At 44.4% G+C, this 72089-nt stretch overlaps 1 protein-coding gene and 1 pseudogene across 1 annotated transcript; both read left to right on the forward strand.

The window, feature by feature from the left end:
* Positions 1 to 1073: 1073 nt before the first annotated feature.
* Positions 1074 to 39846, forward strand: LOC100715076 (receptor-type tyrosine-protein phosphatase eta-like). Its single transcript, XM_063255636.1, is given in 29 exon segments — positions 1074 to 1218; positions 4290 to 4412; positions 4455 to 4505; positions 6275 to 6428; positions 7660 to 7712; positions 7715 to 7795; positions 12336 to 12599; positions 14673 to 14930; positions 16771 to 17028; positions 18105 to 18380; positions 20277 to 20570; positions 21975 to 22106; positions 23572 to 23782; positions 23890 to 24014; positions 24842 to 24929; positions 26337 to 26378; positions 26931 to 26939; positions 27044 to 27131; positions 29247 to 29337; positions 30557 to 30630; positions 30718 to 30803; positions 30805 to 30847; positions 31481 to 31491; positions 31493 to 31530; positions 31533 to 31594; positions 35854 to 36014; positions 36847 to 36887; positions 36890 to 36972; positions 39488 to 39846. Coding segments are annotated over 29 exon segments (3501 nt in total). The 3' UTR covers positions 39647 to 39846.
* A 16446-nt stretch (positions 39847 to 56292) lies between these two features.
* LOC100714797 (olfactory receptor 4B1-like) lies at positions 56293 to 61355 on the forward strand (annotated as a pseudogene).
* The last annotated feature ends 10734 nt before the right edge of the window (positions 61356 to 72089 follow it).

The following is a 72089-nucleotide window of genomic DNA, read 5'->3' on the forward strand; positions in this document are numbered from 1 at the left end:
GGAAGACCCGGATGGGCTGTTGTACAGCCTTGAACGCCCCGCCGCGTAGGCGACCCTGCCTCCTCCGGTCCCTGAAGCCGAGCTATTGAAACCCACAGGCTTCACGCTGTGGAGCAGAGCTCACTGTAGCAAGGAACAGAAGGAAGGCGACATACTGTGCGTCTTCTCCGCACTCAGGATGCAGGGTGACGGCAGGTGTGGCCTCTCCCCTGGGCCTCTTCCTCTACGCCTGCAGGTGGCGCTCTGCCCTGCAGGGTCTGACCTCTTAGATGGCACAACCTGGCACACACAGTCACTGCCGAGTAGGACCTCAGCGCATGCACACCGCGGGGCACAGTTTAGCTCACACATCGGTGAACAGGATTTCATTCAGCCTCCAGAACTGACTCCCATGCTGAGGTTGTGAAGCTGACCCACCTGGCTTGTCACCCTGTTTGTTCCCAGCGGCAGAATGAAGAATTGGGAAGCCTCAGTCTCTGCTGTTGAATCCAAGAGGCAGTGTTCTGGGCTGTCATCCTAGAATCCAGAAGCCGTCAACACAACCACCAATACCACCACTACGATGTTGGGCCTGAAGCACAGCTAGAGCTCCAGCCATCACATCCATATTCCAGTTACAAGGAAGGATGGCAGGATTCCAGGCAGAGCTCTGCCCTTCATGCTCAACTTCCTGGAAGCACTGCAGGGTTTCAGCTCACATTCCTCACATTCTATTGGCTGCATCTTAATCACGCGGCTCCCTGTAGCTGCAAGGGAGGCAGGGAAGTGGAGTCTTTGTTTTCTAGTGGAAAGACTGGAAATATGTGTAAAGGGAAAGAGAAGGGGATGGCAGGCCACTATTATAGCTCAGTGGCACAGCGCTTGGATCGCAGGCGTGAGGTAGTGAATTCGATTCCCCAGTACCAAAAAAAAAAAAAAAAAAGATGTATTTTGGGGGCCACCAGCAGTCTCTGCAAACAGATGATCAGAAGGGCTTAGAACTGTATCAGGAGACAGCAGCAGGCAGGGGCTTGGGTCTCCTCCAGAGCTGGTGGGGGTCTGTTTTGTCCTACAGTTTCTCAGGTGCATAGGAGATGCAGATGGGAAGGGGAGCAAGAAGCTGTCACCGCGTCCTGGTCACAGGTCTGTGCCTCACCCTCGCCTCTCTCCGCAGCCCTCCATCCCTCTCAGAGCTCCCCAGCAACCACGACAGAGACGACTTCCTTGTGGGGCAGCCCGGTGACCTTTGACAACATCACAAGCCCGGGGGCACCTGGTGACCTCGGGCCCACTTGGCCCACCCCCAGCGGCCCCAGGTCCTGAACCAGTTGTCCTGCCACGCCCACAGCGAAGACACAGGGCTTCGGGGAGACCTAGCCCGAGGCAGGAGGTCCAGGTATGCAGTGAAACTTCCCATAGCCCACTGCGATGCTCCTTAAGGGAAAGTTGCTCAATTTATAGCTGTCATGACTTCCAAATATTGTTTTAATTTCCTGAAAACAAACCTGAAACATTTTTCATAACGATAATTCGTATTCATAATATAAAGTGCATGCCATTAAAGAGAAGCCACATGTAAGCTGTCAGTCAGGGATAGTCTCTGGTACCTTTTAGCTGGACCTAATGGTGCATGCTTGTAATCCCTGCGCTGTGGGAGGCTGAGGCAGGAGGAGGTTAAATTGGAGTCCAGCCAGGCAACTTTACAGCTTAGTGAGATCCTGTCTCAAATAAACAAACAAAAAAATCATTGATAATTTTTAATGCATGCTATTTTATTATTTGAAGGTATATGTCTATGTTTTTTTCTTGTACAAACATTGAGGTCATTCGTGCATGTGTTTTTGCAATCTATTTTCTTCTCATTGCCTCATTTAACCTATTTTTCTTTGCCAATGTGAATATTTTTACAGCAGAACTTTAACCCCTGTCTGAATCATGATAGACAGATAATAAGGGTCCTGATGCTAAAGTAGGCTGCTGTGTAGATAAAGTTTTGTAGATAAAGTTTTGTTGGAGCACGGCCATGCTTGTCTACTGTCTGTGGCTTGTTCACAATAGAATTGAGTAAGAACACTCAAGAATTTATGGCTTGTAAAGCCAGAAATATTTGTCCAAAAAAAAGCTTTCAGACCCTGGGCTAGACCATGGTTCTCAAAGCATGGTCCAGGGATCTCTGGATGTCCCTTACTTTCTTTTGAGGATTCTGAGAGATATTATTATCTCAGTAGCCTTGAAACATTCCTTATTTCCTCCTGATTGACACTCTGGTGACTAATAAATGCATATTTGGATGTTTTTAGTGTTTAAAATTTTTTCCTTGTTTATTTGTAATGCAGTGAATATCAACAAACGTAACTTATACAAGCAAAACTTCTCTGAGATCCTTCATGATTTTTTTTTTTTTTTTTTTGGTACCGGGGGTCAAACTCAGGACCTTGTGTTTTCCAGGCAGGTGGGTTTGCTGCTGAGCTATATTCCTGGTCCCTTCATGATTTTATAAGAGGAAAAAGGTGTCCCAAGACACAAAAATTTAAAACTCTTGTCTGGATGTCTTGTTGAATCATTTAACCTCTCAAATGAGGGGGCAGGTAGATTACTTTTATAATTTTTCACAAACAACTTTGCGATGCAGTTGTTTTGTTAGTTCTGCGACAGTAATATCAGAGTAATCACTGAAACATTGCTAGGGTATTATAAGAAAATGGTAGGAGTTCCCAGTGCAATAATATTCATTGTTGGTTTTTAAACGCGTGGTCCCGAGCTTAGGGCGCCTCCTAGTGGCAGAGGGTCCACACCGGGGCTGAGTTGGCTGCCGCCACCTTCAGTTCTTGGTGAAGGCTGTAGGAAAATAAAACCAGTGCACAGAGATTGTGGGAGCGTTCCTTGCTCCTCCACCTGGGCAGACCTCAGTGTGTTCGCCATTGTCAGGGAAAGAGACAAAAGAAAGTGCTGGTGACTGACTCCCAAGAGCTGGGGACCCTGAGCTCTCTGACCAAGAATCCAAAATGCTCCCTTTAGAGAAATAAGCTGGTGAGCTTCAGGACAGCAGCCAGGGGCACCCTCGAGGTTGGGCAGGAAGTGACCTGAATGAGGACTTTTTTTTTCTCTTTTGAGACAGAGTCTTCCAATACAGTTCAGGCTGGCCTTGAGTTCACTTTATGACCCAGGCTGGTCTTGAACTTGCAATGATCCTCCTGCCTCAGCCTCCTGAGTGCTGGCATTACAGGCATGTGCCACCATACCTGGCTCTGGAAGTGAAAACCTTAACAGAGACATTGAAATAGGAAAAGCAAAAACCATACAGAAACCCTGGGGCTGGGAAATGAGGGTTCCAGGGCTCTTGCATCTCCTGTGATCTGTGTTCATGCCAAGATGATGTTCCTGTGCAGACTATTCTCCTGGATTCAGTTCCAGGCTGCTTGGGAATAAGGACCATATCACCTGTGTTTTATTCTCTTTCTGGTTGCTGCTCCTCAATCTTGAATTTAATTAAGAGGTGTCCATTTGGTAGATTTAGTGCCAGCAACCACAATGCCTTCCATTGGTTTAACATTCTTTCTTGTTATTATTGTTTTTTTTGGTTGGTTTTTGAGACAGGATCTCACTATGTATTCCAGGCTAACCTTGAACTTGAAGCGTCCTGCCTCAGCCTCCTCCGTGCTGAGGTTATAGGTGTATCCCATCATGCCTGGCTGGTTTAAGATCTTACCCATCTGCAGTTTTACAGGTGATAAAACTGTAGTTCTCAAAGATGAGAGACTTTGAGTACTGTTACAAGACCAGTGATTACCAGGTTTGGAGTCTGAACCTAGATATAAAAATATCCAAGCTGGGCCTGGTGGTGCATATCTCAAGGAGGCTGAGGCAGGAGGATTGCAAGTTTGAGCCCATCCTGGGCAACTTAGAAAAGGTGTGGGATGTAATTTCAGTGCAAAGGCCCTGAGTTTAATCCCTACCACTGCCAAAACCAAACCAAACCTAGTGACCTTGCTTATCACACCACAGAGACTTGATAACATTCCTTTATGTGTGTGGTGGTGTGTTAGGGGAACTTGGGATGCAGTGGAGAGCTGGACTCTGAGAGGTTATAAGGGTCAAGTCCAGATCACCTGCTCATGAGTGGAACAGGCTTTTGGGGCACACTTGTGTTCCTGGAACATCTTTGTCTTCCTGTGGTTATAAAGTTATTTCTGGAAAGCAGACATACAGAGCAGATTTTCTGATTCCATTTAGGTTTTTTCAATGTAATTTTTCATTTTTTCTTAAAAAAACATTTGAATAACACCTGCAGCTGTGAAAAAATGTTGAAGTGCCAACCAGTGTGGTCCTAAGTTGGAAAAATGAAGACCAAGCCGCTTTTGCGTTCTGGTATAGTATAAAGAATGAGACAAGTGGCAAATGGGTCACTCAGCAAACACAGTACAGCATCACAGGCTTGAGCCCAGCGATGCCATAGAGGTTCTCTGTATCTCTAGGAAGAGACAAGGAGAACTTGGCAGAGCCCGCTTTCATCAATGTCACAACGGGTGAGATGATCAGCTCACAGCCATGGTCACAGACCATTTCTTATTATCCTGTACCGTAGAGCCTTGTCCATCCTGTTCCCTGTTGGATCAGGGCATCCGATCCTTTAGTGTTGTTGTTTTTGAAACAAGGTCTCACATGTAGCCCAGTCTGGCCTTGAACTCCCCGTGATGCTTGGCCTCAGCCTCCCAGGTGCTGAGATGAAGGGTGTGTGCTACCAATCCCAACTAGAAGTTTCCCCTTGCTTTATTTTTAAAATCTTTTGGTTTGTTACCAGTGGCTCACACCTGATCTTCTGCAGGGCCCTGGTGTGAGGCTTCCTTAGAAGGGTGATGACGTCTGCAATTCCTAGTCTTCTCAGCTCCTTGGGAAACTGAGGCTGTGTCTGTTTGCCCTGAAGCTCTTTTTGGACATGGGAGCTTGGTGTGCTTTACAGGAAAGTGTGTGTTTCAAGTGGGGTGTGGCCCCGTGATGTTTGGACTTTTAATGGAGACCAGACAACTTAGGTCGTGGTGTAGATATCAGTTCCCTCAGTCTCCTCTGAGACTGCCAATGTAGCTTTTTAAATTTTATAGATTGAAAGGAACTAAAAATTAAAAACTAGTGCCCAACAGATGAGCTGTTCTTTTTAAAGCAAGAGGAAAATAGAGGCCCTCTGTTGGCTTCCTGGGTGGTGGTGTGGATGTGTGAGTGTGTATGCCTGTGTGTGATGTGAATGCACGTGGCCTTCCTGGCTGGCGAAGGCCACAGAAGCCCAGCCCTGGATCCTATGGTTTGAAGTGAGGTAAGTCCCACAGACATCCCTTTGAGACCACTGAGTTTTGACATTCGTTTTTCTATAGCTTGGAAATTATTTTGTTAGAATATTACTCTGAAGCCAACAAGTAGAACAGCAACAACACAGTATGAGACCTGGTGATGCAGCTGTAGTGGTAGAGCGTTTGCTTGGCATGTGAGAGTCCTCAGCACTGCCAAACCAAACCACCCCATGTAAGACAAGACTTGATGCAGAAGTCTCGCATCAGAGATATGTGACCTGGGAAATCAAGCAAATGCCTTTGTTTCTGGGTTGGGTGGTGCTGGAGTTTTCCTGTTCAGTCCCCCATACCTCAGACAGGGCTCTGTCCATCTGTCATCTTTTTGTCTCTCTGTCTCTGTCACTGAGGTCCCCTGTGCTTCCCATTTAGCGGCCAGGAGCTGGGGCTGTGGTCTCTGCTGCCAGCAGTGCTGTGTTTTCCTGAGCATACTGCTGCCTCTCTGATCCTCTCTCCTGAGTGTAATTTTAGCTGAAGTGCTTTAATTTATGTCACAACAGCCAGAGGAGATGACAGCCAGGGCACAGCATGGTGGGGAATTTTGCCTTGGGCTGGATCAGGGGGACAGACACCTCGGTGGCTGGGTCTGGGTCCTGTAAAACGCTCCTGTGACCTGGTCTTGAAGGGAGACCTGGGGACCTGGCAGAGAGGGATTCCTTGCACTGCTCCACTGTCCGTGTCTGATGTAGATGTGATTAAAGGCCGCTGCCTAAGGGGACATTTTAAAGCAGAGTTGAAGTCATAGTCAGGGCTCATCTTAAAGGACAGTACAGACCTTGACTGATTTTGGTCTTAGGGTTTATTCCTTCTGCTTTATTCTGTGTTCCTCAAGCTGCGAATGGTGGCGACACAGTGACTTAGATAAAAGGACTGTTTCCAGTGGGACACACAGAATTGGACTGATTTAAGGGGAAGAGCTACTGAGCTTGAGAGTGTCCCCCTGTGTTTATCCACAGAGCCTCTTCCGGTGTCTGGTCTGAGCGTGGCCTTCGTGGGGGAAACACAGGTTGTCCTTACCTGGGGCAGTGACAATGGCACCGCGTCCTGCAGGCTGTTTCTTGAAAGTCAGGAGATGCTAATCAACATTTCAGATCCGAGGCCTGGGTTTCGGCAAGTCCTTCTCCATCGTCCACAACCCAGCAAGACACAGAGTGAAAGGGGCCCAGGTGAGCTATGAAATTTGATTTCCTCTCATTTAATAGTTGTAAAAGATACCGTTTCTGTGTTGCGCAGGGTTTAAGAATTGGTGGAAGGCTTCCCCTCCATGATAGTTCAGTCCCGCACTCCTTTCCAGAAGGAGAGGAGCGTCTTATTTTACTGGTGAAGGTGTTGGGGCTCAGGAGGGTGCTGGGTCTTGAAACCTGAACACCTGGGCACCCTGGGAAGCAGATGGGCCCTGGAGCTTTTGATTTTCCAGCTGGGCGCATAACTGGGAGCCCAGGGAGGAACTCATCTCATCCCTGAAGACCAGGGATGCCCAACAGCACCCACAGTGGGCGCTGTGCAGCTTTTGTCGAGGATGAGGACTATTTGTGCCCTATTTCATGCCTGAGGAAACAGAGGCACTGAGCAGGGTTGAGGTTTTTGACTGTAAGTGTCAGATGGGAGCTGGACTTCAGAGGACTTAGACTAAAAGAGCAGTGCATGGCACATGCATACTTCTCTGCTGCAGGTGCTGTGGTCTTAGAGACAGAGATGGGGCGATTCTCAGCCCTCTTCCTGCTTCTTTCTGTGTATCAGCTTCTTCCATGCAGTTCAGGGACAAGTGGCCTCTGGTCCCTCATATATCATACCCATTACTTCCCTGCTGTCTGCTGCATGATGCAAGGGATGCTGAGTCTGAGTCAGGGAGCTGTCCCTGGGAGACCTTGTTGGGATGCAAGAAGATCATCTCCCAAGGAAGGGAAAATGGTCCAGCCTGGGTGGAGTGATACACATCTGTCAGCCCTGCCCTCGGGAGGCAGAAGCAGGAGGATCACTGTGAGTTTCAGGCCACCTAGTGAGATCCTCTAAAAAAAAAAAAAAAAAAAAGGTCCAAACTGCAGAACCAGAGAGGCACAGGATGCCTGCAGTGTTCCTGGAATTGCAGCACAAAGTGAAATACTGGGACCATTTCAAGGGACCAGATTGCTGTCTAGGGGCAGCAGGAAATAGGCATTTACAGAGTGCTGACCGTGGGATGTGTCACCATATGGGATGCGGGTGCTGAAAGGAGAATGTGTTTTGTGGGTGCAGCTAATGTCTTTGCCTCCTGGCCTGGACACAGATGCTGGTGGTACAGTGAGCAGCACTTCGGAGAGCCCGGGCTTGAATCGAATCAGATACCGCCTTGAATACACAGGCCCAGCCCCTGGGAGGAGAACCAAGACACAGAAGTTCTGATCAGGGGATTAAAGATGCATGGTACAATGTCACTGTTTACCCTCGGGCGGCAGACAGCACGGAGGGATGGCCCAGCAGCTTGGAGTTCAGAACAAGTATGTGAATGGCCCTGCTGCAATGGCCTCAGTCAGCCATGGGCACAGGTTGTGTCTCTTGTGATTCTGTATCTGAGTTATCACTGGCTTATCAGCCAGCTCTGTTGTGGGGAGAGATTTTGGATGGCACTGACCTGGGGAGCTTCTCCTTGCTTCAAGGCTGTGGCTCAGAGACACATTGGGCTATTACCTCCTGCCTGTCACCCCTGTCTCTGCAAGGAGCCAGAGAGACAGACAGCTGGTGCAGCATCTAATCACTGGCTAATGTTTCTCTGCTTGAGATAAGAAAATGAGCCTTCCTTTTCGGCCTATGCTGGAAACGCATGCTCCTTTTCCTGTTGAAATCTTTGCTGTCGCACTCGCTATGACTCAGTCTCCCACTCTCGGAACTCACAAGTATTTGGAGGTGTCTCAGTCACTGTCCTGTTGCTGGGATCCACAACTTAGGCGCCCACAACTTAGACAAGGAGAGGTTGATTTTGGCTCACAGTTTTGGTCCATGGCTGGCTGACTCCAAAGCAGTTAGGGTTGGCAGGCAGTGCCCAGCCCATGGCAGCCAGAAGCAGAGAGGTGGAAGGACTGGGACAAGAATGCACACCCAGGGTCACATCCAGGGTACACCTCCAGCCAGGGCCCCTTCTGTTGGTGCATCCAGCTGTGAACTCACTGATGAGTATAAGCACCCCAGGATCCCATTGCACTCCACACACAGGAGACTTCTGGGGGAACACTACAGGTCCAAACCATAACCAGAAGCTAACAATGAGAGGTTAAAGAAACTCATGTTTCCTCCTCCAAGAGGCCTGCCACATGGGCAGGAGGTGGGATGCAGCATGCAGTCAGGCTCTGTGAGCTCAGGGACACATATCTCAGTGTCACCACCCTGGGGGATTGGTGACAGGCAATGTGAACAGACCGGGGTCATTTTACTCAGCCAACTGCAGGACTGAGACTTGAGGCTGGTAGAGCTAAGCCCTCAGGAGATGCCAGAGGGCTGGGCCACACTCATCTGGTGACAGTCTTGGGTTCAGAGTCCCTAGAGGGATGGTGCTTCACATTCCTGCTCACCTGGTGGCTGTGCTGGGAGAGGGAGGTGCTGTCCTCTTAGCAGCTGTGGGTGACAGCAGTGCCTCCCACCCTGGCGTTTATAAGTATTGTAGCAGGCTGAGGCAGGAGGATCACACGTTTGCCCCCAGCTTAAGCAACTTAGTGATTTAGTGAGGCTCTGTCTCAAAATAGATAAAAGGGGGCTGGAGATGTAGCTCAGTGCAAAAGGCCTGGCTTCAATCCCCAGGACCACAAAACCTATCCCAACTCAACCCAATCCAAACAAAAATCCCCAGGCAGGCTCAAGCCAGGAGGGCAGCCTAGGGTTCCAGGCCCTGGATGCTAAAGCCTGGAACTAGGAAGAGGGAATGTAGGACACGGAGGGCAGAGATTTGGTGATGCCTTGAGGACCCTGGTTGTTAAATCCAGAGGGCTAGATTGATTGATTGATTGATTGATTTTTGACTGAAGGAATTTCTTCATTTATTTTTTGGTTTTCTTGTTTTATTTATTGTCATCCCCTGATCATTCACCTAGAGCACAACTTCTGCATTCAATTGTTTGAACAATACCTGAATACATTTTTCTCTTCAATGAACTCAGAGAAATCAATATTTTTATATGCCTATATACATATACATATGGTGTTTCAGCTTCTTACACTAGTGAGACAATATGATGTGTGCATATATGTGTCTGATTTATTTCACTTATGAATATGGTTTCAAGTTGCATCCATTTACCTATAAAAGCCTACACATCTTTTTATCTGTTCCTCAGCCAATGGACATTTAGGTAGTTAACAAGATCTGGCTATTACAAATTGTGCAGCTATAAACAGGTGTGCACACATGTCGCTGTGGTATGATGTGTTTTATTCTTTTGGGAAAATACTCAGAGCGGGATCGAATGGGACCAGAGAGCTCGGTTTAATTTCTGGAGTGATGTTGTGTGTGTGCTTTGAGAATTAGTTCTCCCTCACCGTTAAGAGAAATGAGAGGAACGGAGCTTAGCATACCTGCAGATGGTTCCAAGCCAGGCTGGAGAACCTAGGCAGGAAGTGGTTGATGGTCATGTCTTCTGGAGGGAACAACAGCTTTCCTAGTGGCCAAATTGCAAGAAAGTCTGCTTGTGTCTCTTTCCTTCTTTCCTCTCCTCCTAGTTATACTCATGCTGTAGCAGAGACTGCTCAGTGGCCTCACCAACTGCAGGGTGGCAGGTGGCATTGGATTCAGAGGGCTTGGTATCCAGAGAGGAGGTATGAGGAGGAGGAGGAAGGGCTGCTCCATGGGGCTGTGGGCTCTGGCAGGTCACCACTGGCTGACAGGGTGATTGGGGCTGACATCCAACCTGGGTCCTCTTCATCTGTCAGGCCCTGGGCTGGATCCCTCCAGAGGAAGGTTCTGGAATGTTCCTCACAGGCTCATGTGTGAGCACTTGTTCCCCACTGCAGCCTTGTTCAGAGGTGGGGAAGTGATTGGGTCATGAAGGCTCTGATCTCATCAATGACTAAATCATTGATGAGTCAATATATGAATTAATAATGGATTCATTCATTGATGGGTTCATACTTTGTTAGCCCATGTTGGGAAGCAGTGAGAACTTAGGAGGTGGACCTAGCTGAAGGGAGTGAGGCCTTCAGGCAGTGGCCCTAGGGTGTTTTTTTTTTGGCGGGGGGTTATGGGAATTGAACCCAGGGCCTTGTGCACTGAGCCACATCCCCAGCCCTTAGGGGCTATATTTTGTTCCTGGCCCTCCTTTCCTCCTTCTGCTCCTTGACCTCCAGGAGGTGAGCAGTTTTCCTCTGTTACTTCCTTCCATTTTTACACAGACCCAAGGATGATGGAGCCAACCATGAACTGAAACCTCTGAAACTGTGAGCGAGTGTTGATTTTCTCAGGCATTTTGTCACAGTACTGACATACTGATTGACACAGGCTCACAGGCTCTCTCCTTGATTTGCCAAAGAGGGTCCTGTAAGTTAGTGTGGGCCTGGGGTTCTTGCTTTTTAAAGCAATTTAAATAAAAGTGAAGAAGTAATGACTGTCTCTCAGGCTCTTTGTGCTCTAAATACTTATATATCCTGGTTTGTGCTTAAGTAGTTTAGCATTTCTTAAATAACTTATGAAGGATAATTTCTGTGTGTGTGTGTGTGTGTGTGTGTGTGTGTGTATGTGTGTGTGTGTGTGTGTGTGAGACAGAGAGAGAGAGGGAGAGAGAGAGAAAGAGAGAGAGAAAAAGAGAGAGAGAGAGAGAGAGAGAGAGAGAGAGAGAGAGAGAGAGAGAAAGAGAAGGAGAGAGAGAGAGAGAGAGGGAGAGAGAGAGGAGCATGGCTTAGTTTAATTTTGACTGCTGTAACAAGTTACCACACCCAGGGGCAGCTTACACAATAAGCACTTCTCACAGTTCTGGAGTCTGGAAGGGTGAGATTGAGGCGCTGGTAAGGTTGGGTTCTGACTGTGGGGCCTGGGCCCTCTTCTGGGCTCTGAGCTCTGTGTCCTCATGTGATGAGAGGGATGAGAATGGGGTTTCTTGGACCTCGGGTCATTGCTGTCATCTCATCCATGGGGCTCTGCCCTCATGACTACTAAGGGTTGTAATTACTTTCTCTTGCTGCTGAGATGAAATACCGGACACCCAAGATGAAGGAGGAAAGGTTGATTTGGCTCAGTCTGTAGAGGTTTCAGTTCATAGCAGGCTGGCTCCAAGCCAGGTAGGTGCGGCAGAGGGGCATTGCAGAGGCGAAACAGTTCATGGGAGACAGAAGGCAGGAAAAGCCGGCAAGCAAGGACTCTTTCTGTCCCTTACATCTTACCCAGGCTACTCTCACACCCTTAGTCCCAGCGCCCTGGATCCTAGCACTGCAGCATGAATCAAACAGCATCACATACCTTAGATCCAGCCACCTCTGAAAAGCCCCACCTAGGGCCAATGAAGCTTTGGGGGGCCTTAGACACAGCCACAATGCCCAACGAGGGTGGAGCCTGTGGAGGACACCTGACCTGGAGCAGAGGTGATGGATTGGAGACAGAGAGCGCTCTTGACTCCCGGACCTCAGTGCTGCTAGTGTCACGCAGTGGCACCTGCTCCTAGACCACGTGGCCACGTGGTGCTAGTGATATCACATTAGGGGCTCAGAGCAGGGGGCAGGCAGGTGGTGAGTTGTATCCTTGCATGACCCTGGCTTCAGGATGGGACTGTCATCCCATTTGTGAAAACACAGTCGGCCTGGGAACCCAGGTGCACCCTGTCCAGTCTGTGCCCTTTGATTCATCATGGAAGAGCAGTGCTCACTCTCAGGCACACGTGCTGGGACTTTTCTGAGTCACCACTCCCAAGGCAGGGTAAACAACAAGGCCTGGTTTAATGGTTAAGGGGAAGAGCAGTTGCTGAGGTTGCTTTTTAAGCTCACTGGCATGTGCTGGTGGCTACTCCCTGCCCCTTCTGCCAGGCTGTATTGGGACCCTTCACCCAATGTTGTGTGTCTTCACAGATTCTGAGCAGGTGATTGACATCAAACCTGTGAACATCAGTGCCACGAGCCTCAGCCTGACCTGGACAGTGAGCCACAATGGGTCATCCTCTGCCTATACCTATGAGATCCACGTGGCCGGGCACAATGAGTCCCTCACCCTCAGTGTCAATGAGACTTACACCTACATCCATGGCCTCCACTCGAGCACCCTTTACAACAACACAGTGTGTCCTTTCCTGCGAAAAGTGGAGGGCACACCAGCTTTCCTTCAGGTGTACACCTGTGAGTTTGCCCCCTGGGACATTCCTCCCCACCCTGTGTGACAGGCCCATGGATCCCCAGGGACTCTCACCCCGAAGCTCAGAAGGCAGAGTAACAGCTGTCACTGCTCCGGCCTGGCTAATAGCTGCTTTCTCTGCACTGTACTATTGGATGCTCCCAGCATCCTTGTGACATGGGTGGCATTGCCCTCAACTTTGGGTATAGAACCAAGGCCAAGGCAGGGGATGTAGGCAGGTGTCACACCTGGTGGGCAGCAGAGGTGAGGTGAGTAGAGACCTGGGATGAATTGAGACAGGGAGAAAAGGAGAACTCAGATGCTTTGGTCCTGGTGTCCCTGGCATGCTGACACTGTAAGGAAGTGTGTATCTCATCTTTTGATTGCTTAAATGTCCTCTAAAGGTGAGATGATAGATTAGGCAACAGGTAATGCACTTCCTGCTGTGAAATAAAGCAGTAACAGTACATGGGCACATGGCAGCATAGCAGTGTGGACTCTAGCAGTGCCCTGTGCTTTATGTGTATTGCAGTGGTCTTTGTAGTGGGTGTTGAACTCTTGTTGCAGATGAGAAAACTTCACCCCAGCACAGCTGAACAGCTGACCCAAGTCCATTGAGCTAGCAGGTGCTACAGCAAGGGCTTGAACCTAGGAGAGCTTGAAGCAGGGCCCAGGGTTCATCCTGCAAAAACGTGTCACGCAGGAGCCTGGGGCATCCCAGTCAACACATACCTCATGCCTTCTTACAAGTGCCCTTTGTGCTGGCTGTTTGGAGAAGATGAAATCTATTTTCATTTCTTCATCTTTTGCTTTTGTACACCACGAATTACAGTTAGGTTCAGCTGTGAGTTTCAGCTCCCACAGACAGTCACTTAAGTAAGACAGGAGTTTGTCTCTGTCTCAGGTAAAAGCAGCCCAATGCTAGGCAGGATGGAGATGCAAGAGTGTTAACCAGGTCTCGGCTGCAGGAAACAGAAAACTGTGGGCTGTTTTGAGCCCAAAGAGATTTATCCTGGAAACTACAGGTTTACAGACTCAACAGAAAGGCACATGGATTACTTTGCTAGGGCTGCTGTAATGCATAGCACAGAAACTTGTTTCTTTTATACTTCCTGAGGCTATGTGTTATCAGGGTGAGCATGGGTATGGCTTGTCCCGGAGCCTCTCCTCTTGGCCCGGAGGTGGCGCTCTGCCTGTGTCTGGCCTCTTCTTAGAGACCCTTGCACACCGTCACTGCTGAGTGCAGGATTATGACTTCAGTGCATGCGTGCTGGGAGGCACAGTTCAGCCCATTAATTAGTGAACGGGATTTCACTCAGCCCCCAGAACTGACTGCCACACTGAGGCCATGGAACTGACTCAGCTGGCTCGTCATCCTGTTTGTCCCTATGGGCAGAGTGAGGAATCAGGAAACCTCAGCTTCTGTTGCTGGATCCAGGAGGCAGTGTTCTGGTTTGTCATCCTAGGATCCAGAAGCTGTCACCAACCACTATCACCACCAGTACTGTGTTGATTCTGGAGGCAGGCAGCCAGAGCTCCAGCCATCATTTCTCTGTTGCAGTTAGAGGAAAGATACAGGATCCCAGACAGAACTTCGCCCTTCAGGCTCAGCTTCCTGGAAGCACTATAAGGCTTCTGCTCACATTCCTCATTTTCTGTTTGCTACATTTCAGTCATGTAACTTCCTGTAGTTGCAAGGGAGGCTGGGAAATGGAGTCTTTGTTTTCTACAGTCATGTACTCAGTGATAAGCAGAGGCTCAGGGGGGCTCAGTACTGCATCAGGAAAAAGCAGACAGCAGGGGACAGGGTCTCCTCCAGAGCTGGGGCGGGGGTCTGTCTTGTCCTGCAGGTGACTTTGTGGTAGTGTCTGCGGTCATGTGACCCCTGGGCCCTCTTTGAGGTCAGAAGCAGCAGTTTCTGAGCTGCTCATGTAGTTGCTGATTAGAAGGGGAGCACAGAACTCTGTGTTCCCATGGGGCAGTTGTCTAAGGGTCTGTCTGTGTTAGGCATAAGGTGCCAGTTGTCACCATTTCCAGAGACACAGACCCTTCCCCTCACTCTCACCGTCTCTGCATAGCTCCTTTTCCAGTCTTTGACTTCTGAGTGACGAGTGTGGACATGAGGCAAATTGGCTTGGTGTGGAACAGCAGCGACTCAGAGTCCTTTATAATTGTCACAAACCAGGATGTGTCTGGAGAACATCACAGCAATGTGACCAGCTACCTGCAGATTCTCACTGTGGGCTTAATGCCTGCAACCAACTACCATTTTGAAATATTTCCACAAGGACCCAATGGGACTGCAGGGGAGCCCACAGCCATTCACAGTCGGATTGGTAAGTGAGCGGACTGAGCTGTTGCCTGAGAGCCGCTGGGTTACAGGTGTCCTGTCTTCCAAATGCTTTTCTTTAAATTAAGAAGAATCTTAAACCTATCTTAGGACTGTAGTGTTATTACATACGGACCACCTAAAGCAAGAACAAAAATACCATTCGCCAGAGTGCATCTCTGATAAAATTTTAGAACACACACACACATACACACACTCACACTCACACACACACTCACACTCACACCCCTTTTATAAATCTTGGGGTCATTTTGTATGTGTGGTTTTGGAATCTGCTTTTCCCTCACCTCCCAGTTTATCCTATTTCCAGCATAAGCCTTTCTACCAGATTACCCTGGCACCTGCCTTTGTCACATCATCTAAATATCAGTGGATCTACTGGTGGATAATAGTGGCCTGCTATTTTTGTAGCTAGTCTTACTGACTCACAATCCTGCTCATTTTTTATATACTGCCAGTGGTAGCTGCTTTTGCCTTAGAATTCAGCGTAGCAGTGGAGAATTCGTAGTTTGTGAACCTGAGGTATTTATTTTCTGGCTCCGGCCGTAAGCTGCTGATCCCTGGGCTAGGCCAGTGGTATTCACCGCACCATCAAGGACTCCCCGAAGAGGCTGTGCAGTGTTATCAGATGGTCACACTGCATGTTTCTTGGCTGTTTTCTACTCTGGTTTGCTCGTGTGTGGCATTTCCCAGATGGTGTCTGACTGGGGACAACTGTGTCACAATGTGGGGGGAAGGGAAAGACTCACTTAAAGTGCAGTAAAAACTGATAAACATGACCCCTGTGAACAAAAAACCTGAAGTCCTTAATAACTTTTAAGAAGATGAAGGAGTCCGAAGAACCACTGGTGTGCATGTCCTGCACATGGCCTGCGCTCTGTGGCGGGGGCAGCCTGACTCTTTATAGGGTTTATTTTTTTATTTTTTATGTGAGCCTTTTGTATTTGACAAAGAGAACAATTAGAGGGAATAGAAATGTTTAAATCTAGCCAAGGCTGGTGCAGCTAGCAAATGGCTGATCAGGGATAAGGAGATTCTTCTTCTTCTTCTTTCGTTTATCTTAACTATCTATCATGTTTTCTCTTGTTTTCTTCCAAATAGTTGTCCATGTCTTTGCATATGGAGAATTCATAAAAAACATAGTATAAAACTGATCCAAACAGAATAAGTAAGGCATTTTAGGTCTTCAAAATCAGACAATAGGGAAGTCACTAATGGCTGTCGTAAAATCTCTCATTCTCTTCAAAATAGCTGTCCATACTTTCATGTATACTGAAGTTCAACAAAACGAAACAGGCTAAAATAACACCATTAATTAGAACAAAGCAAAACAGGGATAAAAGTATTTGCCTTCAAAGAGATGGTAGAAGTAAATCCCCCCTATTTGCTACATTGCCTATGGTCAGCCTCTCCAGGAATGTGCAGATCACTGGCTCCAACTTGCTAAGGGTGGAGGTGGGGGGATGTGATATTTGAGTGGATGAGTGAAGTCCAGATGCAAAAGTACAGACCACACACGCTGGGTTATCAGCTCAGGTAGTTCATGGAGAGTGATTACCAAGGCCCTAAGGACCCTTGAATGATAAAAGTGAAAGCCCAGAGAATTTATAAGATGGCTGGGTAAGTTCCTCTGTGCCGTAAAAGAACCACAATTCTTGAGAGAATGGTGTGCATATGTGCATTTTTTCTCTTTTATTAGAGCTTCCCCTCTGTCTCAGTGGACAGCTTGGTGACCAAAGAGTGAGTTCTCTAGACACACACCAGGCTGTAGGTGGATTCTCCGTGGTTGGAAGCAGCTTTCCCTTCTCCTTCCTTTCTTCTTCCAGTCTCCAGTGCAGTGTCTAACGTCAGCATGGTTAATGTCACCAGCACGGAGATGGCGCTGGAGTGGCAGAACACAGACCGTGCCGCTGAATCTGTCTACCACATGTGGGTCCAGTCTGCCAATGGCTCCAGGGAAACAAACAGCTCTCAGGAGACAATCTTTCTGTCGGACCTGCACCCGGGCACTCCCTATAACATCTCCATCTCTCCCGTGCTGGGCCAGGTCTGGGGGGACTCCAGCAGCATCATGCAGTACATACGTGAGTCTCTCGGGCATCCTGCGAGGACAGGTTTTCCCTGCTTGTCACCAGCAGGCGGCACGGTTAAGTGACCGGGTGAAGGCCTGGGGGGTTCTGGGTCCAAGCGACCTTGAAGCAGTGTAAGTGAAAAATGCCAGCCTTGGCCCAGGCCTGCCGTCCTTATGGGACCTGGGGTTGAAGCCGTGTGAACTTTAAGTCATCCTCTGAAGCAGCAAGTGAGGGCCACACACACTAGAGAACAGTCACGCTGTTACGGTGGCATTGCAAGACCCCACTTAGACAAGGAGCTTTGCCTGCCACAGTGAGGGAGATGTTTTGCCTCACTCCAACTAAATAAGTGTTGATGGTCTTTGTAGTATGGTTTTGGTATATTTGTTTCATCAGTCAGATTTAAGAGAAAAAAATGGGAAATTACATCTTAAAATATATAGTTCAGATAAACCTAATGTAGTAAAAGAAGCTGGGAGCTCACTGTGGTGTGTCTTCCTGTAATCCGAGCTGTAATCCAAGCATCCTGGGGAGGCTGAGGCCAGAGGACCACAGGTGTGAGCTTCAAAACAAAAGAAAGGGGCTGAGAATGTAGCCTAGTATGAAAGCTCTGGGTTCAGTGCATAGTACTAGGGGAAAAAAGGGAAAAATACTGAAAAGCTTTATTTCTCTTCAAATTTAATCTGTGTAATTATTTTCTTTCTTTTTTTTGGGGGGGTACTGAGAGTTCAATGTAGGACGCTGTGCTTGCCAGGCAGGTGCTGTGCCACTGAGCTATATACCTGGCCCTATATAATTATCTTCTGACTGTCTTTTTGGGAAGTCCTTCATTTTCTGTGCCAGCAAAAATTAGCAATATTTATTTTTTCCAAAAAAGAAACTAAGATGGTTTAAGATGTAGTAAATAAAGTTGTTCTAGGATTCAAAATTCTTCATGCTTTTTCTTTTGTGGTTTTTTGGAGACAGTTTTGCTATGTAGCCCAGGCTGGCCTAAACTTACCGCAATCCTCCTGCCTCGGCCTCCTGAGTATGGGATGACAGGTGAGTGCCATCACACCTGGCCTTATTGCTATTACTTTTCAATCCAGGGCCCAGCAATGTGTCTGACATTGAAGTAAATGCCAACGCTATGGCGGCCTACCTGAAATGGGAGAGCCTGGATACAGCCTCTCTTACCTACTCCTACCACCTTCTTATCAAGGAGGATGGGGATGGTGGCAGCACCATACAGAACATCACTGTCACCGGAGTCACGCATGACACAATCCTTGGATTAGTACCGGGCTCATCTTACACTGTGGAGATCTTTGCAGAAGTCAGGGGTGTTGAGTCCCTGGTTCCAAACCGGAAGAACTTCTGCACAGGTGGGTGGCCCGGTGCAGACTGCAGGTTCTCGGTGTGAGGACGAGGGGTGGACAGTGTGGACATTGCCCTCTACAGTCCTGGTGGGTCACCTAACGGCCATATAAATAGGTGTGGGTGATGACTACGGCCAAGGAAACGAATTGGGAGGGAGTGAACAGGGGAGGGCAGTGGAGTGTTTTTCTGGGCTGCCCGGGAAGGTTCAATAAAAGGCGACTACGCACAGATCTGGGGACAGTGAAGGAGCCAGCTGTGTGCAGTGAGGGTCTCAGCTGTTGCAGCAAGGAGTGGCTGGTGTAAAGGCCCTGAGGCTGGAGGGAGCAGGCCAGGGCGAGCTCTGTCCACAGAGCTCTCCCTCACTCCTGCCTTCCACTGTGCTGTTCAAGGGCCTCAGGCTGAGTCAGGAGTGGGGATCCCGCTGGGTCAGCCTCCCTGGGGACTTTAGAGCCAACTCTTGGTCCTGGGTTTTCATGTTAGCAGCTCTGAGTCACCCAGGCTCTTTGCTGGCTCTAGACTTCTAGCTCTGGTTTCTGGGAACCTGGTCACTGTTCCCTGGCTTGGTTGTAATTCCTGAAGCCCACAGCAGGGGGCAGCACTCAGACCAGCGTCCAGGTCAGGGTGGGGGTGTGGAGGTGTGGAGGTTTTGGGGACCAAAAGCTGCTGATCTGGACACCAAGATAGGGAGTGTGGGAACTGTAGCCCATGATGCAACAGAGCAAACCTTGCCCTAGGGGCTCTGTGACATTAATGATGACCTCTCACCCAGTGTACATGGCATGAAAGAAGATGATGGTAAATGTGCAAATTAGGAAGAATTTACTATGGTAAAAGTCACATGGTCATGAAGCCTCCTCAGCATACCCCCCTCACAGTGAACACATTTACCCCATTGTTCTTGCCACTTTCTGAAGCAGTTCTGGAAACCCCTGTCATGGCTGCCTTGATGTCCTGAATTGATTCAAAACGTTCACCTTTTATGGTTATTTTGACTTTAGGGAAGAGCCAGAGATGGTGCCTGAGGTGGATGAGGACACAGTGTCACACTTTCACAAGCCTGCCTTTTTTGTTGGATGGCTCTGGGCAAACGCATTCACCAGATTTTTGATCATGCCTCCTAAAGACAATCAGGGAAGAACACTCCAGAGCTGTTTCAGAAACTGCTAGGAACCACGGGGCTGGAGGTTTAGCTCAGCGACATAAGTGCCTGCCTTGCAAGCAGGCAGTCGTGAGTTCGATCTCCAGTACCGATAAAAAAACAAAAAACAAAAAACAAAAAACTGCTAGGAACCATGGGCCAGCTGTGTTTGAAGCAAAGGGGAGAAAAAAGAAGGGCATGGCAAAGGGTCTGACTGTAATACATGGTTAAAACCTTAAGATTTACAGTATGATCCGAATGCCCCTGTATTAACAGTTTCCCACTGACATCACTGTGGTGTTGGCCATGATTAAAACTACTGTCCGACACCCCACTACCAAGAAAAAGACACTGATACCATTTACCCTGGATTATACAGCATGTATGTGCATAGCCATCGCCCTGAACTTGGATTTAGAAAACCTGGGCTCTAGTTCTGCTCCCAGTCAACTTTCATGAGGTTCTTGTTCTCCTCAAGCCTCAGTTTACTCATCTGCAAGGTGGGATGGTGTGAACCTTACCCTGCTGCAAAGTGTTGCCAGGAGGGCCCCAGACAGGCCCTGATCACAGTGTGCCTGCTCCTGGGACCTGGTTTTGTGCTGGGCATCTCAGGCCTTGGCTGACACCCAGTGTCCCCTGACCCCTCACAGCCGAGCAAGATTTGGGTTCAGCCCTACCTCCTCCTCCCTACACTGCACCTGTCTCCCTCTAACCTGCATTCCTGAGTGTCCAGAACCTGAGGACAGCTGTGCTGACCTTGCAGAGTTTGCCCCTGTGGTTTCCTTTCATTGCCACACAGTCCCTCAGAACTCCAGCTTGGTCCTGACATGAAGCCGCCCTTCTGGCAACCATACCGGCTTCCAGTTGGGGCTCAGCAGTGGGACCTTGATTAATACAGTGTATCACCTGGCAGGCTGCTGCCCAGATACCAGCACCCACTGCAGGACCGAAGTGCCAAGTTTGAATTACTCTACATGGTACAACATCAGCATTGCCACGGAGTCCTGCGGGGCCACAGCAACTGCTGTCCAAAACACCTGCCTCCCGGGCATCACAGGTGGGCTCCAGGTCTGTGCACCTGGCTGGAACAGCTTCTGGCTTTACTTCCCCTGAGATACTTATCTTTATTGGCACAGACTGGGATCGGATTCTCTAGAAATCCAGGCTGAAAAAGCAGACTCATTCTTTTCATTCTGAAAGGATCTGTTGCTGTACAGAACAACCCATCGAGCCAGGTGAGGTGGCTCAAGCCTGTAATCTCAGCACTCAGGAGGCTGAGGCAGCAGGATTATTGTGAATTTGAGGCTAACCTGGGCTACAAAGTGAGTTCAAGTCCAGCCTGAACTGCATAACAAGTCTGTCTCAAAAAGCCAAACAACAACAACAACAACAACAACAAAACCCAACAAAACCCCCCAGAATAACCTATCACCATTTTTTTCTTTTATGTAAGCATTTCCTTTATTGCACCCAAAAATGACTTTTTCTTGGTACCAGCACTCAGACTCAGGACTTGTACTTGCCAGGCAGGCGCTGTGCCACTGGGCTATATCCCTGGCCCCCAAACTGACTTTTATAGAAACATCCAAATCTACACAAAAGAGAGGGCAGTGTGATGGAATTCATGTGCCTAGCCCAACTCTGAGTAGTGTTCTTTTATATTCTCTCCTCCCTTTTCTTCAAGGGTAATTTGGAAACAAGTTTTGATCTTTCTCTATTTTTGTTTGTAAATACTTCACCATATTTGCTTCAAAACAAGGACTTGTTTTTTCTTTCTTTCCTCCTAACATCGCTGTATTAACATTACCATTTTATTTCATAAAGGAATAAACGACCAGATATTCAGGCAAACTGAACATTTCCTTGGAATCCATATTAACAAGTTCTGAGCTGCTTTGGGAAATAGGAGATTAGTTATTACTCAGGGAATCTCTTAATCTTTTCATGCCCTGCACTTTTAAAAATTTTTATTGGTAAATTGTTACAGTACATACTGATCACATTCCTTGTGGGGTGTTGGTACATGCACCAACACACATCTTAATTATTATTAGTTTTTTTGAGACAGGGTCTCACTATGTAGTTCAGGCTACCCTCAGACTTGTGGCAGGACCCTCCTGCTTTAGCCTGCTAAGTGCTGGAATTATAGCCACCGGCCACCAGGCCCGAGTCAGACTGTTTTAATTAAGTAAACTGTGTAATCTATTTTGAAATCAAAAAGTGTGGGTACTGCTTTCTCAAGACCACTCACAACGTGAGCTTTTTGTGCATGTACAAAATGCCATTGGGATTTTGAAGAGAAATGGCATTGAATTTGTAGATCACTTTGAGTACTGTTAATATTTCAATAGTACTAATTTTTCTAAGCTGTGAACATGGGATTTCTTTCCTTCTGTGTCTCCTTTGATTTCCTTTATCAATGTCACATAGTTTTCAGTGTGCAAGTGTGGTTTCCTTCCAAAACCTCCTGCCCCGGATGGCGCCCCGAGCATCACATCAATCACCCACAACTCCATCAGAATCCAGTTTAGTGGGTTTGAAGCCAGCCACGGCCCCATCGGAGCCTACGCCATTATCCTCAGCACTGGGAAGGGTAAGCAGGTGCCCGCACTGTCTGCACAGAGACCCCAACATGGCCTCATCATGCTTCTGGCGGTGAGACTGGCAGAGTAGCATCCGGATCCACGGGGCTGGAGTGCAGGACGCATGCGCCTATGGCTTCCGGCTTTGGTCCCAGGCCCCAGCCAATTCTCACTCAGCCATGTGCGTGAGAAGAGTCACAGGAGAAATAAGAGGCACAAGTGTGGCTTCCCCTCTGTGCTGCTGACCTACGCAGGTGCAGTCAGACCTGCTGGCCTTGCACTGGAGTTCTCTTACAGCGTTAGGTTTTCTAGGTGGAAAAGTTAGTTTTAATCGACTTTGTTCCTTTTTTTTTCTTTTTTTTGAGGCAAGGTCTCACTATGTAGCTCGGGCTGGCCTTGAAATCACAGTGATCTTCCTGCCTCAGCCTCCTGAATGCTGGAATTACAGGCGTGCATCACCAGGCCTGGCTCCCAACTTTGTTTCCAACACTCAAGACACATGTACAGAAATGTACACACACACACACACACACACACAGGTCCTTACATAGTGACCTTTTCTTAAACTAAAAGGGTTTGCATTTCTTCTAGCACTTTGCAGAGGCATTTTTGGTCACAAGGATACGATTTTAGGATGTCTCTTGAAAGCTGAGTGCGAGTGCTTTGTAGAAGCCTGGATCTAAAGTGCCAAGTCATGGTGTTTGGGGCGATTCTTCAACCTAAATGTGTACAGGCAGGGCCCTTCTGTCACATGCTCCTGTGTCCATGAGGAAGAGAGGGACAAATATGCTCAGCAGTGAGGGGATCCTCAAGGGTAGGCATTTGCTGATGTCAGGAACTTTCAAAAAGTGGTGTTGTGCCAGGTGTGGTGTTGCACACCTGCACTCCCAGTACTCTGGGGGCCGAGACAGGAGAATCACCATGAATTCAAGGCCAACCTGGACTGCATAGTAAGACCCTGTCTCAAAAACCAAAAAGCAAACAAATAAACCAAAAAAGATGTCCAGCTGTCTCTATTTTCTCTTTTTATTTTGGGTCTGTTTATTCTGTTCTGTTGTTTTCCAACAAAGCCTAAATGTAGATCTTTATTGAAGTGTGGACCTTTACTGAAGAGGGCAGGTGATCATACAGGATGACGAAGCTGCCCAGCACTGGCCTGTGATGGACAGAACCACAGGCCCTGGGCCCCCGGGGTGGGCAGGGAATCCCACCCCATCCCAAGGGCAGGCTGACTGATGTTGAGCCAGGTCCTGCTGGTTTTTTGAACCTTTGTTTTTTTAATTTTTCCTGGAAAATGGGCATGATAAGCTTATGCGATGGGATTCATAGTGGTGAAACAAACACCTGTAAGTGAAGTACTGAGAATTTAACGGTTGCAGAACCTGGTGTCAAGGCTGCCTGGGGCAGTGTCATTTAGCTAGGTGCAGACCCAAGTCTCTGCTGTCACTGAGGTTTGCTTTCTGTGTGCCTTCTTAGCTGACTACCCTACTCCAGATATTCTGAGATACACCTATGCCAATTTCAAAAAGGGCACCTCAGATACCTATGTGACATACCTCATATGTATAGAGGACGAGGTGCCGTCCCAGCACTCAACCAGAACCTTGAAATACGAGATCGAAGTTGGCAATGAGTCTATCACAGGGGGCTACTACAATGGCAAACTGGAGCCACTGGGCTCCTACCGGTGAGGCCTTTGGTCCCTGCAGTCCTGACTGAGCTCAGTGTGCTCAGCGCTGTCCTCTCTGGTGGGAATGTGGACCCGCGTCCTCACGGTGTTTTCTGTCCCCGCAGGGTCTGTGTGGCTGGCTTCACCAACATCAATTTCAGCCTTCAGCATGACAGACTCATCAGTGGGGCCGAGAGCTATGTGTCCTTCAGCCCCTACTCGGAGGCTGTGTTCTTGCCTCAGGACCCAGGTAGAGGGGGACAGCAGTCCCGGCCTCAGCTCACATCCCTGGTGAGGTCCTCTGTGGCAGCTGTGTTTCTTATCCCTTGATTGTTTGGCTCTTTGATCTCACCCCTGGGCCCACGTGTCAGGCACACTGCATGACTTTTCCTTAACAGACTCCTTCAACATTTGCAGTCCTGGGAGACTTGGGAATTCTCTTTTCCAACCTCCTTTTAGATATAGGCTGCCAAGGCCCAGAGAAGGGAAGTAACTCTCATGGGCACACAGTGGCTTAGTTGCAGTCCTGCAATTGTGGCCTTGGTGTTACCATTCCTATCTGTGGTTGCAGAGCTAAGTGACAGGGGAACTACTGGGACCTAGAGAGGGTACGTCCCTCAACCCTAGGCCAGAGGCTAATTGATGGGCTTGTTTGCTAGGTTTTCTGGCTTACTAGCTTTTGGTTACTAGAAAGAAATTCCTACTAGAACATATAAAGAATTGAAAAAACCAGAGGCCCCAGATTCAAAGATGCAATCCAAAAATGGGCATCTGAGATGAATACACACTTCTCAGATGAAGAAATATGAATGACAAATAAATACATGAAAAAATGTTCACTATCACTGGTCATTTGAGAAATGCAATCTAAAACAATACTGAGATTCCACCTCACCCCAGAAGAATGGGGTTTTGTATCCCCTGAGCCCAGTGCCATGGTGTGTAACTCCCATGTGTGCATGCCTTGTATATGTGTTACATACACATGTGTATACATGTATCTGCCAGCCCCCTGCTGTGGGGGTTCCATGTGGCCCCTTGTGGATCTTTCACCAGGTGCCTGTGTTTCAACCCCAGGTGTCATCTGTGGAGCTGTGTTTGGATGCATCTTTGGTGCCCTGGTCATTGTGGCTGTGGGAGGCTTCATCTTCTGGAGAAAGAAAAGGTGACATTGCTTATGTGACATATAATCCTCTGCTTTTCAGGGAATCTTTTCTTGTGGGAAATTCCACGCACTTTCACAGCTCTGTGATGAATGGTACAGAGGACAGTTGTGTCCCATGGTCCACAGTGCTCATGGTGTGGCAATCTTCCTTCCTTGCTTGCCTTCCTCCCTGCCCATGTGAAGCCTGTGTATCCATTGGGATTCATTTGCTGCCAAAAAAGACTCTCTGCTTGACACAGCATTTTATGACCCTCCCAGGGCAGTGGACAGTGCTCATAGTACAGCTTTCGCATTAAGTTCTGATTTACTTTTTGGAACTATGAGTCCGTGACTGAGTAAAGATGCTTGATACACACACACACACACACACACACACACACACATCACATTCCTCTGGCTAGGACAATATAACTGACACTTGCAACCTCAAGGAGGAAAGTTTCATTTTGGGTTATGGTTTCAGTGGGTTCTGTCCATTGTTTGTTGGTTCTGAGGCAGAAATGGGGCCTGGTAGAAGAAAGCTGTTCAATCATCACAGCCAGGAAGCAGACAGAAAAGGGAAGAGCCGGGGACAGTGACACATCCTTCCAGGTCACACAACGCATTCAGTGACTGAATCATTAATGGAGAAGTTCACTGATGGGTACAGCATCCCCATGACCCAATTACTTTCCAGAAGCCCACTTTTGAACACTTTTGGGGGGCATTCTAGATCTAAACCATAACATGTGGTAAATAAAAACAAAAACCAAAATACTGTCACAGAAAAAAGTGCTCTGTCATCTCAGCACCTACAGGTAACTACTCATTTCATCCTCTTTTTAAGTGGCTATGGGGTATTTAAACTTGTGGAAGTACTATCACTTATTTAACCAATTTACTGGATGTTTTCAATTTGGGGGCCACAGTTACAAACCCTTCTGCCGGTATCTCTGTGAATGGCCAAGCTGGACAACCGCTAGGTCTGTGGTTGTATGAATTTTCAGTTTTCATAAATGTTGCCAAGTTCTCTTCCAGAACGTAGTTTTTACACCCAGGATGGAGTTGAGCCAGCAACATCAGAGAGCATAGGCGCCCCACCCACACTGGATTTAATACAATGTCTGATTTACTACAATAATGTATTAGGCTTTTCCCCAAAGCAGTGGGAAATAAAGAGCCTTGCTTCACAGTAAGGTAATTCCACTGATGCATACTACAAGGAAATTCCTAATGCTGGCTGCAGTAAGACTGTTTGTGGTAGAATAAAAGTGACTGGTTTACAGCTTCATAATTGGCTTTTGCTGCTTGACCCTTAAGCTGAGTGAGCCAGTGCCTGGGGAAAGGCATTTGTTAGACACACTGGAGGGGGAGATGCAGAGGGAAGCTTTTTGCCTCTAACTGGCCTTTTGTTTCTTTTCAACACAGGAAAGAGGCAAAGAACAGTGATGTGTCCTTTTCCCAAATTAAGTAAGTCTCTAGAATTAGGATCAAGACTCACGTTCTGGGTCTGTTCTGCGACCATACTGGTTGAACCTTTTGTCATTTTCCTGATTGATCACCTGGAAGTTCTCAGTAGTTTCATTTTGCAGTAAGGGACCTGTGATTTATATTGACTTCCTGAAGCAAGAGCCCTTACCATTTTCTACAGTTTTACATATATATTTAATAGTAGGTATATGCGAATATCATAGTTACCTTCATTTGGGGGTGCAGGGCTTGGTATATGAATATAGTATATTTGGTAATATGTATTTTATGATTTAAAAAAATTGACAGCGTTATCAAGATCTAGGGGAGGGCAGAAGTTATGTAAACTCACAAATATGACTATTTCATACAACAGAGGTGAATTTCCCGATTCCATTTTCGGTATTTGGTGAATAATAATATTCTCACCTGTACTCCTTGACCCCTCCCCCATCACAGTCTAGTTTTTGTTACTCTGGGAAGATATTTATTTCCTAACAAATGACTTTTTATAATCTACTATGTTTTTTTCTTTCCTTTCCTGTGATAAAGGCCTAAAAAGTAAGTAACTTCTTTACTTTTTATACATAACTTAGATTTCTCTACTTGGAATGCACACTCTGTGAATGTAAAGAAAATCCTGACAGCTTGTTTTGCTCCCTTAGGCCCAAGTTGATCAGAGTGGAGAATTTTGAGGCTTATTTTAAGAAGCAGCATGCCGATTCCAACTGCGGGCTTGTGTAGGAGTATGAAGTACAGGGCTGTAGTATCGTGTGTGTTTTTCTTTTTTCTTTTTTTTTAAAATTTTATTTAAAAGGAAAAAGAGAAATAACAAAACAAAACAAAGCAGTATAAGGGTACAAGTAATACAGAACTACAAAAAAAAAAAAAAAACAGTAAGAAATCACCGGTTAATAGATTACATATTATCATCTTAGAGATAGTTGCTCAAATCACAGTATCAAAGCATACAAAGTGGACACTCAAACAGTGAGACTGCAAACAGTTGTGTTCAATGATCCAACCAAAAACATTAATATGGTCAGCTATTTAACACCCCTAAAGACTCTTGCTGTTGTATCATTTAGAACTCTTTTTTTCCCTCTCTTTTTTACAACAAAATTTACACATTTTGGGTTTTATTACTCCTTAGTTCTTATTACTTTTTTTGTGGGGGGAGAGAATAAAGTCAAATATGGCAAAACAAAGCTGTCAGTCAAACCAAGTATAGACATAGCACATGATGTAAAACAGAGTACAAGGTTATCAACAATGGTTATCAACAATGTCTCTTGTTGCCTTAAAAAGAATTGTCTATCTCATTAGATATTATAAAGTTGAACAAAACAGTAGAGAACAAGACCAATAAAACTTAAGCATTGTAAACATTACAGGACTTCCAAAGGAGGCAATAGTCAAACCAGAATGGGCATCTTAGTGAATCTTCTTGCCTTCAAAGTAGTACTATACCCTCAAACTTGATACTATCATACAGAATGGAACAGAGTCTAATCAGTCAAAACAAGATCGTGGGAGTATTACAGGACTTCAAAACAAGTTAATAGGAAATCAAAAAAGTTACTATTATATACCCTGCTAATTTTTAAAATTTTTCCCCTTAATTAAAAAAAACATAAAAAATAACTAAATAATTTTTTAATGAATAAGGGAGAGATTGAGATAAAACAGGACATAACAATATAACAATACAGGTCAAAGCATGACTGTTTCAGCAACCTAGTGGTTCACCACCAAATAACCCAACTTAATAGTAATTACCATAGTGTCTGTCTTTTTCCTTGAAATATTTGAATAAAACTTCATATAGTATAGCTTCAAGTATTTCCATATCAAGAAGCCCAGAATAAAGCCTTTCCAACTAATAAGTGAAAACTTTATAAGGCTTCAAGGCCACATAATGGGGAATCATGATCGTGTGTGTTTTTCATCGTTTTTTGATTCTTTCTGAATGTTGGGAACTATTTTTCTCTTATGGCCAATCTTTGGGTTTGGGCAACTTCCTGGAGCGGGGAGAAGTTCCAGTCCATCGCCTGGAGCCCTACTCTGGCCCCTGAGTGCTCCCACTGACGTTGGCTTTTAGCAAATTGTATGTTTTTGTTTTGTTTCTCTGGTACTGAGCTTTGAACCCAGGGCCTTCCCACTGAGCTACATCTCCATCCTTTTTATTTTTTACTTTTTAATTGTGTTGTTGAGTTGCCAAGTCTGGGATCAAAGTTTCAGTCCCAGAGTGTTGGGATTACAATTAGGCATGGCTTTGTCCTTCTGCCTTTGTTTAAATCTTTGGGTTCCTTTCTTGTGGCTGCCATAACAAAAGTACCATAAGATGTGTGCTTTAAAACAATAGAGAGGGATTGTAGCTGTAGAGGCCAGAAATCCCAATCTTGGTATTGGCTGGGCCCGGCTCTTTCCTGGGTGTCTTGTGGTCGGGCCCTGCTCGTCAGGTCCAGCTGCTGGTAGCTGTGTGCCCTCTGTTTTGTGGCAGGGCATTCCTATCTCTGCCTCTGTTTCCCCGAGGTGTCTCATCTTGTTGCCTACATCTTGTTGCCTCTTTTCCTCCTGTGTGGGTGCTGCCCACATGGGATTAATGTCCCCTGCTTGTGACTACCAGCCTGCTCTGCCCACTTCTATCCAGAGCTGTATAAACTGAGAAGAGCTGAGAGATAAGTAGGCAGACAGGTTACATCTGCAAAGACCCAGTTTCCCATGAGGGCCTTCCTGGGGCTAGAAATTCAGTTTGTTTCAGGGGCACAAGTGAACCCTTAGCCCGCTGTATCCCCACTCTGTTCTACCTGGTATAAATAGTACTTGAAGGCTAAATAGATAAACAACTTCTTTTTCTTACTTCAGGATCTGAAGCTGGTTGGAATCAGTTTGCCTAAATATGTGGCTGAGCTGGCTTAGAACAGAGGGAAGGATTGCTACAGCAGTGTCCTGCCCTGTGAGTGAGCATCCCATGCCACGTCCCCTTCTGCCTGTCACATCTGTGAGAGTCAAGGTGAGCCGTCCATTAGTCACCTGTCATATGCCAAGTGCTGCCCAGAGGAACGTGACCCTTAATTTAATCCTCACAATCTTCCTGTGCACAAGTCGGGAGTGGGAAGTTTATTTTACAGATAAGGAAACTGAGGCCTGATGTGGAGGTGATTTCTTTTTCCTGAGGTCAGGTAATAATGGCAAAACCAGGCTGTGGGCCAGTTCTGAGAGTCTCATTCAGGGAAAAGGACAGAATTGGGCTCCTATGTGTCTGGGTGAGTTACTTTTACATTGCAGGGACACAACACCTGACACCTCCATAACTCAAAGCAGGGGAGATTTATTTCGGTTAACATTTTTAGTACATGATCGGCTGGCTCTAGCACAGAAAGAGCATGACAAATGAGGTCTGGTAGAGAAGATCTGCTCTCCTCATGGTGGCCAGGAAGCAGAGAGAGGGGCAGAGCCAGTGAGAGAGGTATATATATCCGGGTCATGTCCCTGGTAACCTCCCTCCCTGCCCTACCCCTCCTCCTAACGTCACATTTAGCTGGAGCATCCTCATGACTCAGCCACCTTTCAGAAGCCCCACTGATGAGTGCCTGAGGCTTTAAAGGGACATTAAAATACCAACCGTGGGCTATGTATCGTGTATCTACCTACCTGTCTATTTATCTTTCAGCTCTTCTTCTCAGTTTATACAGCTCTGGATAGAAGTGGGCAGAGCACGCTGGTAGTCACACTTTCTGTTTGTCCAGATATATCTGTGATAGGTTCCTTCATCTGTAAAACAGGGCAAACACTTGTAGGGCAGTTTTTTGGAGAAAAAAGTAAACTTGCTTAACCTACTTTCTGCTCATGATGGACCAGCATGGCAGCTGATAGTAGTCAGCTTGTTTGGTTTGAGATGGGCGGGTGTATCAGTCAGCCTTCCTTGCCAAGACACAGCACCAGACTGCCATGGGGTAAGGTAGGAGAGGTTAACTTGGTGCATGGTCTCAGGACATTCAGTCCATGGTTGGCCGGCTCCAAGGCAGGAGCTTCATGGTGGACAGGGCCTGGCACAGAAGAGCTGCTCAGCTCACAGTGGCTGGAAAGTAGAACAGGGGGATGTATGTTTTTCTTTTCTGGGTGTAGCTTCCCTAAAATATTTGTTTCTAACAAGGTCCTTTCCTCTTTTTCAGATGATACTTCCTGTGTCAATCTTTCAGTCCAGACCCATTCCACAGATGACTACATCAATGCCAACTACATGCCTGTAAGTGGGCACCAGGTCCTTGCTATGAGCCCTTCATGGTGTCTTCTCCTGTGCCCTTGATGCTGAATCTGTGTCTTCTGTCCTAAGGGCTACCATTCCAAGAGAGATTTTATTGCCACACAAGGGTCTTTGGTCAATACTTTGAAAGAGTTTTGGCATATGGTCTGGGAGAAAATATGCCATTGTTATGTTGACCAAATGTGTTGAACAGGGAAGGGTAAGTTTTTTTGTTTTAAAATTTCATATTAAATTAATTCTCATTATGTTAGAAGGTCTTTAAGTATCTTTGAAAACTTTTGTCTTCTTAAAATACTACTCTCAAACATGGGTATCTTTATCCTTAGAAATTTGTTTTCCGTCTTTTAATGTCCTTGCTGGGATAGCAAATAGCAGGAGTGGTAACTATGACCCAGGTCCAGGGTGAGCTGCTGCTTGGCTCGAAATCACGTTTTGTGCAGAAATGGTGGTGCGGCAGATCTGAGTTTTATGAGAAAACTCCCCATTTTCAAAGAGTTGTAAGAGTTTTAAATTAAAAGCAAGCAAATCATTCTAAGAAGCACAGAGCTCCCAGGCAGGGGCCTGACTCAGTCCTCAGTGCCAGTTTCCTTACCTGCTCTCCCTTTTTGTTTTTGAGACAGGGTCTTAGTAAGTAGTTCAGGCTGTTCTTGAACTCACTTTGTAGACCAGGCTGGCCTCAGACTTGTGACAGTCCTCCTGCCTCAGCCTCCTGAGTGCTGGGATTACAGGCGTGCGCCACCGTGCCTGGCTCCCCTGGTCTTGATTTTGAGTCTGTAATCAATGGCAGGTGGTGTGATCTATGCGTTTTCATACAAATGCAATTTTATTTTAGACCCAATGTGAAATGGCCTTCTAAGCAGGCCCAGGACTACGTGGACATAACGTGGCAATGACAGCAGAAATTGTTCTCCAAGAGTGGATCATCAGAGATTTCACAGTGAAAAATGTAAGTTAAGAGGCCAAAGTGGCTGCATCTTAGGAATTGTGATCTATGAACTTTGGGATGTGTTTTAAGTTGCTATTAACTAATGTGTTATTTTGTGTATTAGATAAATGCTCACTTTGTGTTCTACACAATAAAGCAATCCACTTAATGTGTACTCCAAGCAGCCAATAGTTTCACTATCTTGAGGGAAATTTCACACTTTTCCTGAAGAAAGTGAATCTCAAGGGCATGGCTCTAGCAGTAGCCCTTCCTTTCCTTCCATTCCCAAGAGACTTGCTCACGGGATTTTTGTCATGAGGCAAGGCCTTTTGAATTACTTGCTTGGGGATATGGCAACAGGAGGGGCCATTTACTGTCAGGAGCAGTTTATAACAGATGCATACAGTGGGGTTCGGTTCACAATTCATTCCATGATTCTGAGGACGATGGTGCTCTCCTGTCCATCAGCCAATGCAGAGTTTAGGAATGGAAGGAAAATTTTGGTGAATGCTGATGTTCCTGAACCAAATTGTTCATGAACAGAGGCATTCGTGAACCAAGGCATCAGTGTAGTAGGATTCCTGGGCATAAGCACCGTCTTAGTAACTTTTCTCTTGTTGCTGATTCAAAATACCTGACACCCAAATTAAAGGAGGAGAGGTTTATTTGACTCACAGTTTGTAGAGGTTTCAGTGCATCATTGACTGGCTTCAAGACAGGGTGATAGAGCAGAGGAGCAACAGTTCATGGTGGCAGAAGACAGTAAAAGCTGGCAAGGGAGAGACAAGACTCTTTCTGTCCCTTATATTGTATGCAGGTTACCCGCCCCAGGACACCCTTAATCTTAGCCAGAACTATGTCAACCCAATCAGTGGACTGATTCAGTAATCCCACACCCTCCATCCCAGCATCACACATTTTAGATCTAGCAACCTCTAAGAAAACCTTAGGACCACATTAGGCTTTGGGGGACATCTAGACACAAGCCATAACAATTGCAATGGCTTCTTTATCCCCCAAAGTGACAACTAAATCATTTCAATCAGGGAGACATTTCAGGAAGTCAGGTTTGTGTCCTTTCTCTCTTTTTAAAGGTGTTTGAGTGAGGCAGTGCCATGAAGAGACTCTGATCTCTACTCATGGATGTGGGGCTGCATCTAAGCCTTTGCAGTTTACATCCAGGGCATAAAATGTGCATCCCCTTTGATCAGGTGGATTTAAGTCTGTGGTCCAGATAGATAATCCAAAACCAGGGATAGAATTATTTGTCAAAGAGATGAACACCAGCATTATTTGGAGGAAAAGATTGGAAACCATGCAAACACCCAGATTTTCAAGAATGAATAACTAAACAATGACTTCATGGCTTACAGAGTCACTGTTTAGCTGGGAGAAGGGTCAAACATGTATACTACACCATCAGCCTTCTTTGTCCATGGGTTCTACATCTGTGAATTCAGTCAAGTTGGGTTCAAAATTATTTGGAGCAAAAACAAAAAACAATTACATCTGTACTGAACACGTACACAGCATAACTACTGTTTACATGGCGTTAACATTGTAGTTTAGATACCATTAACATTTATATTATGTTTTAGATATTATGACAATTCAGAGATTTTTTTTTTGTCTTTTTGGACAAGGTTTTTCTCTGCAGTTCAAGTTGGCTTTGAACTCACTTTGTAGTCCAGGTTGGCCTTGAATTCACAGTGATCCTCCTGCCTCTGTGTCCTGAGTACTGTGATTACAGGTGTGTGCCACCAAGCCTAGCCTCAGAGATGATTTAAAGTATCACTCCATGTTACTGAAAGGCAGGGAGGCATCCTGAGAAACGTGGAAGGCATGTGCAGAAACCCAGATGGTACCACCTGCAACATACCTGTGCTCAGCATACATCCGTCACGTGTGTATGCTGTCATTGGCTGAAACATTTTGAACGCCTCAGAACCAGAGTGTGCAGGTGGGCTGTATGCAGATGCTATGCTGTTTTACTTAAGGGGGTAGAGCTGGCATGGATTTTCATGTCTGAGGGGTCCTGGACCCACTGTCCCCAGGTACTGAGCCATGACTGTAATTAGTTACTTGTACAGGGGAACGAAACTCCCAGTGTACTGTATGCCCAGTATGGGTTCATGTTTTCTAAAATTGCAGAATGAATTTTAGGAACAATGGAGTTTAATAGCAGAATATATTTATTGAAAGAAAGTTTCTGTCTGAGAGAGAGACAAAGGGGTCCTGAATGAGTTGCCAAGGATTCTTGTCTTTTCCAGAGATTTTTTTAGAGTGAAACCACAAAATGGGCAGGTCTCAGGTGGGGAAAACACCTGAGGAACTCGCAAGCTGGGCATGAGGTGAGACATGGTCAACCAATAAGAATAACTGCATAAGTAAAACTGGTTAAATTGGGGACAAATGGGGAAGTGAATTACATAGCAAGTGGGCATCTAGGGGGTTTGGATGGTGACTCCTGGTTTCCTCAAGGTGATTCATATCTATTTAGAGTATCAATCCTTGATGCTTACCTTTAGGAATTATGTGGGTGCACTTGATTTATCTTTTGTCTTGAGGTCTGTCCCACAGTGGAGGTGTCTGCCTCCCCCACAGTTGCAGGGTATCCGGCTTTCTGCACTGGTTCCTCCGAGGGCCCAGCCCTGTCTGACTCCCTATAATATTTCTATCTAACTCAGGTGGCTGTCACAGTAGAATGCAGTGTAACTGAGACACATTCTGAGACCGAGGGTCATGCAGATGGTGTAAAGCCTGGAAGTAGAAAGGGTGAATCTTACCAGGGTGATGGGCTGGGTTGTAGTTTATAAGAGTTATCCTGGAAGAATAAGTCATGGGTGAAGTGGAGTCTATGAAAAGCTCTTTCTCACCCCCTACTAACTGCTGTGGCTGAAAGAGTCTGGGCCATTCCATTTCCTCCTCCAGAGGCTGCATTTCCTGCTGTTACCTGCACTGATTTGGCCACCAGAGTCATTGAGTTCCCAGTAACTACAACACCTTTGAAAGGCACCTGCCCATTTCTGCAGGTTTTGTGCATTTCACCAGACTCCTTTGCCCTAGTTGGAGTTAGCTCTTGTTGGGGGAATGGTGTGCGGAACCGACCACATTGTTTAGAAAAATTGTTCTTGCTGGGTGGGTGGGGTAGTGTGCATCTGTCGTCCCAGAGTCCTGGAAGCTGACACAGGAAGCCCAGACTGGGAAATTTAGCAATTTAGGGAGATTGTCTCAAAATGAAAATAAGAAAAGGCTAGAGGTGTAGCTCAGTGTGGAGGCCTGGGTTTAAGCTCCAGTTAAAAAATTTTTTTTTGCTGTGACTTTTAAAAAAAATAAACTCAGATCTCCTATTTCTAATAAAGCTTTTTTAGATTATAGGAGTCAATCTAGGATCTTATGTGACATTTAGTAAAATATTATTCTTTTAATGACACAAAAGGCACCAATACATTTACTTTTTAAACCGCAGAATGATGCAGATGAGGCTTAGCTGCCTGGTGCCCTGCATGTCCCCTCAGTGTGTGGCTGCCTGAGGCTCCCACCCTTGCACCCTATAGGCTCCAGGTGCAGTGGGGTAGTCCCTGCGCACATGCCAAGCCTCATGCTGTATTTGGTGAATCACCTCTGGTTTTGCGGTCGAGACGTTCCCAGGAGGGTCCTGGGTTCTCGGGGCTCTATGGAGGTGCTGGTGTAAGACGTGAATCTGTCACTGGCTGGAAGCCAGAGAGGGGGCGAAAACTGAACTCGGACCCAGAGTGCTCAGTACCTTGCTGACTCAGGGATAGGACAAGTGGGAGGAATTCAGTCCACTTCCCCGAATCTTTGCTCCTTATTATTTTGGTGGGGGTGAGGGGGACTGGAGTTGAACCTGGAAGCCTTCATACTGAGCTACATCCTCAGCTTATTTCATTTTTTTATTTTAAAACTTTGAGACAGGATCTCATTGTGTCTCTAGGTTGTCAAAGCTTGGCTTGAATTTGCAATCCTCCTGCCTCAGCCTCCTGGAGTGCTGGGCTGGCAGATGTGCACCACCCCATCTGGTTTTCTTGCTCCTCTCAGGAGGTGGTGTTCAACCCTCCTTCTTGGGTGTGTTAGGAGGGTTCTGTGAGCAAGACAAAGTGTGCAAGCACCCCTGTGACTGGAGTGCGAGTGTAAATGTTTGATTTCTAGCCTAACCGTCCTGTGTACCTGCCATTTGTCCCTGGCATTCATTGTCCTGACTTTTCTTCCCTTTCCTGGTAGCCCATGCCTCTGCCTCTCACCCCTCTGTTGACTTGTAGGTGCAGACAAGTGACAGTCACTGGCTGAGACAGTTCCATTTCACCTCTTAACTGGACCACGATGTCCCAGACACCACAGATCTGCTGATCAACTTCCGGTACCTAGTTCGGGACTACATGAAGCAGAGTCCTCCACAGTCCCCGATTCTCGTGCACTGCAGGTAGGAGCGATGCTTGGCTGTGATGGCTCAAGTACACCCAGGCATTTCTCAGCGCTGCAGAAATGCGCTAGGCGTTTATGATTCAAGAAAAAGGTTTCAGGAAGTCCATGCACGACTTATTCCCTAGGCCCTGAGATTAGTACGGGGCTTGGTGAACCGCAGCCTGTGGCCAGATCTGTTGTCACTGCAGCAGCTGTGCCCTCAGTTTGCATGTTGTTAAGTGGCTATGTTTGTGCCATAGTGGCAGGAACCATGCGTTCTATGGAGCTGAAGATATTTATTGTCTACAGAAAAGTGTACCCATTATTACTCTAGAACAATAAGAAATTAGCTTTGAAATTAAAGGATTTAAGATAGGCCTGGTAGCACACTGTAATCCCAGCACTTGGGAGGCTGAGGCAAGGGAATTGCCTCAAATTTGAAGCTGGCCTGGGCTACATAGTGAGTTCAAAGCCAGCCTGAACTATATAGTGAGATTGCATCTCCAACAAACAACCCCCTGCCAATAACGGAATTAACTTAGGGCAGAAGAAGAGCTTTGATGCCTGCAGGGTACAGATGGATAGAATTGGCCCTTCTAGGTTACCCTAGCAACTCGAATGGGACTGAGATTTAAGAAGTCTAACATGGCGCCTTACTTGTGGCCCTGAGTTCAAAAGTGGGTTTGGGACTGAGGCCTCAATGCCAGATAGTGAAGCCTGACTCACTGAGGTTTGCAGGGGGCAGTGTTTGCTCAGATCCCAGGCCACAGGAGCCTGCAGCTGTTTAGATGGGGTCAGCCTGGACCCCAGGTAGGGGGTACCGCTAATGCACTGCTTCCCCTTCCTTTCAGCGCTGGCGTTGGCAGGACGGGCACTTTCATTGCTGTTGATCACCGATCGAGAACGAGAACACTGTGGATGTGTATGGCATTGTGTATGACCTCCACATGCATCGCCCACTCATGGTGCAGACCGAGGTGAGAGACCAGCCCTCCCTGCTCCCATCCCTGGCCCCTGTGACTCCCGACTGGGGTGCAATAGCTCACCTTTCTTGGCCTCTGGCTTTCTGTGAGTGCTGCTGGATTTCTTGGCAGGCTCTAAGCTGAGCTGAACTAAATGGCCCTCCACAGGTGGCGCAGTAGGACTGGAGTCAGGAAGGGAGTTGCTGACTTTCATCCTCCGCACATTCTGTACCCTACCCCTTTGACTTGAATAATCTTCCCAAGTCTCCAGACTTTGGCTTCTGGGCTTAAATTTATGAAACTGATTTGTTTCACTCTTTGTTTCTAAGCAGGTACGACTGTCTTTTAAAATATGCGGATGAAATAGGTTTATCAAGCTAGATGTGGTGGCATGTGCTTGTAATCCCAGCACTTTGGGAGGCTGAGGCAGGAGGATTGCAGCCTAGGCAATTTAGTGACTTTACTGATTGTCTCCAAATAAAAAATAACAAAGGCTAGGGATGTAGCTCAATGTAAAGACCCTGGATTAATCCCTGGTACCAAAAACAAACAAAACAAAGCAAAGCAAAGCAAAACAAGCGTATGGCATTTAAGCATTAAGCAGTTTATCCTCACACAGCCCTGTAAGTGTGACAGAAAGGAAGTCATCATGAGTGCCAAGGTGGGGCTGCAGGAGAGAGCACCCTGCTGGTCGGTCTGTCTTTTTGGGAGTGCTCCCAGCGAAGAGAGCTGGGAACCTTTTCATCCAGTCCAGTGGGTGCTCTCGGGGTGATTGTGTGCCATGTGACCAGGATGGAATCTTTACTTTACAGCAGGCCTCGGCCCTGAGCTTTGGAGACCTTGTGTGCAGCCTAGGAGGGCAGGTTCCGGAGTCTGGTGCCCTGCACACTTTGGTTTGGCACCCGGAAGCAGGGAAGTTTCATTCCTGAGTTGGTCAGGAGGAGGACATTTGTGTGTTCGGCTCCATTTATGCCAAATAGTGCTTCTTAATCTCTTAACACTCCTCTGAGAAACAGAAATTTTGTGCTGCAGATGCTTGTCTCATCTCTTTTTCTATAATTTGAAAACAGTAATCAGTCATATATGTGTTTTTGAGACAGAGTCTTACTATATAGTTTAGGCCAACCTTGAATTCATGGAGATTCTCCTGCCTCATGTTAGAATATATTTTTCCCTTTTACTCCAACCTGACCCCCCTGCCAGTACTGCTCCCTAGAGGTAGGCAATATGTGTATTTTTATTTACTTATTTTTTTGTACCTGATATTTAGCCTAGACTCTTTGTACTGAGCTATCTTCCAGCCCTTCTTGTCATTGTTACTGCTGTTTTTTGAGGGAGGGTCTCACTACATAGTCCAAGTTATACTTGAACTCACTCTGTAGCTCAGACTGGCCTCAAACTCACAATGATCCTCCTGCCTCATGGGTATGTATTATTAGAAGTCTCTTTTTAAATTGTTATTAATACACACATTCGGGATCGCATTTCACTGTGGGGAGCTGGTACCTGTACATCATGCATCCTACTTCTTTTTGGTTCCCTGCCCTCCTTCCCGCTTCCTTCCATCCCTAGGTCCCCTTCCCATTTACAAAAGATCTATCTGTTTCCTACTGGTTATCTTCTCTTCTGCTCTTTAAATTATTACACTTGGGGCTTCTCACAGAAGAGAAGTAATTCCATATTTAAGCTAACATGTCTGATTTATTTCACTTCATGGTGTAGTCTCAAGGTGCATGCGCGTTTATAAACACGAATGTGTTTGTGTGTGCGTGCGCACTCACGGGAAGTATTTGGAAGAAATCATGTTCTGTTTTGAATGTGACACTTCCTCATGATGTCTTCCTCTATGGTATCACAGATGTCTTTCTGTGTCAGCGTATGCTCCTTCTGCCTTTTTTAATAGTGACCTGTGGCTCCCAACAGCTTGTCCAAATGTGGTCCCCAAACAAGTCTGCTGGATCATCATTCATCTATATCTATATCTATATCTATATCTATATCTATATCTATATCTATCTATCTATCTATCTATCTATTTGTTGTTGTTTGGTTTTTTGAGATAGGGTCTCGCTGTGTAGTTCCAGCTGGCCATGAACTCACAGGGTTCCTCCTGTCCCAACCTCCCAAGTGCTAGGGTTACAGATGTGGGCCTCCCTGCCCAGCCCATTGGCTTTGAAGGAACCACCACTGTTAAGAATTTCAAGTTCCTTTCACTCCACAGGACATGGCTTAAGGTAGTCATGCTAACCCCACTGCTGAGAAGCCTTTTCTGCCTTCTGCATATTCTCAGGTGTCTGCTTGGGGCCAGAGAGGAGACCGTGTCCTCTCCTGAGAATGGCTCATAATGAATCTTGTCTGTGCCTTCTGATTTTCACCGAGTCTTACGGCCTTGTATATACACCCTCAACCCCTAGCCATTAGCTGTTGGGCAGATGGGGCTTAGGCGATGGCCATCTGTGTGAGTGGAGTTTGGGGACTCCTCCTGGGGCCTTGGGCTCATTTGCTTTCTCTCTACCCCTGTTGCCCTCAGGATCAGTATGCTTTCCTCAACCAATGTGTCTTGGATATAGTCCGATCACAGAGAGACTCCAAAGTGGATCTCATCTACCAGAATACCACTGCAATGACCATCTAAGAGAACCTGGAGCCGGGAGGCAAGTTCGGAAAGACCAATGGTTGTATCGCCTGAGTCCAAAGCAGAGGCCCTGGAGGGCAGCCGGACATCACCCCCACAGCCACAGAGAATGCCCCGGTCCACTTGTTTTCTTGTGTCTCAAATCTCGGTTCTCTTTTGTGTTCTGCTAGGAGCCGGCTGTGGGCAGGGTGTGAAGCCAAGCTGGTGAAACCTGGCAGCCACAAGGTGCAGCTGGGGCCGTGCGCTGTGGTGGGGGCGGGGAGCCAATTGCTCACATTCCTCATGACCAATAGGAAAAGCTCATTTGCCGTTTTTCTTGGAATTTGTGGAAAACCAGAAAAAGTGAGCTAGGATTTTTTTTTTTTTTTCAAAACAGGTTCTTTAAAAAAAATAACAGCAAAAGACATTTTCTGTGATTCACATGCTTCTGCCAGGATTGTGTTGGGTTGACTATATTTTAAGTATCAGAGGTCTGTTTTTACCCACTGTGTCTTGGGATTGAGCTGATGGAAAACACACAATTACAGGCGGTTCTTGTGTCAGGAGGGGTAAGTGGCACCTCTTCCGGTTGGGTTTTCTATTTGAACATGTGCCTTTTCTGAATTATGCTTCCACAAGCAAAACTCAGTAGATTTCTCTATTTTTGTACTGCATCTCATGATTGGAATATACGAAATATTTAAACAGTAGTTTAGCAGGGAGATTCACCTTGTAAAATTCGGGTTTTCACTGATGAGAAGAGACCCCTTCCTTGCCCCTCCCAGTTTCCTGCAGAGACTTCCGTTGCAAAATTTCCAGCCCATTGACTGGGTGAGAATGGAAACTAAGTATATCAGGGCCTCCCTGCGGGAGTCCTCAGCTACCAAACTCCTGTTCTCCATACTGTCTTCTTTCTTTTCTCCTTTTCTGTCTTTGGTAAAAAGGATTATTTAAAGGTAGATATGTAACTTGTGATTCCTGATGCTCTGAGTTTCTAGTAACCTTTTACTCAGGTTGGGATTTTTAATGTGTGCCTGTGTGTCTGTGTACATGTGTGCGTGTGTGTGCCTTTTGAAAAGCGTGGCAATCTGTGAACACTTCAGTGTGAATTCAGTGTCAGATGAATCCCTCCTTCCCTGAAGTCCACTGGTTTTAGTCTTTGTCTGCAGTGACACACATTGGTATCTACTGTGTATATAAATCCCAAACCCCCTACATCAGTCAATCCTAGGAATTGAGGTGTACAAAGTTTGATTTGCATTAAAGATGTAATTATTATTTTTAAAACCTCTTTTCACTCTACTGCTGCTGTAATTACTTTGATTTCTTTTTAAAATGTAGATTATTATTATTATTTTTGGCTTCAGGTTGTGTATTCACCAAAGGATATCTGAATTTGTATGGGTGTATTTTATTGTTACCTAATCTGTAAACTTGGCAAGGCATTAACATGAAAGGATTGATTTCTTTTCTTTTACGCTGTGGCTGAGGTTATATGTGGAAGATGTTTTGAGTTTCTTCTTCAATAGGCAATGAAGTATCCACGGTGAGATGAAGGAATCATCAAGTCCTGGAAGCCTGTGGCCGCTTTCCACTCAGGACTCAGGTTTCCTGTTGAAAACAGGCTGGGGGGCCTTTGGTGGCCTGGTCCCTGTGGGCCCTAGTGGGCCTCTGTCCTGTCTGGATGCTGCTGGGCTCTGCACTTCCCCTGCACTTTGATGACAGCCCGGAGATATTAATGGGTATCTGAGGGCTCTGAAGGGTATACCGCAATGGACCTGAGACCCTGAAGTTGTTCCCATTTTGTGCTGTCTCTGACCCCCACCCCTGCTCCTTGGAGGTACTGAAAGGTGGGATCGTGGCAGTGTCATATTTGGTGGAGAATTTTACTTCTCAAATGGAAATTGTACTTTCTGCAAATCCTTTGCATTTGTTAGTGTTAAGAGGTTCACTCTGTTTCAGCTCCTTCCAGGAATGGGTGGGTGGGCCCAGCTGGCTTGGGTTCCCTGGCTGGCCTGTAGAAAGCAGGCTTTGGGCAGGTTGTGCCCCACTCAGGCAGACTGAGGGGCTCTAGAGCTTCCCCTCAGCTCCCTGTGAGCCATGCTCCTTCCATTTGTCAGGAACCCCCTGGGAGGGAGCATCCTCAGCCCTCCTCCATTTTCACTGATCTTGAGAGTCAGAGGAAAGGCTTTGCCCCTTCAAAAGAGTAAAGCAACATAATTGTAAACATATTGTATAAATGTGAAGGCTGGACATAGCGGCGTGTGGCTGTCATCCCAGAACTTGGGAGTCTGAGGCAGGAGGATCTCTGTGAGTTTGAGGCCGGCCTGGACTACATAGTGAATTCAAGGCATCCTGCACTGCATAGTGAGACTGTCTTAAAAAAACAAAAACACAAAACTCCAGGAACCCTCCTCCCTTTTGCCTGGGCTGGGCTTGGGAAGTATTTGGGCAGCTGCTGCAGTGAGCCCCCTTAGTCATCGTCAGACCCGGAGGAAGGCTACAGTGAGGAGGACTGGAATTCACGGGGAAGGTCACACGAAGGCCACGATGCTCCTGAGAGGCCTAGGATGGGCTCTGGGGCTGGTAGGTTATTTATAACACAGCCTCTGGAAAGGGAAGATTCATGTTTAAATGGGAGAACACCAGACTGGGCAAGACAAGGGCACCACTGAGCTCTGCTGGCTCTCCCAAGATCAGTGACTGGACACGGGAAGCCTCTGGTGGCCCCACTGAGTTGGTGCAGGCTCCATGCAGCGAAGCAACCAGTGAGGGCTTTGAGTTCCACCAAAGCGCACCTGGGCCATGGCTTCCTGCCCCAAGAACAAAGACTGTCTGCCTCCAAAGCTGAGTCTCGTGACCGAGGGCACTGGGCTGGCATCTGTTCCCCAGGGTCACCCTGTGACCCCAGCATTGACCTGGCCCCCCGTTGCTGCCACTGGATTTGTGCTTTGTGCAGTGAGAGGCTCTGGGAGTGGGGGTGGGTCACTGAGGCTGAGGATTCCTATTTTTTTGTTTTCATCGGGAATGAAAAAGTTGTTTTCTTTTGCAATGCTCTTGTTGAACTCAGCAGGTCTGGAGAGCAGATGTGGATTTAGCTCAGAAGTGAGGGTTCTGAGTTTGCAGACTACTGGGGGCGTCGCCTGTCTAAGTATGCAGCTTGTTCCCCCTGGGGGAGCATATATTACTAGGATGTGTTGATGTGGACATTAAATTATAATTTTCTTGTAACTATTTTGGAATCACGCATATTTCTAATGTTTGTTATACTTGTACAGTGTATCACTGTGGGTTGCTTTTCTTTTTTTGTTTTCTAAAGGAAAAAATGGCCTGGAAAAAATTTTTATAAAAAAAGACTTCCAAATACCAAATATAAAAACTGTTGACACAAGATGCCTTCATTTCTTTCTTTCCTTTCCCCCAGTGCCTCACTTTATGTACCTGTTGTAAACTGCTTTGGTGGGTAATCTGCAGCTGTGTGTATCCTCGGCAAAAACACTCGGATTTCCCTTTGGGATTGCCACATAGCATTAGATTTCTGAAGCTGCCCTTGTAAATACCACAGATTGGCTTGTTTAAACAAAAAGAATGTATTTTCTCACAATTCTGGAGGCAAGGGCTCAGAGGTCAGGGTGTCACAGGCCTTTCTGTGTCCTTGCATGGTGCCCTCTTTGTGCCTGTCCAATCTCTTCTTTCTTTAGGTCAAGCTGGTCTTGAGCTCACTATGGAGCCCAGGCTGGCCTCAAACTTGCAGAGATCCTTCTGCCTCAGTCTCTTAAGTGCTGGGATCCCAGGGGGGGATTTTTTTTTTTCTGGACAATTTTCATCTCTTTATATGAGGACTCCACCAGTTTGGATTAGGGGCTCACCTTTCACTACCTCACTTTTTCTCAAGGATCTCTTTAAAGGCTCCATCTTCCAGTGCAGGTCCACTCTGAGGATGGGGGTGCAGATGTCCACATGACTTGGCGGGGGCACAGTTTGGCCCTTGACACACATCCAGGGGGTTCAGGGAAGAGAAGACTTGGGAGATCACAGAAGGACAGACTCCCGGGAGCTTCAGGGGTTTTGGTGGATGGTTTGGGGGATTTCAGAATTGCTGGGAGCCTCTAGGCTTTTGTTGGAGACGTAGTTATTCTGCAGGGATTGAGGAGTGCTCGCTATGAATCCTGCAGGCATCTTGGGGCTGAGGATCCACAGCTTCTGCCTCTGCCTCTGCCTCTGCAGAGCTCCGGTTCTGATGCAGGGAAGGACCCACAGCACGCGTGGCCTCATCCTTAGCGTGATTGAGGCGCACGGTGAAGAGAGAGGTTCTTTGCTTCCAGGAGCTGGGCCATCCCTCATCTCCCTCCCACACCGATGCAACCTCCACGTGAAAACCTGCCACTCAGGTTCTACACCATCCATGCTCTGAGGGAGAAAAAGACACAGATAGATTTGGAAGGTGGCGGTGGTGATGTGGTAGTGTGGGGTGGTAACAGGTAAGTGATGAAATATTACTTGTGCAGTTGGCTAAAGCACAGCTTTAGAATGTCACATAGGATGTGTGTGCACATGCAGACATGGAGTGTGTAGCTGATCACATACACAGAAGACAGGGACACACACACACACACAGAGTTTGCCTTGTGTTATTCAGATGGGAGCTATGTGGTGGTCACATGGTGACGTGACAAGGAAGGACAGCCCCCACAGACAGTGTGGTCCTGCAGCCCGTGCTGTGGGAGTGGTGTTCCCCACCTGGCCTTTGGGCTCCTGCATGCCTGACTGCTGGAAGCTGTGCCTAACCTAGGTCCTTGCCCCTCATGAGCCCTGCCCTCCCTCTGTCCCTTCGCCTGTCCCAGCCTCTCTGGAGACCTTGACTAAAGGCTGTCCTGCTCCCCAAATGCAAAACAACCAGTCCTGATCCCCATGCCCCGTGGACTCCCTGCCTGTGGAAGAGTGAAGCGGTGTCCCCACGTGGCAGCCCCGCGCATGTCCAGGCTGCCTGGGGACTCTTGTTAGTCACCATTCTAATCAGGCCGACCCCACACATGTTAGGCCCATGACAATTTAATTATTTCAAATGTAATCATTGGTCCCACACTGGTTGTGCCAGACCAAAAGCCAGGCTCTCTCTCCCAAAATTCCCCTCTGTCCAAACTGTGACAGTCGCAGAATATCTCTTGTGTGGGCACCATCAGGTGGCAGAAAGCCTGTGTTTTTTCTGAGTGTGAGGAACACAGGATGCAGCCCTGAGCAGTTGAGATGTGCATGGATGTCTTGTTCAAGCTGATATGGGGGAAGAAACTCCTGACCTGCTAGATGTCCAGAGGCAGTTCATGTTCTCCAAAATTGAAGAATGTTTTAGGAACAATGGAGGTTAAGAGTGGAATATATTCACTGAGTGAAAGAAAACATCTCTGAGAGAGACAGACAGAAGGGGTCCCACGTGGGTTGCCAAAGACTGGCTTTTTTAGAGATTTTATAGAGTAAAACTACAAGGTGAGGTGGGTCCAAGGTGGGAGGTAGGACAAAACTATGGTCAACCAATAAGATTACTGCATAATTGCTCAGGTAAAATTGATTAAATTGAGATGGAATGGGAAAGTGCGTCATATAGCAAGCAGGCATGAACACGTAACAGGGCCTTCTCCTCTAGGGGATGGTTGGTGGCTCCTGGCTTCCTCAAGGTGATGGGTATCTATTTAGAATATCAGTCCTTGATGTTTATCCTTAGGAAGAATGTGAGTGTGTTCATTTCAACTTGAGGTCTGGCCCTCAGCGGATATGTCCGTCTGCCCATAGTTCTGGTGTAGCCTATCTTCTCCTTCAAGGGCCTAGACCTATCTGATTGCCTCTAATATTTCTGTCTAACTTAACTGTCTCTAACAAAGCCACGAGAGTTTATTTAGATGTCAGCTGGGAAAAAGGCATCTTCTCACCACTGTTTTGACCCTGATGTCTTTTGGCTGCCAGATTCTCCTTGGAGTGTTTCCAGTGACCTACCCTTGTATCCCAGGCTGTGCTACTCACTCGATGTCAGAAGAAAAAAGGCTAACAGCTGGCTGGCTGGCTACAGGTAACGCAGACCTGTAATTCCAGCACTTGGGAGGCTGAGGCAGGAGGATAACAAGCTGGAGGCCAGCCAGGACTATATAATGAGACGCTGTCCCCAAAACAAACACAGAACTAGAATGCAACAAAAGAACAGAAATTTAAAAAGATGACACATCATTGGCACATGAGTTTTGTTAATGTTCTGATGATGAGACATTGGGCGTATTGCCTGGAACAAAGCAGCAGCAAGTTGTAGCTGTTCATTTATCAGCGGGAGTTTTCATTGATCACGCATGAGGCGCTGACAGTGAGTTCTGTGTATGTAATTTGGTGGAAAGAACAGATGATCTCACTGCCCTTGTGGAACTAAAGGACCTGCATTGAGACTGGTGTTGAGAATGGAATCAGCCCACATCTTCCTAACTGGCTGCAGTGAGAAGTGAGCCCTGGAGGGAGGACACAGAGGAGGAGCACAGGGACGCACTGGCAGGGAGGTGGGCACTGTTTAAAGAAAGTTACTCCCCTCCTTTGTCAGTATAGATTTGTGACACAGCTTGGAGAATCACCACACACATACCCCATCTCCATCTCTTTCACTGCCCCTTCCCTTCCTTCCACTCTGTCTCCAGCCCCAGATCCCTTTCCGCCTCCACAAAGCCTACCTTCCTGCTTTCTATCACCTATCTTTTATTTTGCTCTTCAAGTCAGGTATACTTTGGGTTTCCCATATAAGAGAAGCCATGCCATAGTTAAGGTTGTGTGTCATCTATTTTAATTAGCATTATGGTCTCAAGGAACATCCATTTTCCTACAGGTGACTCAAGTGTATCCTTTGGGACACAGTAGTATTCCATGGCATGTAAACACAACGTTTTCTTTATCCAGTCATGTCTGGGTGGACACATAGGCTGCTCCAAAGATTTAGCTACCATGAATTGTTCTGCTATAAACATAAATGCGCATGGATCCTGTAATATCTTTCACTCTTTCAGGAAGACACCTAGGAGGAGAACAGCTGGGTCAAATGGCATATCTGCCCCTAGCTTTTTGAGGAGACTCCACACTGATCTCCTGAGGGCTGACTGTACCAGTTCACAACGCACCCACAGGATAGAAGGCCTCCCTTTGCCCCACAATCTGACCAACATTTATCATGGCTTGGTATCTGGGTAATGCCATTCTTTCTGGGGTGAGGTGGAACCTCAGTGAGCAGCTGAATTTGGGGTCTTTAGTGCACAGCTGGTGGGGGAGCAGACCCGTGGGTGTGGGTGGGGCAGCCTCCATCAGACACCCAATGTGCTGGTGCCTGGCTATGGACCCTCTGGGATGGCAAGAGATTGTTTCTGTCCTTTATGAGACACTGAGTTATTGGTGCTTTGCTATATAGGTCCCTGGATGGACAGTCCTGGTGGCAGAAGGTAGGCAGGAGGAGGGGATGCCCAGGGTTGTTGGTGGCAGCAGCCATGTGGACTCCTATCCTGCTCTGACTGGGGCCAAGGTTGCCTGTATGATCTGCTCTGGGAACTGAGCATGTGCAAACCCTTGAGAGTCCCAGCTCTGATCTAGGTGATACAAGTACCCACTATGTTTGTCACCACCTCACTGTCTGACCACTGGCTGCAGCCAGTGTCCCCAGGCAGCTGTCATCCCTTAACCAGGGGCCCAGGGTGAATCTACTTAGCGTGAGTTGCCTTAGCTTTATGGTGCTGGACTCCATGTTGGAGCAGAGGCACCCAGGTGTGCTGGATCCTTGCTTACCTGTAACCCAGCAAATCACACCCATGACCTTAGAGCTGCTTGTCATGTGGCACTTTATTTTTATAATAAATGCTTAGTTTCATAGCTAGTATTTTGTGGTACTGAGATTTGAATCAGCGCCAAAGCCTGGCTCTTGGCTGCCTTGTGAAATAGAGTTTAAAGCAGTTTACTTTCATTGCTTTTTTTATTTTTTATTTTTTGAGATGGATCTTGTTATATAGCTCAGGCTAGCCTTGCACTCGAGCTAATGGCAATCCTTCTGTCTCAGCCTCCTGGTGTACACCACCGTGCCTGTCTTATCTGTGTATTCTTTAAAGAGTAGCTAAATTGGAAAATGATACAGCATTCAGGTGACTTCTGGGAACTCGCACTTTATTTGATAAAGGTATAACCTACAAACAAAGTATCATGGGAAGTAAATGATGATCAAGTGTCAAGCTGAAGTTACAAGCGCAATTTATAGAACTATCAGTAGATAGGTGAGGGGTGGTGTTGCACACCTGTAATCCCAGTCCTTGGGAGGCTGAGGCAGGATTGTTATGAGTTTGAGATCAGCCTGGGCTACAAAGTGAGCTCAAGGCCAGCCTGACCTGCATAGCAAGACCCTGTCTCAGAAAGAAAAAAAAAAGCCACCAGTAGTGAAAAATCCCCATTCAAATTAGATAAGTGCGTAAAAGAAGAAGGACACCTCTAGGATAATGCAACATTGAGGTTGAGTGGTTTTCATTAGTTTGATTGGCCTGTATTTTCTAATTTCTCCCAGTGAATAAGGAATACTTAGTAACTGGTTAAAACTGGAATTTTCTTCCGTTTCCAAGGTCTCATTAGGGGAGAATGTGTAAGATCTCTGTTGTTTCTGCTGGAAAACTTGGACTTCCCAGGTGCCAAGGTAATAAAGTTCCTGCTTAGTGGCTCAGCCCCAGGCTGAGGCGGTCAGCAGCAGTTTTGGATGCCGTCACCAGATGGCGCCAGAGGACCAAGCCGAGGATGCAGTCTCTGGCTTGGCTGAGCAGGAAGGACAGCACTGGAGACTCAACCTGACTGTCCCCAGAGAAGCCCCATGAGCAACATCAGGGCAAGGCAGCGCCCCAGCGGTGGCTGGTTACCTTTTCTGTATAACTGATCACATAAAATATGCGCCTGGGAAAAAATTTAGGACATGCAATAGAGGGACCCCCCCCCCAACCCACATGATGATGAGTTGACAAGACAGTCCCCAATTGCCGGGCCACTTGGCACCCACACTAGTGAAGGGTCAGCCTGTCACCGGAGCCTGTTCATGCTTGGGCTGCAAGAAAATAAACTTCCCACAATTGTTCCAACCGCAAAAGTCAACTCTGCCTAGGAATGTGCCCACAACAGGCCCTGTCACGATCTGCTGCTCGCACCTGGCTCACTGCAGAGTCTCCTCAAACAACCCTTAAAACCTTTTCCCAAGCCAAATGGGGGTTGTCTCCATCCACAAGTCAGTCTGGCTCCTGCCCTATGAAGCTCTCTTGCAGCAGAATGTTTGGTGTGGTTTCATGTGAGTTCCCATCCATCAACTAGAAGGGCCGTCTTGTGGCCAGCAGGACACTGCAGTGGCAGTGATGGAATCTCACTTCTGGGAGTGTGTCATAGAATGCTGTGGTTTCTCTTTTGTCTCTTTCTGAGGTCTCTTGCTCTTTGGGTGACTAGTCCTAAGTGAGTGTGCACCAGTGTGGCCTTTGCTGGCCATGGCCCTGGTCACCAGCTCGACTGTAGCCTCCTGGAGCCTGGGAGCTGGAGCCACCCACCCAGCTGTTCCCAGATTTCTGATCTGTGGACACTGTCTGAGGTGATAGACATTTGATTCTTGCTGCCAAGTCTTGGATGCATTTGTTACACAGCAGATATTACTAATAGGCTGATATATCTCACCAGACAAGTCATACCACTGTTAATATTTTACTTTACACAATCCCCAAAGTTTTCAATGCTTTTCTCCCCTCCTCAGTCTCTCTGTCCACATATACCACACATCCGTACAATGTCCCATATGCACAATCACATGAACATGTGGACTCAGATCTTTCTTCTTTTTTTTTTTTTTTTTTTGTAAAGTGAGAGTCAAGCCTAATGCTATCTCTTTTCAAGATTAATGTGTCACTGTGTAAAGTTTCTTTTGAAGCATACTATATGCACAGAAAACTATTCTAACTGGAGGGTGGTAGTCTGAGCACTTTTCAGTAAAATGAGACCACTCATGTAACTACCCTGAAGTCAAGAGCTAAGCATCACTAACTCTCCAAAAAGAACCTAGAAGGCCCCTCCACACATACTGTGTCAAAGATATACATCATTATGACTGTTAACATTGTATGTTAAATTTTAGCCAGGTATAGTGTCAGGTGTCTTAATGTGACCTGGGGGACCAGTGTTTTTGTATTGAACACCTTTATCATCACTGATACAAATACCTGGCCCTGGCAACTGGAAAGAGGAGAGGTTTATTTGATTCATGGTCTCAAAGGGTTCAGTCCATGGTTGGCTGACTCCAAGGCCAGAGCAGTTCTTGGTCAGCTGTCTCCAAGGCATTAAGGGCATGGAGGAACAAAGCTGCTTAGTTTATGTGGCTGGGAAACAGAGCAAGGGAACAGTGCCAGAGGGGAAGGGGCAGAGACCAGCTATAGTACCCAAAGTCAAGCCTCCATGACCCTCCCAGACACAGAAGTGTGCTTTATCGATCCCATAGGTGGCTTCCAAGCCAATCAAGTTGACATTAAGTGTCACTATCACAGTCCTCATCTGAGAAATTAGGTTTCCAGCCTCATTAGCGACAAGTAAAAATCTGCATTTTATGCAGTTCCCAAAACACAGTAAGTGCTCAATAAATGCTTGCTACATTTCCATCACAGCTCCCTCTGTTATGGGTGGCTGAATTAGTTAGAAATATTATAGGCAGTCAGACAGGGATAGGTCCTCAAAGGAGCCAGTGCAGAAGCCCAGATGCTCTGCAATTGTGTAGGAGACAGGTACCTCCTGCTGTGAGCCAGGTCTGAGACAAAAGACCAAGCAAATGCCCCCACATCCTAAGGGTCTTGCATTCTCAGGGAACTAGCCTCTTCTTTTCCTATTCCATCTTCAGCCAGAGCCCCTTGGTCTCCTCTGGAGACTTCTCTCCCTGTGGTCATGTGGAAATTGCACACTATGGTCTGAGCTTTGTCCCTGATAAGTAAAGCAGGTTTTCAGAATGTAGACATCCCTGATCTCCCACCAGTAAACTTACCTTTGCAAATTCTTTTCACATCCGAGTTTCAACAGTTTATTTTCACAGCCAAAGTAAAAACCAGGACATTTTATAGCCAGTATCCGCCCTCCTCAGGATATACTAAAATCTATCAATTTGCTAGGAAGGAAGCTGAGGGGGGAAAACAGAGATTGGAGCAGCAGCTTATATCTCTGTCTCAGCCCCTGTGAAATCCCAGTCAGGAAGTGAAGTGCTTGGGATCCCCAAAGCCACATGCTGGTAAATGCTAAGTGTGACTCAGTTCTGGCTCAAAAGTTGGGATTCTGTCCATGACTTCATCCTGGCTTTGCAATGGAGTTGCTCCTTAGATTCTGCTTTCCAGGGTGGTCTTTTCTGTCCATATAGTATAAACAGCACATGTTATGATTTATGTCATTTGTTCCCCCAAAGCCTCGTGTGTTCAAAGGTGGGGCATTTGGAAGGTGAGGATCAGGGGTGTCATACTGAATGTGTTAAATGCTGTTAGGAGGTGAGGTCTAGTGGAAGTGGCAGGTCACTGGAGGGAGTGACCTCGAAGTGTGTCTATCTATCTGCCTGGCTCCTCCCTTTGTGCTCTGCTCCCTGGCCACCATGCCATGAGCAGTTCTCCTTCATCATGCTGTTCCTGGCTTAGAGCCAGCAATCATGTGAGGCCTGAAGTTCCCCAAACTGCAAGCCAAAATGAACATCTCCTCCTTTCAATTGCGGGTGATGAGACAGGAAGAGAGTGACTAAGACAGCAGGGGACACGACTCATGGTGATGCGTGGGGTAGGGAGTGGAGAAATTGGGTTTTACAGAAAAGAGCCCTGAAAGGGGAAAGAGAGGATTCTAGGAAGGAATGGGTTGGGGAAGACTGTATGGTGGCTGGGTATGGTGGCCCACACCTGTTATTCTAGTTCTTGGGAGAATGACTCCGGAAGATCATAGGTTTAGATTTTACCTGGGAAACTCAGAGATACCCTGTCTCAAAAAAAGCAGCCCAGTGGAACTGCAGGGCTAAAAGGAAGGTGGTGTGTACAATGAGTAAGCTGCAGGATTTAGGCTCACACACACCTGCTCTGGGTGCTGGCAATTGCTGACTGTGACACTGCAGACAAGCCACCCTCTTTCATATATAGACTCAGAATCATGATAGGATCTGAGTCACACTTTCAAACAAGATGGTTCAGGATTAGCTGGGCCTCTTCTACTGCTTCCTTGGAGTAGATGTCTTGGTCCTGAAAAGTTGCACAAGAATGCTGACCTGCTGGGTGTAGATCTCCTACTTTGAACTTTGAGTCTTGGGATGAATGTGGCCTATTTTTGTGGCTCAGGGGAGCACTGACTATAATACACTTGTAAGAGCAAATCAGGAAGTCACACTGGGAAGGAAAGGGGCTGCCGTGCTGGCAGTGGAGGCTCAGCACTGGGCTCATTCTTGGCATCTGGGTTCATCCATTCTGGACCACCGTGTTATGGGATCAAACATAATGAACATGGTGACTGCGAGTTCAAGCCCAAGCTGGGTAACAGCACCAAGGTGAGACCTTGTCTCACAGGGGAGGGTGGAGTGGAGATGAGGCTCAGGTGAAGGTCCTGGGTTCAGGCCCCAGGACCACAGAAAGAAACTGCTAGGTGTGTAAAAAGGGACAAAGGGAGCTTGACCTTGAAGCTGAGGTGTGGGACTGAGCCGGCTCAGGGCAGCCAATGGACAGCAGACCACGCCCACCCGGTAACTTGGACTCACAGCTAGCACTGATGGAAAGCAGCAGTGCTTGGATTTTCAATTCCCTCTCTTTTTGTGTCGTTTTTGGAAGCTGGAATCCTTTCAACTGTGACTTCCTCAGGATTTCTTGGACAGATCGGAATGGAGATGGGGTCAGGCTTTACATGAGGAATATAGCCTGCCTGCTAATAAGGCAGAGGAGGACTTGAGCGTTTGTTGGTTAAACAGGAGGTGTGACTTAATTTGTATTTTTCTAGATGATGAAATAGATTGTATGTTGGAATTATTTATTATTATAATTGTGTGGTGCTGGGATTGGACCTGTGTGTCCTGGGCAAGTGCTTTACTGTGGAGCAGCATCGCCAGCCTGGAGCAGGAGGAAATTAACCTCTATTACTGCAGGGCACCCCTAATCTCAGTGGCTTACTGCAGGGCACCCCTGATCTCCATGGCTTACTGCAGGGCACCCCTGATCTCCATGGCTTACTGCAGGGCACCCCTGATCTCAGTGGCTTACTGCAGGGCACCCCTGATCTCAGTGGCTTACTGCAGGGCACCCCTGATCTCAGTGGCTTTGTCTTACTTCCAAAGCCATCATTTATGGGGTGTGCACCCAGTCAAGGTCGCCACTTGGTGGGAGCTCTACGTCTTCATCCCATCCTTCCTTGACCCCCCACCGCCCTAGCAGATGAGGAAGAGAAAGAGGTACACAGTTTGCAGAGGGGGCTCTGGGCCAGGATTGGAGTTGACAGGTGTCTCTTTCACTAGAATTCTGTTGGCAGGAAAACGGCCTCAGCTGTGTGTCTAGAAAGGCGAGGAGCCTGTGGGTGTCCCTGCCCCATTGGCCAAGGCATTGGGCACAGTGCTGAGCACAGCACCTAGTGCAGCAGGGCATCCACGCGGGGAGTCCAGAGAGGCCTTCGCTGAGTGGAGCGGAGGAGGAACAGACTTCTTTGTCTCATGTGGGCCCGGTGATGTTGTTCCTCTCGGTGTGCTGTCACAGCCTCACTGGGCCCGGTGAGACACAGCAGGGTCCTCACCGTCCTTACAGGCCTCGCTGGGAGCCTCAGCCCCTGGCTGGGCAGGGCCTGGTGTGTCAGGTGCATGCTCTCTCCTAGCCTCTAACTGTGCCCTGGGTCACGTATATCTGAAGCTCCTGGGGACCTCGAGGAAGTGAAAGTTCTCTGCTAGCTCTGGAAAGTCTCCGAGGGATACATTAATTTGTTTCTTGGAAAACTTTTCCTAACTCTTTGCCGCAGCTCCTCAGAGTATAATTAGTTGCTGAAGGTGCCCAAATCTGGGCACAGGTCCAGACACAGGGACCCAGGGATCACCGCACTCACAGAGTGAAATGCTAATTGGATCTTTTCTCCCCTGGCGATCACTGCCTCAACAGGGATTCCGAAGGCCAGCCTCGGAGCTGAGGCGGGTCGGTGCAAACAGTTGCATACACGGATCCAGTCAACAAGTGCTTTGTTTTTACACTCGTGGGACTGTACCATATGCAGTGTTTTGCAACTTACTTTAAAAAAAAAACTTAGCGATATATTTTTGGAGCTCTTTTTATGTCATCATATGTAGATGAATCTTTGTGTGTGTGTGTGAAATACTAGGGACTGAACCTGGAACCTTCTCACTGAGCTACATCTCCCAGTCCTTTTTTAATTTTTAATTTTTACATGTTGAGGTGGGGCTTGCTAAATTGCTAATTGCCTAGGCTAGGATCAAACTTGCCGCTCCCCTGCCTCAGCCTTCAAGAATGTTGGGATTATAAGGGTATATCCCACGCCTGGCTTGTATTCTTTCTGTTTCAAAGTATTTTATATCATACATGTTCCAGAATGCATCTATGCAGGCAAATATGTGCTTCAAACTTGAGATTGAGCTAATTTCACTCTCATTCATCCCTGAGCCATGGAAGCCCCCTGTTATTGTTTGATTCTCTTATCTTCATTCTTCTTTTGTTCTCTAGCACCTCCAGGGAGACAATGCATATTGTTTAGGTGGAAAAATTTTTGGTACATTACAAACAGTGCTTTTGACTAGAAGCAATGATAGAGTGCTTTCCTCTGGGTACATCTCTCTTTGCCTGTTGGCAATACTGCTTCAGGAGAGGTAAACATGAGAACGGCTGGGTCCCTAGGACGAGCATTTTACAGGAGGAAGCCACACTTCGCTGCTGAAAAGATCAACAGCTTAGTTGGTTAAGTGAGGCCAGACCACACTAGTGGAGGGAGCAGAAAACTCCAAAGGCTCAAGCAATAGCAGCTAGAGCAGCTCTGGGCAGTGTCAGGCTGGTGGGTGGCTGTTCTCTACACTGTCATTCAGGGACGTCCACTGAGGCCTTAGCACTCCCTGCAACAACTCATTTTCCTGCGGTCCTGATGTAGTGCTGAGTAATGTGCTCAGCTGTGGGCAGGGGAGAGCAGGGCTTTGTGGGTATAGTGGTCCTTGCTCTAGTTACTAACTTCCTGCTTGCAGTACAATATATGAGAGTACATCATTCCACACGGTGACAACAGTGTACGCTACTGGTGTCTTATATTTCTGTCCAACTGATACTGAAAATGATATACTTTAGCAAAATTCAAATTTCCCTGACTACTACTAAGTTGAGAATCTTTTTATATTTTAGTGGTCACTTATAGCTTCTTCCAGGAATTGTCTTTTGAATCTTTGTCCTCCTTTGATGACTTGGTGGCCCTAAATCCTGAGTCTCAGTCACATCCTCCATGTGGCTTTTGTCTTGCTGCCTCTTTGCAGCAGTCACCGAGCTGGGTGTGTGTGTGCTAGGCTGCACGTGTGCTTGTGAGAGATCAGAGAGAACCCCGGAAAGATTCTTGTCTCTGGCTGACTGTGAAAACCTTGAAAATACAAAAAGTGAAAGCCAGGGAAGACTCATAATGGAGTCACACACAGATCCACTGACAGGGCAAGAAGCCTGAGTGACCCCGGATGTTTAAGTTCTTCCCCTGGCCAATTATTGGCTCACTATAAAGCTGAACAGGTCTCAGGGCAATCTGTAGTAAACCAGTTCAAAATTTAAAACAAAAAAAAGGAGATAATTAAGAGAGACCTTATTAGTTTTACAGTTCTGGGGAAACAGACTCCAAAAAAATTGGTCTAGGAAAGCAATCAAGGAAACAAACAAAATAACAATAATTTTACTTTTGTAAACCTAAACATTCAAAAAACCCCAACTAAGAAATTCAGGGATTCACATCTACATACCAGATAGTCATACTCCTGAAAGCCAGAGACAAAATCTTGAAAGCAGTAAGAGAAATCCCCAACTCACTATGTACAAGGAAAACAAAAGTAGATTAACAGATGATTTTTTTTTACCAAATCCATTTTATTTCAAGGAGAAAAGGAAAAAAAGAAGAAGAAAAGAACTAAAATAAAACTTTTTCTAAATCCATTTTATTTCAAGGAGAAAAAGAAAAGAACTAAAATAAAACTTTTTCTAAATCCATTTTATTTCAAGGAGAAAAATAAAAAAGAAGGAAGAAAAAAAAACTAAAACAAAATTTCAAAACATCAATCTAGGGGCATACATTGAGCATTGTCATCCCCCAATCATTCACCTGTAGCACAAGACATCTGCATTCAATTGTCCGAACAATACTGGCACAAATCTTTCTCTTCAGTGAACTCATAGAAATCAGTGGTATAACTATGTAAACTTTTTCATTTGTGAAATGACATGGTAGTGTTTGGTGACCCTCTGTGGGAAGGTGAATCAAATGAATTTTCAGTGCAGAGAACTATGGCTAGGATGAATTTTAATGGTTTTCAACCTGTGTACAATTTGGTGATTCTGTGTGGTATCATTTAGGAATATTAAGTGGAAACCTGTGAGTGGGTACAGATTCTATTACTTCACTGTGAGGCTGCTCACATGAAGAAGTTCAACTCCTGGGAAGGAACAAAAATCAGTGATAGAATCTAGAAGGTCTATGCCAGTGGGATGAAGGATGTGCGGCAGCAGGCTGAGGTATCTGCACTGGAGCCAGGAAGTCATGCTCAAGGAAAGCACCAGAGCTTCCCCAAAGAGAAGCAAGCCATCTTCAGCAACAGTGAGGACCCAAGGTCCTCGAAGATGAGAACATCCGAGTTCATATTAGGAAACCAGCAAGACACTTTCCTCCAGGAGAACTAACAGCACCACCTCTTCCTCTCCAGTTCTACTTTTTGTGCTGTTGGCAACAATCCTCAGGTGGACCTTCCACACCCAGTACCATGGTGATTCAGTTCACCTGGGTGTTACAAATTAACTACCACCTGTGAACACACCACAGTGGGTAAGTGGGGAGTTATTGAGGTGGTTCAGCAAATGTGGGTCACTAAAAACAAGTTAGAGGAATGAGTGTTGCCGTGGGCACTCCTAAGCAGTTGTGTGGTATGAAGAAGGACTGTAGGAAGCAGTGTTCTAGCACAGATTCAGCGTGCATTCTCTGAGGTGAGCATGTTGGGACTCTAAGGCCATCAGTGATGCAGATGTTGGTGGACAGCACTGAGGAGGAGGTGGAAGCAGTGATCAGGAGCAGCAAGGTAAAAGGGGCTGTCACTCTCTGATGCACAGATGGAGGCAGCAAGGACCATAGGAAGACAGATGTGGCAAAGCAATTTCCCAGGAGAGAGTGTCATCACTGTGAGGCAAAGATAATGCAAATGTGGGCTAGCATCTACTCTCAAAGTTGGAAAAACTCATCTAAGTCTCAGGACTTATCATAATTATATGATCCATAGAAAATACTGATTTTTTACGTAATTTTTAAATACTAAAATTACATATATCACATCAATATAAAACACTAACAGGCTGATGTTTAATGCTCAATGAGTATATACTGGCTTTATGAATGGTTGAGTGATAAGTGCTTTACACTCTCCACAGTGCTATAAATGAAGGGAAAGGATGCTGGAATCTTTGCTTTATCATAGGCTTCTCAAAACTCAGCATCGGCCTCCAGCACCTCTGAGCTGAGCCGTGGTGAGCACATCTATGGTGACCAAGTTCATCATCACCGGGCTCTTTCAGAGCACAGAGGTGTAGAGAGTGTGCTTCATTATCTTCCCTGCCATGTACCTGGCCATTTTGGTGGGAAACAGCCTCATAGTTCTGGTGGTCAAGTGTCAGTGAGAGCCTGTGCTCCCCCATGTACTTCTTCCTGGGCTACCTGTCCCTAGTGGAGATCTGTTACTCCTCCACTGTGGCCCCCAAATTCATTGCAGACCTACTCACTGAGATTAAAACCATCTCCTTCAAGAGCTTCCTGGCTCAAATATTCTTTTTCCATTTCTTTGAGGTTGCTGAGATCCTCCTGCTAGTGGTGATGGCATATGACTGCTATGTGGCCATTCGCAGGCTTCTTCACTATATGAACATTAGGAGTCGCCAAATGTGTCACATACTGGTGGCTGGTTCATGGCTGATGAGCTTTGTTCACTTTTTAATTCAGATTATCATCACTATGGCTTTGCCTTTCTGTGGTCTCAATGTGATTGACCACTACCTCTGTGACCTCCAGCCATTATTCAAGCTGGCTGGCACTGACACTTTTTTGGAAGGCATCATTATTTTTGCCAACAGCAGATTAGTTGTTCTGTATTCCTTCCTCAACCTGATGTGCTCCATGTAGTTATCCTGGTCAGCTTGTGGAACCATTCAGCAGAAGAGAAGCTAAAAGCCCTCTCCACCTGTGCTCTCACATCATCATGGTCATCTTGCTTTTTGGACCTGCCATCTTCTTCTATCTGCATCTCTCCTCCACCTACACTGAGGACAAGCCGTTGTCTGTGTTCTACACAATCATCACTGCCATGGTGAACCCCATTGTTTGCACACTCAGAAATGCAGAGGTGAAATTTGCCAAGAGGAATTTATGGAGCATAAGGAAGCCACGGATGGGGTGAAAGGAAGACTAAAGGATGGGATTTGGATATTAAATGGTAGTGTGATTGACTTTGAGGTGCATTTTCCAGTCTGTGAGTTGTTTAAGAATATAATAAGCAATGTAAGGATATAATTTTACCATTGTAGTGATTCTCCTTCAAGATACCACTATCACTCCACCAACAGAATTTATGTGTTTTTACTCAGTTTTGTGGGACTCGATTTATCTCCAAGATATCTAACAATATCATGAGTTTGGGTAACTTGAAGGATCAAGCCTAGTAAAAATGCAAAGCATAGTCTTAAAAATGCATTTCTAATGTCATTGACAATAGTAATTGTTATGGGTTACAGTATCATATTCCTGTAGAAGTGCAAAATGTGTGATAGTTTGATACAGTTATTAGCTTATCCTTCACCTCTCACATTTACCATCTTCTGTGCTGGGAAAATTCAGCATGTGCTCTCCTTATATTGTATAAATTTAGTAAACTGCGGTGACTCTTTGTGCTGTGAAATATGACATCCTGATCCATTGTCCCTAAACAACTGTCCCCAGTACAAAGGAGAGCATTTTGACACATACTTTTATAAATTTAAGATTAAAAACACAGAAAAGAAAAACAAATTCAATTGTGACAAGCAACAAGAAACAAAATACAATAGCAATATAGGTTTACAAAATAAGATGATAGGAATATGACAATAGGTGTTATATTGCATATTGTTACCTTCAACAGATTGCTTAGATTAATAGATGTGGAAATGTAAAATTTATCTAAACTTATGAGTATTAACTGTTTTTTCCCAATAACTGATACAATTAGTAGTATAGTCAGTTTAGTTTCATATAAATAACATATATATATATGTGTGTGTGTGTGTGTGCGTGTGTTTGTGTGTGTGTATGTATATCTTTTCCTTTTGTCCTTTCCCTTATTTCAATTACTTTTCCTCTTTGAACAGTTTCTTACCTTTACACAGTATTCATTGTAGGTTTTGGAATACATATAATTTTTCAGTTTCTTACACTAGGGAGCAATATGGCATTTATACACGTGAGCTTGATTTATAGTACTTATGAGTATGGTCTCAAGTCATTCCATTTACTTATAAAAGCTTTGGTGCAATCTTTACTTATAGATGAGTAATACTCCATTGTATAAAAATAACACATCTTTTTATCCATTCTTTGATTGATGGGCACTTGGGCTGTTTCCAAGGTTTGGTTATTACAAATTGTGTGCTATAAACATGGGTGCACATATATCACTGTGGTATGATATTTTCAGTTCTTCTGGGAAAGTGCCCAGAAGTGGGATAACTGGGTCTAATGAAATCTCTAATCCTGGCTTTTTGAGGAACCTCCAGACTGATTTCCTCAGTGATTGCACCAGTCCACACTCCCACCAACAATGGAGAGGAGTTCTTTTTTCCCCACATCACTTCTAGCATTTGTTATTGGTTGATTTCTTGATCTTGGCCCTTATTTCTTGGGTGAGATGAAATCTCAATATTGTTTTAATTTGCATTTCCTGAGTGACTATTGTTGTGGAAAATTTTTTCATATCTTTATTTGCCATTTGTATTTCTTCATCTGAGAAATGTACATGTCAGATGACCATTTTTGGATTGGGTACATGAATTTGGGGGGCCTGATTTTTAAAGATTCTTCTTAAGTTGTAAATAGAAGTTATTTGTTTGAAGGATAGTTGGCCAAGATATTTTCTCAATTCGTGGGTTTTCTTTTCACTCTATTGGAGATTTCCTGTCTCATGCAAAAACTTTGTAATAACATGAAATCCTAGTTGTTGATTCTTGGAAGTGTTTCCCTTGCAGTTTGATTTTTGTTCATCAACTCTCTGCTTACTCCTATCATTAAGATTTCTGTCTACTTTGTCTTCCAGTAGATTTGGTGTTTCTGTTTTAATATTTACATCTTTGATTTATTTTTGACTTTAGTGTAGTGCATGGTGATAGACATAGATCTAGTTTTACTTTTTGGTATAGGGAGAGCCAGTTTTTTCCAGTACATATTAAAGAGACTGTTTGGCCCTTTGTCAAAGATGAGGTGGATAATTGTGTTTGTACTTGTGGCTATATTTTCTAATCTATTCCACTGATCTTCAAGTCTGTTTTTATTCCACTTTCATGGTGATTTTTTCACAGTAGTTTTGTGATATAATTTGGAGTTGGGAATTGTGATGCCTCCTGTTCCACTTTTGTTGCCCAGAATTGCGTTTACTATTCTAGGTCACTTCCGGCTCCAGATGAATTTTAGGGATGATTTCTCAAGATCTGTGAGGTATGCTAGGGGTATTTTGACTGGAATTGCATTAAATATGTACAACAATTTTGGGATAATGGCCATTTTCACAATGTTTCTTCTTCCTATCCATAAACAGGGAATATAGTTCCATTTTTCTGAAATCATCTTTGATTTCTTTTTTCAGAGTAATAGAGTTTTCACTGTATAGATCTTTTACTTCCTTTGTTATATTGATTCTTTTTTCTTTTTTAAAAAAATTATTTTAAAAAGAATAAAACCAAAAAGAACAGAAAAAAGCAAATCAGAATAGAATAATGCAAGCAACATAGCACTTTACAAAATACAATCAGATATGAACAGTAGCTACCGTAATGCCTCTTTTCTTTGAATAAGTTGAGCATCCCTTCACATACAATAATAGCAAACATAAGAAAGTAGTATAAAACAGTTCAAGAGAGTGAAAACATTATAGGACTTCGAAACCTAACAAGAGGAAATGAACAATGTCTACCATAATATCTCATTTATCTTAAAATTTTTTTCATACCATCACGCATAATAAAATCTAATAGGACACAAAAATTTAGAACCAACCAAAACGTAAGAACCAAAGTGTGGTAGGACTTGACAATAAGCTGATAGTAAAACACCAATAGCTGCCACACTGTCTTATTTTTTTCAAAATAGCTGTTCATATAATCACACGTAATAAAATCAAACAAAATAAAATAAAATATATCCAACAAATGAATGAAAACATTATGACTTCAAAGCAATATAATAGGAAATATGAATGCCACAAAATCTTATGTACTCTTTCCATTTCTTTTATTTATTTAAACAAAGAGAAAAAAAGCAAAACAGTAAAAGGATACAAGTAATACAGAAATTCAAAAAAATAAAAAAGTTAGATATCACTAGTTAATAGATTACATATTGTCATCTGAGAAATAGTTGTTCAAGTTACAAAATTGGAGCATACAAAGTGGACATTCAAACAGTGAGACTGGAAACAGTTGTGTTCAATGATCCAACAAAAATTTAGCAATATGGTCATCTATCTTACACACATAAACACACTTGCAGTTGTGTCCTTTAGAGCATTTTCTTTTCCTCTCTGGTTTACAGTAACATTTACACATTTTGGGTTTTATTACTCCCACAGTTCTTATTACTTTTTCTTGGAAGAGAATAAAACCAAATATGACAAAACAAAGCAGTCAGTCAAAACAAAGGATGGACATAGTACATGATGTAAAAACAGAATACAAGGTAATCAACAATGGCTACCATAATGCCTCTTGCTACCTTAAAAAGAATTGCCTATATCATCAGGTATAGTAAAGTTGAACAAAACAGTATGGAACAAAACCAATAAAACCGAAACATTGGAGACATTATAGGACTTCAAAAGAAGATAATAGTCATACCAGAGTGGGCATCATAGTGAATATTATTGCCTTCAAAGTAGTTGCCTATACCATCAAACTTGATACTATTAACCAGAACAAAATAGAGTAAAATCAGTCAAAACAAGATGGTGAGAGCAATACAGGGCTTCAAATCAAGTTAATAGGAAATCAAAACAGTTACTGTAATATACTCAGCTAATTTTAAAAATTTTTTCCCTTAGTTAAAAAAAATTAAAAATAAATAATTTTTTTTAAAAGGGGGAGATTGAGGTAAAAGAGAACATAACAATATAGGAGAGAACAGAACAATTTAAGCAACATAATGTTCCACCACAAGATAACCCAACTTAACAGTAGTTACCATAGTGTCTCTTTCCTTGAAATATTTGAGTATAACTTCATATACATGGCTTCAAACATATCAAGGCAGTGTGAAACCATTCAAGAGGATGAAAGCATTACAGGGTATTTAGACCCAGCTAACAGAAAATGAATAATGGTTGCTATATTATGTCTTTGACTATAAAAATTTTTATTTATACTATCATATATAATAAAACCCAATAAGATACAACATGAAAAAACAAATGGAGGCAGAAGAACAACAGTTTGGTGGGACTTCAAAACAAGATACTAAATCAGCACTAGCTGTTATGATGTCTTGTTTTCTTCAAAATAGCTGTTCATATCATCACAGACAATAATATCAAACAGCCCAGAATAAATCATTCCAATTAATGAGTGAAAACTTTATAAGGCTTCAAAGCTACATAATGGGGAATCATGATTACCACATACTTTTATGTATTTGAATCATTTCTTACACTAGGGTAACTATTCAATATTCATACATGTGAGTTTGATTTATTTCACTTATGCGTATGGTCTCAAAATGCATCCATTGATTTATAAATATCTCAATGTGATCCTTCTTTGTAGCTGAGTAGTACTCCATTGCACAAAAATACCACAACTTTTTTTATCCATTCCTCAGTTGATGGACACTTGGGTTGTTTCCAAGATCTGGCGATTACAAATTGTGCTGATATAATCATGGGTGCACATACATCACTGTGGTATGATGCTTTCAGTTCTTCTGGGAATATGCCTAGAAGTGGAATAGCTGGAACAAATGGGACTTTCAATCCCAGATTTTTGAGAAATCTCCAGACTGACCTCCACAATGGTTGCACAGGTCTACACTGCCACCAGCAGTACAGGAGAGTTTCTTTTTCCCCACATCCTCTCCAGCATTTGTTGTTAATGGTTTTTTGATCCTGGCCATTCTTTCAGGAGTGAGATGGAATCTCAGTGTGGTTTTAATTTACATTTCTCTAATGAGTAATGATGATGAACATTTTTTTCATGTATTTACTTTCCATATGTATTTCTTCCTCTGAGAAGTGTGTATTCATCTCAGATGCCCATTTTTGGATTGGATCTTTGAATTTTGGGGGTCTGAGTTTTTAAATTCTTTATATGTTTTAGATAGAACTTCTTTGTCTGAGGGAGAGTTCACTAAGATTTTTTCCCAGTTTGTGGGTTTTCTTTTCACTATGCTGGAGATTTCTTTTGACATGTAGAAACTTTTTAATAACAGGTGATCCCAGTTATTGATTCTGGGAAGTATTTCCCATGCGGTTTGAGTCCTGTTCATTAATTCTCTGTCTACCCCTATGACTTCAAGGTTTTATCCAATTTGTCTTCCAACAGATTTAGTGTTTCTGTTTTAATGTTCGTATCTTAGATCTATTTAGATTATAATTTAGTATATGGTAATAGGTATGGGTCTAGTTTTAGTTTTCTGCATATGGAGAGCTAGTTTTTCCAACACCATTTATTAAAGATACTGTCCTTCTTCCAGTGAACCCTTTCTCAAAGATAAGGTGGTTGAGAGTGTTTGCAGTTGTGCTTTTATCTTCTAATCTACTCCATTCATCTTCAGCTCTGTTTTGATTTCAGTACCATGTTGATTTCGCTACAGTTGCTTTTGAGTATAACTTCAAGTCACAGATTGTGATGCCTCCTGCCTTGCCTTTGCTACTTAAAACTGCCTCTGCTATTGTAGATATCTTCTCACTCCAGATGAATTTGAGGAGTGATTTTTCTAGATCTATAAGGTATGTTGATGATATTTTTGTTGGGATTGCATTGAATCTGTATAACAGTTTTGGAAGAATGGCCATTTTCATAAACTTTATTCTTCCTATCCATGAGCAAGGGATGTCTTTCCAATTTCTGAGGTCCTCTTCAATTTATTTTTTCAGTGTATTATAATTTTCCCTGTATAGGCCTTTCACTTCTTTCATGAGAGTAATTCCTATATATTTCATTATTTTGTGGTTGCTAGTGTGAAGGGTGTGGTTTCTCTTATTTCTCTCTCTGTAATTTTGTTGTTAGTGTATAGGAATGCTATTGATTTTTATGTATTGATTTTGTATCAACCTACATTGCTGAATTTATTTATTATACCTAAGAGTTTTTCAATGGCGTTTTGGGGGTCTTCTGTGTAGAGTATCATGTCATCTGCAAATAATGATAATTTAATTTCTTCTTTTCCTATCTTTGCCCCTTTTATTTCTCTCTCGTCTAATTGCTCTGGCTAGTATTTTCAGTACTATATTGAGTAGGAGCAGTGATAAGAGACATCATTGTCTTGTGCCTGATTTTAAGGTAAAAGCCTTCAGTGTTTGACCATTTTAGTATGATACTGGCTGTTGGTTTGTCATACATGACCTTTATTATACTGAGGTAAAAACCATTTATTCCAATTTTCTGTAAGGTTCTTATCATAAATTCATGTTGGTCCTTATCAAAAGCTTTTTCTGCATCTACGGAAATGATCTTGTAATTCTTACTTTTGTTTTATTGATATGGTGGATTACATTTATTGATTTACATGTGTTGAACCATCCCTGCATGCCTGGAATGAATCCCACTTGGTCATGGTGTATAATCTTCTTGATGATTTGCTGCATCCTATTTGCCAATATTTTATTGAGGATTTTTGCATCTGTGTTCATTAGAGAGATCAGTCTGTAGTTCTCTTTTTCAGTTGGGTCTTTTTCAGGTTTTGGAATATTTGCTTCCAGGAATGACTTAGGAAGGATTGCTTCCCTTTCAATTTCATTGAATAGTTTGAGGAGTGTTGGCATTGAGTCTTCTTTGTATTTCTTGTTGAATTCTGCAGTGAATTCGTCTGGGCCTGGGCTTTTCTTTGTAGGTAAGGACTTAATTCTGTTTTCAATTTCATTAATAGAAATGGTTTATTCAGCAATTTTACATCTTCTTGACATAGCTTTGGTATTTCACATTTTTCTAGGAGTATGTCTTTTTCTTCGGTGTAATCAAACTTTTGAGCATAGAGGTTTTTGAAAAAGGTGTTGATGACCTTCTGTTTTTCTATTGAGTCTGTAGTGATTTCACCTTTTTTGTTCCTTATTGCATGTACTTGAGCTTTTTCTTCCCTTTTTTGATAAGTTTGGCTAGGGGCTTATCAATTTTATTTATTCTCTCAAAAAAACCAACTCTTTGATTCATTGATTCTTTATATTGTTTTCTTAGTCTCGATTGCATTGATTTCTGCTCTGATTTTTATAATTTCCTCTTCTTTTGGCTTTGGGCTTGACTTGCCCTTCTTTGTCTAGATGTTTGAGATGTAACATCAGGTTGTTTATTTGTATTCATTGTTTTCCTGATATTGGAAATCGTGCAATAAATTTCCCTGTGAGGATGGCTTTCATTGCATCCCACAGATTTGGTAAGTTGTATTTGTATTTTTGTTTGCTTGTAGGTAATGTTTAATTTCTTCTTTAATTTCTCCTGTGACCCACTGACTACTCAAGAGTGTGTTATTCAGTTTCCATGTGTTTGTGGGATTTTTGTAGTATCATTAATTTCTAATTTCATGGCGCTATGATCTGATAACATTCATGTGATAATTTCAATTCTTTTTTATTTATTTAAATATGTTACGTGAGCTAATTTATGGTCTATTTTAGGAATGACCCATGTACTGCTGAGAAGAATGTGTATTCTAATGTTGTTGGATGGAATACTCTGTATATCTCTATCAAGTCCATTTGTTCACAGGTGTGAATCAGTTCTGCTATTTCTTTGCTGATTTTCTGTCCCTTGGTGTCAATGGTGTGTTGAGGTCTCCTGCTATAATTGTGTTACTGCTAATTTGCTTTTTCTTTTCTGTTAATACTTGCTTTATATAACTGGATGTTCTGGAATTTGGTGCATATATATTTAAGATTGTTATCTCTTCCTCTTGAAGTTTTCCCCTAACAAGTATGTAGTGAACTTCTTTGTCTCTTCTGATCATTATTGGTTTGAAGTTTACATTGTCTGAAAACAGAATAGCATATATTTTCTTCTATATACATTGCTCCTAAGGTTCTTTGGATGGGCTGCAGTTTTGAGATTGTAATTTGTTTTTTTTTATTTTGTCATTTTCCTATATTTCGATTGTTATTCTAAGGCTTCCTCAGGGTCTGTTGGAAATCCTTTTATCCCCTCAGCTCCTGAGACTCTGGCATCCAGTTTGCCCAGGCTGCAGGGCCTCTGGAACTGGTGGTGCCTGCCTGTTTGCTTAGAACTCGACAGTCCTCCAAGCACAGCCGGGAATGGGGAGGCAGATGTAGGCACCCCAGACTCGCTGAACTATTCCAGTGCACCCAGAAGGCGTGAGGGTCCCAAACAAGCTCAAATCTCTAAATTTCTTGCAGAATTCATCCATGAATCCATCAGGATCTGAGATGTTTTTGTTTGTAAGTTTTTAATCTCATTTGCAATTTCAATAGCTGATATTGGGTTATTTAAAAATTGCTATTTCTTCTTGACTGAGCTTTGATAGTTCATATATTTTTGGATATCTGTCCATTTTCTCTGTTTTCCATCCTGTGTGAGTAGAGATTTTCAAAGAAGATATTCATGATCTTTTGAAGTTCCAAGGGATCTGTAGTGATTTCTTTTTTTCAGTGTTTTTTTTTTTTTTGCATGAATTTGGTTTTTTCTTTTTTTGTTGATAAGGTTAGCTAGAGTTTTATCAATTCTGTTTATTCTCTCAAAAAACCAGCTTTTTGATTCATTAATTCTTTGTATTGTTTTTTTAGTTTCTGCTAACAGAGCATTAATATCTGCTCTGTTCATTACAATTTCCTCTCTTCTATGAGCTTTGGGTTTTACTTGCTCTTTTTCTAGAAGCTTGAGATGTAGCATTAGGTTGTTTATTTGTGCTCTTTCTGTTTTCTTGATATGACAATTTACTGCTATATATTTCTCTCTTACAACTGCTTTCATTGCATCCAACAAATTACAGTATGTTGTATCTGCATTTTCATTGCATTGTAAGTATTGCTTTTTTTCCTTTCATTTCATTTGTAACTGGTTGTACAGAAGGTTGTTATTTAATTTCCATGTATTTATGAAGGTTTTTTTAGTTTCTTTTGCCATTAACTTCCAATTTCAATGCACTATGGTAATAATATGCAAGGGATAATTTCAATCCCTTTGCATTTAGATAAGAATGTTTTATGGATTAATGTATGGTCTATTTTGGAGAATGTCCCTGATGTAGCTGAGAAGATTGTACACTCTGATGTGCTTATGTGGAACACTCTGTAAACATGTACTAAGTCCATTTGCTCACAGACATGATTCAGTTGTAATATTTCTTTTCTGACTTTTTGTCTAGTTGATCTATTTCTTAGTGACAATGGGGTATTAATTCCCTTGTTATAACTGTGTTCTTGTGTATTTGGTTTTTCATGTCCATTAGTATTTGTCTTACATAATTGCATGCTCCTGTATTTGATATATATATATATATATATATATATATATATATAGTTAGTTAGTTAGTTAGTGCTTCCTCTTAAAATTTTCCACTAACAAGTATGCAGTGACCTTATGTATCTCTTTTAACGATTTTAGGTTTGAAATTCACATTGTCTGCAAACAGGATAGTTACCCCTGCTTTTTTCTGGGTTCCTGTTACATGGGATACTGTTTTCCATACTTTGTCTTTTAATCTGTGAGTTTCCTTTTGAGTCAAATGTTTTTCTTGCATACAGCATATTGTGGGATGTTCTCGATCCAGTCTGTCAACCTATTTCTTTTGGTGGGTGAATTGAGGCCCTTTACATTTATGGGTATGACTGATATGTACTGGCTTAAATTTACCATGTTATGTTCCATTTGTTTGTTTTCTGCTTTGCCCTCTTGCTGAAATGCTTGTCCTGCCTGGTGGTTTCTTTCTGTTGTTGTTCTTGAGATTATGGTCATTTTTATCTTTATCTTGTGTGTCTATGAATTCTCTTTCTAGGGTTGATTTGGTGGATATCTCTGACACATTTAAGTATTCTGTTTTTGTGTTTTTTGTCTTGGATCTTAATTATATTTCTGGGTATAGATTTATGTTTGTTGTGACTGTTTGGAGTCCTGCATACTTTGCTTATCTGTATATCAAAAATTTCCCCCATGTTTGGGAAATTTTCTGCTATTACGTCTGTGAATAGTTTACCTATGTCATTTGTATTGACTCCTGTATCTTTTCTGATGCCTATTAGTGTTATAGTGTTTCTCTTGGCATCATCTTGAAGCTGCTGGATTGTCATTTCATGCTGCTTTGTTATTTTTACAAATTCTATCATTTCATGATTGCTAATTTTGATCCTGTTTTCCAAGTCCAAAATTCTATCCTCAGCTTCATATAAATGATTTTTCCAGCTTTCAGTAGAATTTGTTATTTATTGGGTATCTCTTTGAGTTTGTTTAATTGATTCTGCTTGTTTTCTATATTGTTCATTCAAGGTTTCAATCAGTTTCCTATGCTCCTGTACTTTTTAAAAAATCTATTTCTTCTTTAGCTGCACTGAGCAACTCCTTTACTAATGTTGTTATTTCTGTATCTACATGAGAAATTACTTCTAATTTGACTTCCTCTATAGCCTCATGGACTTGTTTTTTTTAATTTTACTTGCTATCTTTTCAGAGATTTCTGGTGTGTGACTTTTAAAGTCCTCTATTTCAATGTTTCCTGTAGTTGCTCCTGGTGGACTAGATATTTCAGATTGCATTTTGCTATTTTGTTTTGCCATTTTAACCTTTTGGAGATAATATTTGGTCATTCAATCCTACTAGTCTCAAATATCAGAAGTGTGTATCTTAGGGTCCAACTGTGTGGTTGATGTTTGTCCAGTTGCTGGGTGCCACAACAAAAAGGTCAATTACTCCTGCAGAGTCTGTTAGATGAGTACTATATTTTTCCTAGGCTGACAAGCCTAGGAGTATTGATGTAAGTCAACCCTTAGTCCCTTCTGTTATTATGGCTTCAGGTTGTTCTGAGTGCAGATCTCTCTGTTTGTAGTGTTTGTCTCAGCTGGGACTCTACTGTGTAACTGGGTGTCTCATAAGCCCTTTTAATTTTCTCTAGGTTGGGGGAGTCCTTATTGGCACCCTCCTTGACCTACCTAATGTTCTCTGTGTGGAGGAAGGACTCATACACTTTTGCCAAGCTCTCCAATGTCCTGCTTCTTAAGGTGGCTTCACTTGCCTGCTGTTTACCCACTGAAATGGCAAACTCTATTCCTATTTTAGTGGCTGACTCATCACACTGATAGAAGCCTGCTGAGGTCTTCTGTTTGGATAAGGAGTTACTGAGTCTCTCATCAACAAAGCACTGTTAATTCACTGCAGTCCAATGTTCAGGGGCAAGGAGTGGGAGCCAAAGATCAACAGCAATACTAGGCCCATGGGGTAGGGAGTCCCTGAGGTCCATGAGATGGCGGGGGTGTGGAAGCAGCTGGCAAAGCCTGACCCTGCATACTGCTGGAGGTCCTGTGTTCTGAAGGGGGTGGCAGGATGGTGGTGGTGTGGGAAGCACTCAGCTTAGATGGACCCTGCTTGCTGCTGGAGGACCTGTGTTCTGAGGAGTGTGCTGGGACGGTGGTAGGGGGACGTCTGTAGGTGCTCTTTAACATGAAAACATCTTAGTTCTCAAGAACGTTTGAAAGGTAGTTTTTCAGGATATAATAACTTTCATTGGAAATTATTTTAAATTAGGACTTGGGTCACTTTACTGCAAACTCTCTTGGTCTTTAATTATTGTATTGGAATGTCTGCTTTAATTCTAATGGGTTTTCTTTATAAGTGATTTGATGGTTTTCTCTAATCATTTTTAAGATTCTCTTCTTATGCTGGAGTTTGAGAATTTTAGGAGGTTTTGAGGGGGTGATTTGCACTTTCATGTATTTTTTTGAATGTCAGAGCTTATGGGTTGATGGCAGTGGAAAGTTTTTTTCTAGCATTGAGACCTCCTTTGTTAATAACTACTCTTCAGTGGTGGCCTCTGTGCTTGATTTTTCCTCTGCTTGCAGGATCCAACTGCCTCCATTTACTTGAGGTAGGAGTTTGCAGTTTTTTGTCCCATTGCACGGTTCTCCAGGAATGGACAATAATATTATTAGTTACCCCAAGGCAATCCAGATACTGGCATCTGAAGAAAACCATGTTATAAATACAGCTATACTACTGTGGCTAAAGTCACATAAAGACAAACTGAATAATGACAAATCCTGAAGATCAATAATATACTACTCTTACCCATAGAAAAGAGATCTACAATTATAGTGTGAATGTTAGGGCCAATTAAGGATTGACCTACTGTTAACCTTCTGTAAATAAGGAATAAGTTTACTTCTACCAACATTAGAATAGTATTGAACAGCAATCGTTTAGAGTTAACTGGGTATTTAGAGACTCAAAGCTTAGAAGTTGTACTATTAGAGCTTTTGTCTTTTTTTTTTTTTTCTTTTATCAGTACCGGGGATCAAACTCACTACTGCCTGCTTGCAAGGCAGGCTCTTATGCCACTGAGCTAAATCCCCAGCCCCACTATGAGAGCTTTTGAAGAAGCAGAGAACAAACAAAAGCAAAACATGAGAAGTTATTCAATGGGATGTGACAAGGAGGAGAGAAGAGTGGAAAGGGGGGTCCTATTAGGGGATAAAAGAAATTAATAATGTTAGAGAACTGCTGCAGGAAAGAATGAACAAGAAGAAAAAAATAAAGAGCAAAATACAGGAAAAGAAGAAAGATAAGAAAGAAAATCATTTGAAATGAGACAGGAGAAAATGAGAGAAAAGAAACTAAAAGAGAAAAAAGGGAGGAAAAAATCCTCAAACCCCCAAGCTCCCATGAATAAAAAAAGTAAGAAAAAATATTAAAAATTTGAGTCATAGAAAAAAATCCTGCATTTTAAAAATTAAGTTTATTTGCTCATTTATTGACCCTAATGATCACATTCATCATAGGGAATTTGTACCTGTTAATGATATAATGATGCTTTTTTTCTTTCATTGCCTATCCTCCTTTAAACCCTCTTTCCATCCTTTTTTTTTTTTTTTTTTACAAAAGCCTTGTTTACATTTTTTCTTGTTTTCCCAGGTTTTCTCTTTTCTCTTCCTTTCTTTCCACCCCCACAGTCCCCTTCCCATTTGAATATTGTCTTCCTATCTCACTTATCTTTTACACATTTTGGTTCTTACATTTTCAGTTTCTCACAAGCAGAGAAACAATTCTGTATTTATATGTGTGTCCAATTTATTTCACTTAAGAGCATAGTCTCAATGTGCACTCATTTAGCTAGAAATGTCTCAAACTTATGTTTCTTTGTTACAGATTAGTACTCCATACTTGATCTTAGCCAAAAAGCTGAGAAGCAATGAATAGTACTATACCGATTAAAAAACTCCACATTTTTATCCATTCATCAGTTGACGGGTATTTGGGCTGTTTCCAAGATATAGCTGTTACAAACTGTGCCACCATAAACATAACTGTGCATGTATCTCTGTGGTATCATGCTTTCAATTCTTTCATGAAAGTATCAAGAAGGGGATAGCTGGAATTTATTTTTGAGGAATCTCCACATTGATTTCCACAGTCTGACTCTTACTAACAGTGAGGATTCCTTTTTCACCAAAATCCTACCAGCATTTGCTACTGTCTGATTTTTTTTTACCATATCCATTCTTTTTGGAGTAAGATGGAATCTCAGCATTGTTTGAATTTTCATCTCTCAAATGTTCAGTGATATGAAATTTTTTTCAGGTATTAATTTGCCATTTGTACTTCTGAGAAGTGCATATTCATCTCAGATGCCCAGTTTTGGTTTAGGT

Source organism: Cavia porcellus, unplaced genomic scaffold, assembly GCF_034190915.1.
Source record: "Cavia porcellus strain 051 isolate PalLab524CR breed Dunkin Hartley unplaced genomic scaffold, mCavPor4.1 scaffold_9, whole genome shotgun sequence".
NCBI classification, from domain to species: domain Eukaryota; kingdom Metazoa; phylum Chordata; class Mammalia; order Rodentia; family Caviidae; genus Cavia; species Cavia porcellus.